This window comes from Odontesthes bonariensis, chromosome 8, assembly GCF_027942865.1.
Source record: "Odontesthes bonariensis isolate fOdoBon6 chromosome 8, fOdoBon6.hap1, whole genome shotgun sequence".
Lineage (NCBI taxonomy): Eukaryota > Metazoa > Chordata > Actinopteri > Atheriniformes > Atherinopsidae > Odontesthes > Odontesthes bonariensis.
In genome coordinates, this window is record NC_134513.1 from 27,143,080 (window position 1) to 27,205,117 (window position 62,038).

At 40.8% G+C, this 62,038-nt stretch overlaps 1 protein-coding gene across 10 annotated transcripts; it reads right to left on the reverse strand.

Annotated features, from left to right (window-relative positions):
* Positions 1–30,353: 30,353 nt before the first annotated feature.
* Positions 30,354–57,581, reverse strand: LOC142385520 (protein NLRC3-like). Of its 10 annotated transcripts, none has more exons than XM_075472135.1 (15): positions 57,460–57,581; positions 52,757–52,837; positions 51,808–52,475; positions 50,217–50,336; positions 48,893–49,012; positions 47,586–47,705; positions 46,447–46,566; positions 43,924–44,043; positions 40,400–40,605; positions 37,854–39,684; positions 36,034–36,207; positions 33,287–33,460; positions 31,301–31,474; positions 30,984–31,157; positions 30,354–30,830 (listed from the first exon to the last, which is right to left on the reverse strand). In XM_075472135.1, exons 3-15 carry the CDS (start codon positions 52,053–52,055, stop codon positions 30,821–30,823), a joined length of 3,591 nt encoding a protein of 1,196 aa, XP_075328250.1. In that variant the 5' UTR covers positions 52,056–52,475; positions 52,757–52,837; positions 57,460–57,581; the 3' UTR covers positions 30,354–30,820. The 10 variants fall into 10 exon arrangements, with proteins under 10 accessions (XP_075328250.1, XP_075328256.1, XP_075328258.1 ...); XM_075472141.1 differs by lacking the exon at positions 57,460–57,581 and having other exon boundaries at positions 51,808–51,927; positions 51,999–52,475; positions 52,757–57,451; XM_075472143.1 differs by lacking the exon at positions 52,757–52,837 and having other exon boundaries at positions 51,808–51,927.
* Positions 57,582–62,038: the final 4,457 nt, after the last annotated feature.

Sequence of the window (62,038 nt, forward strand, 5' to 3'; positions counted from 1 at the left end):
CTCTTAATTCAAACTCGTTTGGTGTGCACATGAGTGTTCTCCAATGTCCACTTTTCTGATATAAGTAAGAAAAAAGAATTATTGTGTCAAAAGACTTCAATCTTTCACTTTTGTTAAATGGATCAGAGGATAGTTTACCCGATTTCTTTTTATTATGTATGTTATTTTGAATAGTCACGTGGATAAGGCACTGGCCTCCTAAGCCAGGGATTGTGGGTTCGAGTCCCATCAGAGGTGTGTAGCAGAGTGGCGCAGCGGAAGCGTGCTGGGCCCATAACCCAGAGGTCGATGGACCGAAACCATCCTCTGCTATGTATAAATTTTCAAATCAAACTCAACATCTCTCATTAAAAAAAACTGGAAAAGATGATGTAACATTCATAGCATCACAATTGACACTTGACCAACTCTGAAACCCTTTCTACACACTCTTAATTCAAACTCGTTTGTTGTGCAAATTAGTGTTCTCCAAAGTCCACTTTTCTGATATAAGTAAGAAAAAATTATTATTGTCAAAAGACTGAAATCTTTCACTTTTGTTAAATGGATTAGAGGATCGTTTACCCGATTTCTTTTTATTATGTATGTTATTTTGAATAGTCACGTGGATAAGGCACTGGCCTCCTAAGCCAGGGATTGTGGGTTCGAGTCCCATCAGAGGTGTGTAGCAGAATGGCGCAGCGGAAGCGTGCTGGGCCCTTAACCCAGAGGTCGATGGACCGAAACCATCCTCTGCTATGTATACCTTTTCAAATCAAACTCAGCATCTCTCATTAAAAAAACCTTGAAAAGATGATGTAACATTCAGGAACATCACAATTAACAACTGACCAAATCTGAAACCCTTTCTACACACTCTTAATTCAAACTCATTTGGTGTGCACATGAGTGTCCTCCAAAGTCCACTTTTCTGATATAAGTAAGAAAAAAGAATTATTGTGTCAAAAGACTGAAATCTTTCACTTTTGTTACATGGATTAGAGGATCGTTTACGCGATTTCTTTAAGTTGTGTTTTTTATTTTGAATAGTCGCGTGGATAAGGCACTGGCCTCCTAAGCCAGGGATTGTGGGTTCGAGTCCCATCTGAGGTGTGTAGCAGAGTGGCGCAGCGGAAGCGTGCTGGGCCCATAACCCAGAGGTCGATGGACCGAAACCATCCTCTGCTATTATATAACTTTTTAAATCAAACTCAACATATCTCATTATAAAAACCTGGAAAAGATGATGTAACATTCAACAACATCACAATTGACACTTGACCAACTCTGAAAGCCTTTCTACACACTCTTAATTCAAACTTGTTTGGTGTGCTCATGAGTGTTCCCCAAAGTCCACTTTTCTGATATAAGTAAGAAAAAAGAATTATTGTCAAAAGACTGAAATCTTTCACTTTTGTTAAATGGATTAGAGGATAGTTTACCCGATTTCGTTTTATTAAGTATGTTATTTTGAATAGTCACGTGGATAAGGCACTGGCCTCCTAAGCCAGGGATTGTGGATTTTAGTCCCATCTGAGGTGTGTAGCAGAGTGGCGCAGCGGAAGCGTGCTGGGCCCATAACCCAGAGGTCGATGGACCGAAACCATCCTCTCCTATGTATACATTTTCAAATCAAACTCAACATATCTCATTAAAAAAACCTGGAAAAGATGATGTAAAATTCATTGCATCACAATTGACACTTGACCAACTCTGAAAACCTTTCTACACACTCTTAATTCAAACTAGTTTGTTGTGCACATTAGTGTTCTCCAAAGTCCACTTTTCTGATATAAGTAAGAAAAAAGAATTATTGTCAAAAGACTGAAATCTTTCACTTTTGTTAAATGGATTAGAGGATCGTTAACCCGATTTCTTTTTATTATGTATGTTATTTTGAATAGTCACGTGGATAAGGCACTGTCCTCCTAAGCCAGGGATTGTGGGTTTTAGTCCCATCTGAGGTGTGTAGCAGAGTGGCGCAGCGGAAGCGTGCTGGGCCCATAACCCAGAGGTCAATGGACCTAAACCATCCTCTGCTATTTTATAACTTTTCAAATCAAACTCAACATCTCTCATTAAAAGAACATGGAAAAGATGATGTAACATTCATAGCATCACAATTGACACTTGACCAACTCTGAAACCCTTTCTACACACTCTTAATTCAAACTCGTTTGGTGTGCTCACGAGTGTCCTCTAATGTCCACTTTTCTGATATAAGTAAGAAAAAAGAATTATTGTGTCAAAAGACTGAAATCTTTCACTTTTGATAAATGGATTAGAGGATCGTTTACCCGATTTCTTTAAGTTGTGTTTTTTATTTTGAATAGTCACGTGGATAAGGCACTGGCCTCCTAAGCCAGGGATTGTGGGTTCAAGTCCCATCAGAGGTGTATAGCAGAGTGGCGCAGCGGAAGCGTGCTGGGCCCATAACCCAGAGGTCGATGGACCGAAACCATCCTCTGCTATGTATACATTTTCAAATCAAACTCAACATATCTCATTAAAAAAACCTGGAAAAGATGATGTAAAATTCATAGCATCACAATTGACACTTGACCAACTCTGAAAACCTTTCTACACACTCTTAATTCAAACTAGTTTGTTGTGCACATTAGTGTTCTCCAAAGTCCACTTTTCTGATATAAGTAAGAAAAAAGAATTATTGTCAAAAGACTGAAATCTTTCACTTTTGTTAAATGGATGAGAGGATCGTTTACCCGATTTCATTTTATTATGTATGTTATTTTGAATAGTCACGTGGATAAGGCACTGTCCTCCTAAGCCAGGGATTGTGGGTTTTAGTCCCATCTGAGGTGTGTAGCAGAGTGGCGCAGCGGAAGCGTGCTGGGCCCATAACCCAGAGGTCAATGGACCTAAACCATCCTCTGCTATTTTATAACTTTTCAAATCAAACTCAACATCTCTCATTAAAAGAACATGGAAAAGATGATGTAACATTCATAGCATCACAATTGACACTTGACCAACTCTGAAACCCTTTCTACACACTCTTAATTCAAAATCGTTTGGTGTGCTCATGAGTGTTCCCCAAAGTCCACTTTTCTGATATAAGTAAGAAAAAAGAATTATTGTGTCAAAAGACTGAAATCTTTCACTTTTGATAAATGGATTAGAGGATCGTTTACCCGATTTCTTTAAGTTGTGTTTTTTATTTTGAATAGTCACGTGGATAAGGCACTGGCCTCCTAAGCCAGGGATTGTGGATTTTAGTCCCATCTGAGGTGTATAGCAGAGTGGCGCAGCGGAAGCGTGCTGGGCCCATAACCCAGAGGTCGATGGACCGAAACCATCCTCTCCTATGTATACATTTTCAAATCAAACTCAACATATCTCATTATAAAAACCTGGAAAAGATGATGTAAAATTCATAGCATCACAATTGACACTTGACCAACTCTGAAAACCTTTCTACACACTCTTAATTCAAACTCGTTTGGTGTGCTCACGAGTGTCCTCCAATGTCCACTTTTTTGATATAAGTAAGAAAAAAGAATTATTGTGTCAAAAGACTTCAATCTTTCACTTTTGTTAAATGGATTAGAGGATCGTTTACCCGATTTCTTTAAGTTGTGTTTTTTACTTTGAACAGTCACGTGGATAAGGCACTGGCCTCCTAAGCCAGGGATTGTGGGTTCAAGTCCCATCAGAGGTGTGTAGCAGAGTGGTGCAGCGGAAGCGTGCTGGGCCCATAACCCAGAGGTCGATGGACCGAAACCATCCTCTGCTATGTATACATTTTCAAATCAAACTCAACATATCTCATTATAAAAACCTGGAAAAGATGATGTAAAATTCATAGCATCACAATTGACACTTGACCAACTCTGAAAACCTTTCTACACACTCTTAATTCAAACTAGTTTGTTGTGCACATTAGTGTTCTCCAAAGTCCACTTTTCTGATATAAGTAAGAAAAAAGAATTATTGTCAAAAGACTGAAATCTTTCACTTTTGTTAAATGGATTAGAGGATCGTTTACCCGATTTCTTTTTATTAGGTATGTTATTTTGAATAGTCACGTGGATAAGGCACTGTCCTCCTAAGCCAGGGATTGTGGGTTTTAGTCCCATCTGAGTTGTGTAGCAGAGTGGCGCAGCGGAAGCGTGCTGGGCCCATAACCCAGAGGTCAATGGACCTAAACCATCCTCTGCTATTTTATAACTTTTCAAATCAAACTCAACATCTCTCATTAAAAGAACATGGAAAAGATGATGTAACATTCATAGCATCACAATTGACACTTGACCAACTCTGAAACCCTTTCTACACACTCTTAATTCAAACTCGTTTGGTGTGCACATGAGTGTTCTCCAAAGTCCACTTTTCTGATATAAGTAAGAAAAAATTATTATTGTCAAAAGACTGAAATCTTTCACTTTTGTTAAATGGATTAGAGGATCGTTTACCCGATTTCTTTTTATTAGGTATGTTATTTTGAATAGTCACGTGGATAAGGCACTGGCCTCCTAAGCCAGGGATTGTGGGTTCGAGTCCCATCTGAGGTGTGCAGCAGAGTGGCGCAGCGGAAGCGTGCTGGGCCCATAACCCAGAGGTCGATGGACCTAAACCATCCTCTGCTATGTATAAATTTTCAAATCAAACTCAACATATCTCATTAAAAAAACCTTGAAAAGATGATGTAACATTCATAGCATCACAATTGACACTTGACCAACTCTGAAACCCTTTCTACACACTCTTAATTCAAACTCGTTTGGTGTGCTCACGAGTGTCCTCCAATGTCCACTTTTCTGATATAAGTAAGAAAAAAGAATTATTGTGTCAAAAGACTTCAATCTTTCACTTTTGTTAAATGGATTAGAGGATCGTTTACCCGATTTCTTTAAGTTGTGTTTTTTACTTTGAATAGTCACGTGGATAAGGCACTGGCCTCCTAAGCCAGGGATTGAGGGTTCGAGTCCCATCAGAGGTGTATAGCAGAGTGGCGCAGCGGAAGCGTGCTGGGCCCATAACCCAGAGGTCGATGGACAGAAACCATCCTCTGCTATGTATACATTTTCAAATCAAACTCAACATCTCTCATTAAAAAAACCTGGAAAAGATGATGTAACATTCATAGCATCACAATTGACACTTGACCAACTCTGAAACCCTTTCTACACACTCTTAATTCAAACTCGTTTGTTGTACACATGAGTGTTCCCCAAAGTCCACTTTTCTGATATAAGTAAGAAAAAAGAATTATTGTGTCAAAAGACTGAAATCTTTCACTTTTGATAAATGGATTAGAGGATCGTTTACCCGATTTCTTTAAGTTGTGTTTTTTATTTTGAATAGTCACGTGGATAAGGCACTGGCCTCCTAAGCCAGGGATTGTGGATTTTAGTCCCATCTGAGGTGTATAGCAGAGTGGCGCAGCAGAAGCGTGCTGGGCCCATAACCCAGAGGTCGATGGACCGAAACCATCCTCTGCTATGTATACATTTTCAAATCAAACTCAACATATCTCATTAAAAGAACCTGGAAAAGATGATGTAACATTCATAGCATCACAATTGACACTTGACCAACTCTGAAAACCTTTCTACACACTCTTAATTCAAACTCGTTTGGTGTGCACATGAGTGTCCTCTAATGTCCACTTTTCTGATATAAGTAAGAAAAAAGAATTATTGTGTCAAAAGACTTCAATCTTTCACTTTTGTTAAATGGATCAGAGGATAGTTTACCCGATTTCTTTTTATTATGTATGTTATTTTGAATAGTCACGTGGATAAGGCACTGGCCTCCTAAGCCAGGGATTGTGGGTTCGAGTCCCATCTGAGGTGTGTAGCAGAGTGGCGCAGCGGAAGCGTGCTGGGCCCATAACCCAGAGGTCGATGGACCGAAACCATCCTCTGCTATGTATAAATTTTCAAATCAAACTCAACATCTCTCATTAAATAAAACTGGAAAAGATGATGTAACATTCATAGCATCACAATTGACACTTGACCAACTCTGAAACCCTTTCTACACACTCTTAATTCAAACTCGTTTGTTGTGCAAATTAGTGTTCTCCAAAGTCCACTTTTCTGATATAAGTAAGAAAAAATTATTATTGTCAAAAGACTGAAATCTTTCACTTTTGTTAAATGGATTAGAGGATCGTTTACCCGATTTCTTTTTATTATGTATGTTATTTTGAATAGTCACGTGGATAAGGCACTGGCCTCCTAAGCCAGGGATTGTGGGTTCGAGTCCCATCTGAGGTGTGTAGCAGAGTGGCACAGCGGAAGCGTGCTGGGCCCATAACCCAGAGGTCGATGGACCGAAACCATCCTCTGCTATGTATACTTTTTCAAATCAAACTCAACATCTCTCATTAAAAAAAACTGGAAAAGATGATGTAACATTCAGTATAATCACATTAACACTTGACCAACTCTGAAAACCTTTCTACACACTCTTAATTCAAACTCGTTTGGTGTGCACATGAGTGTTCTCCAATGTCCACTTTTCTGATATAAGTAAGAAAAAAGAATTATTGTGTCAAAAGACTTCAATCTTTCACTTTTGTTAAATGGATCAGAGGATAGTTTACCCGATTTCTTTTTATTATGTATGTTATTTTGAATAGTCACGTGGATAAGGCACTGGCCTCCTAAGCCAGGGATTGTGGGTTCGAGTCCCATCTGAGGTGTGTAGCAGAGTGGCGCAGCGGAAGCGTGCTGGGCCCATAACCCAGAGGTCGATGGACCGAAACCATCCTCTGCTATGTATAAATTTTCAAATCAAACTCAACATCTCTCATTAAATAAAACTGGAAAAGATGATGTAACATTCATAGCATCACAATTGACACTTGACCAACTCTGAAACCCTTTCTACACACTCTTAATTCAAACTCGTTTGTTGTGCAAATTAGTGTTCTCCAAAGTCCACTTTTCTGATATAAGTAAGAAAAAATTATTATTGTCAAAAGACTGAAATCTTTCACTTTTGTTAAATGGATTAGAGGATCGTTTACCCGATTTCTTTTTATTATGTGTGTTATTTTGAATAGTCACGTGGATAAGGCACTGGCCTCCTAAGCCAGGGATTGTGGGTTCGAGTCCCATCAGAGGTGTATAGCAGAGTGGCGCAGCGGAAGCGTGCTGGGCCCTTAACCCAGAGGTCGATGGACCGAAACCATCCTCTGCTATGTATACCTTTTCAAATCAAACTCAGCATCTCTCATTAAAAAAACCTGGAAAAGATGATGTAACATTCAGGAACATCACAATTAACAACTGACCAAATCTGAAACCCTTTCTACACACTCTTAATTCAAACTCGTTTGGTGTGCACATGAGTGTCCTCCAAAGTCCACTTTTCTGATATAAGTAAGAAAAAAGAATTATTGTGTCAAAAGACTGAAATCTTTCACTTTTGTTAAATGGATTAGAGGATCGTTTACGCGATTTCTTTAAGTTGTGTTTTTTATTTTGAATAGTCGCGTGGATAAGGCACTGGCCTCCTAAGCCAGGGATTGTGGGTTCGAGTCCCATCTGAGGTGTGTAGCAGAGTGGCGCAGCGGAAGCGTGCTGGGCCCATAACCCAGAGGTCGATGGACCGAAACCATCCTCTGCTATTTTATAACTTTTTAAATAAAACTCAACATATCTCATTATAAAAACCTGGAAAAGATGATGTAACATTCAACAACATCACAATTGACACTTGACCAACTCTGAAAGCCTTTCTACACACTCTTAATTCAAACTTGTTTGGTGTGCTCATGAGTGTTCCCCAAAGTCCACTTTTCTGATATAAGTAAGAAAAAAGAATTATTGTCAAAAGACTGAAATCTTTCACTTTTGTTAAATGGATTAGAGGATAGTTTACCCGATTTCGTTTTATTAAGTATGTTATTTTGAATAGTCACGTGGATAAGGCACTGGCCTCCTAAGCCAGGGATTGTGGATTTTAGTCCCATCTGAGGTGTGTAGCAGAGTGGCGCAGCGGAAGCGTGCTGGGCCCATAACCCAGAGGTCGATGGACCGAAACCATCCTCTGCTATGTATACGTTTTCAAATCAAACTCAACATATCTCATTATAAAAACCTGGAAAAGATGATGTAAAATTCATAGCATCACAATTGACACTTGACCAACTCTGAAAACCTTTCTACACACTCTTAATTCAAACTAGTTTGTTGTGCACATTAGTGTTCTCCAAAGTCCACTTTTCTGATATAAGTAAGAAAAAAGAATTATTGTCAAAAGACTGAAATCTTTCACTTTTGTTAAATGGATTAGAGGATCGTTTACCCGATTTCTTTTTATTAGGTATGTTATTTTGAATAGTCACGTGGATAAGGCACTGTCCTCCTAAGCCAGGGATTGTGGGTTTTAGTCCCATCTGAGGTGTGTAACAGAGTGGCGCAGCGGAAGCGTGCTGGGCCCATAACCCAGAGGTCAATGGACCTAAACCATCCTCTGCTATTTTATAACTTTTCAAATCAAACTCAACATCTCTCATTAAAAGAACATGGAAAAGATGATGTAACATTCATAGCATCACAATTGACACTTGACCAACTCTGAAACCCTTTCTACACACTCTTAATTCAAACTGGTTTGGTGTGCTCATGAGTGTTCTCCAAAGTCCACTTTTCTGATATAAGTAAGAAAAAAGAATTATTGTGTCAAAAGACTGAAATCTTTCACTTTTCTTCAATGGATGAGAGGATCGTTTACCCGATTTCGTTTTATTATGTATGTTATTTTGAATAGTCACGTGGATAAGGCACTGGCCTCCTAAGCCAGGGATTGTGGGTTTTAGTCCCATCAGAAGTGTGTAGCAGAGTGGCGCAGCGGAAGCGTGCTGGGCCCATAACCCAGAGGTCAATGGACCTAAACCATCCTCTGCTATGTATAAATTTTCAAATCAAACTCAACACATCTCATTAAAAAAACCTTGAAAAGATGATGTAACATTCATAGCATCACAATTGACACTTGACCAACTCTGAAACCCTTTCTACACACTCTTAATTCAAACTTGTTTGGTGTGCTCACGAGTGTCCTCCAATGTCCACTTTTCTGATATAAGTAAGAAAAAAGAATTATTGTGTCAAAACACTGAAATCTTTCACTTTTGTTAAATGGATTAGAGGATCGTTTACCCGATTTCTTTTTATTAGGTATGTTATTTTGAATAGTCACGTGGATAAGGCACTGTCCTCCTAAGCCAGGGATTGTGGGTTTTAGTCCCATCTGAGGTGTGTAGCAGAGTGGCGCAGCGGAAGAGTGCTGGGCCCATAACCCAGAGGTCAATGGACCTAAACCATCCTCTGCTATTTTATAACTTTTCAAATCAAACTCAACATCTCTCATTAAAAGAACATGGAAAAGATGATGTAACATTCATAGCATCACAATTGACACTTGACCAACTCTGAAACCCTTTCTACACACTCTTAATTCAAACTCGTTTGGTGTGCTCATGAGTGTTCTCCAAAGTCAACTTTTCTGATATAAGTAAGAAAAAAGAATTATTGTGTCAAAAGACTGAAATCTTTCACTTTTGATAAATGGATTAGAGGATCGTTTACCCGATTTCTTTAAGTTGTGTTTTTTATTTTGAATAGTCACGTGGATAAGGCACTGGCCTCCTAAGCCAGGGATTGTGGGTTCGAGTCCCATCAGAGGTGTTTAGCAGAGTGGCGCAGCGGAAGTGTGCTGGGCCCATAACCCAGAAGTTGATGGACCGAAACCATCCTCTGCTATCTATATATTTTCAAATCAAACTCAACATCTCTCATTAAAAAAACCTGGAAAAGATGATGTAACATTCAGCATCATCACAATTAACAGTTGACCAACTCTGAAAGCCTTTCTACACACTCTTAATTCAAACTTGTTTGGTGTGCTCATGAGTGTTCTCCAAAGTCCACTTTTCTGATATAAGTAAGAAAAAATTATTATTGTCAAAAGACTGAAATCTTTCACTTTTGTTAAATGGATTAGAGGATCGTTTACCCGATTTCTTTAAGTTGTGTTTTTTACTTTGAACAGTCACGTGGATAAGGCACTGGCCTCCTAAGCCAGGGATTGTGGGTTCAAGTCCCATCTGAGGTGTATAGCAGAGTGGCGCAGCAGAAGCGTGCTGGGCCCATAACCCAGAGGTCGATGGACCGAAACCATCCTCTGCTATGTATACATTTTCAAATCATACTCAACATATCTCATTAAAAGAACCTGGAAAAGATGATGTAACATTCATAGCATCACAATTGACACTTGACCAACTCTGAAACCCTTTCTACACACTCTTAATTCAAACTCGTTTGTTGTACACATGAGTGTTCCCCAAAGTCCACTTTTCTGATATAAGTAAGAAAAAAGAATTATTGTGTCAAAAGACTGAAATCTTTCACTTTTGATAAATGGATTAGAGGATCGTTTACCCGATTTCTTTAAGTTGTGTTTTTTATTTTGAATAGTCACGTGGATAAGGCACTGGCCTCCTAAGCCAGGGATTGTGGATTTTAGTCCCATCTGAGGTGTGTAGCAGAGTGGCGCAGCGGAAGCGTGCTGGGCCCATAACCCAGAGGTCAATGGACCGAAACCATCCTCTCCTATGTATACATTTTCAAATCAAACTCAACATATCTCATTATAAAAACCTGGAAAAGATGATGTAAAATTCATAGCATCACAATTGACACTTGACCAACTCTGAAAACCTTTCTACACACTCTTAATTCAAACTCGTTTGGTGTGCTCACGAGTGTCCTCCAATGTCCACTTTTCTGATATAAGTAAGAAAAAAGAATTATTGTGTCAAAAGACTTCAATCTTTCACTTTTGTTAAATGGATTAGAGGATCGTTTACCCGATTTCTTTAAGTTGTGTTTTTTACTTTGAACAGTCACGTGGATAAGGCACTGGCCTCCTAAGCCAGGGATTGTGGGTTCAAGTCCCATCTGAGGTGTGTAGCAGAGTGGCGCAGCAGAAGCGTGCTGGGCCCATAACCCAGAGGTCGATGGACCGAAACCATCCTCTGCTATGTATACGTTTTCAAATCAAACTCAACATCTCTCATTAAAAAAAACTGGAAAAGATGATGTAACATTCATAGCATCACAATTGACACTTGACCAACTCTGAAACCCTTTCTACACACTCTTAATTCAAACTCGTTTGTTGTGCAAATTAGTGTTCTCCAAAGTCCACTTTTCTGATATAAGTAAGAAAAAATTATTATTGTCAAAAGACTGAAATCTTTCACTTTTGTTAAATGGATTAGAGGATCGTTTACCCGATTTCTTTTTATTATGTATGTTATTTTGAATAGTCACGTAGATAAGGCACTGGCCTCCTAAGCCAGGGATTGTGGGTTCGAGTCCCATCAGAGGTGTGTAGCAGAATGGCGCAGCGGAAGCGTGCTGGGCCCTTAACCCAGAGGTCGATGGACCGAAACCATCCTCTGCTATGTATACCTTTTCAAATCAAACTCAGCATCTCTCATTAAAAAAACCTGGAAAAGATGATGTAACATTCAGGAACATCACAATTAACAACTGACCAAATCTGAAACCCTTTCTACACACTCTTAATTCAAACTCGTTTGGTGTGCACATGAGTGTCCTCCAAAGTCCACTTTTCTGATATAAGTAAGAAAAAAGAATTATTGTGTCAAAAGACTGAAATCTTTCACTTTTGTTACATGGATTAGAGGATCGTTTACGCGATTTCTTTAAGTTGTGTTTTTTATTTTGAATAGTCACGTGGATAAGGCACTGGCCTCCTAAGCCAGGGATTGTGGGTTCGAGTCCCATCTGAGGTGTGTAGCAGAGTGGCGCAGCGGAAGCGTGCTGGGCCCATAACCCAGAGGTCGATGGACCGAAACCATCCTCTGCTATTTTATAACTTTTTAAATCAAACTCAACATATCTCATTATAAAAACCTGGAAAAGATGATGTAACATTCAACAACATCACAATTGACACTTGACCAACTCTGAAAGCCTTTCTACACACTCTTAATTCAAACTTGTTTGGTGTGCTCATGAGTGTTCCCCAAAGTCCACTTTTCTGATATAATTAAGAAAAAATAATTATTGTGTCAAAAGACTGAAATCTTTCACTTTTGTTAAATGGATTAGAGGATAGTTTACCCGATTTCGTTTTATTATGTATGTTATTTTGAATAATCACGTGGATAAGGCACTGGCCTCCTAAGCCAGGAATTGTGGGTTCAAATCCCATCTGAGGTGTGCAGCAGAGTGGATGCAGCGGAAGCGTGCTGGGCCCATAACCCAGAGGTCGATGGACGGAAACCATCCTCTGCTATGTATACATTTTCAAATCAAACTCAACATATCTCATTATAAAAACCTGGAAAAGATGATGTAACATTCATAGCATCACAGTTGACACTTGACCAACTCTGAAAACCTTTCTACACACTCTTAATTCAAACTCGTTTGTTGTACACATGAGTGTTCCCCAAAGTCCACTTTTCTGATATAAGTAAGAAAAAAGAATTATTGTGTCAAAAGACTGAAATCTTTCACTTTTGTTAAATGGATTAGAGGATCGTTTACCCGATTTCTTTAAGTTGTGTTTTTTATTTTGAATAGTCACGTGGATAAGGCGCTGGCCTCCTAAGCCAGGGATTGTGGGTTCAAGTCCCATCTGAGGTGTGCAGCAGAGTGGCGCAGCGGAAGCGTGCTGGGCCCATAACCCAGAGGTCGATGGACAGAAACCATCCTCTGCTATGTATACATTTTCAAATCAAACTCAACATATCTCATTATAAAAACCTGGAAAAGATGATGTAACATTCAACAACATCACAATTGACACTTGACCAACTCTGAAAGCCTTTCTACACACTCTTAATTCAAACTTGTTTGGTGTGCTCATGAGTGTTCCCCAAAGTCCACTTTTCTGATATAAGTAAGAAAAAAGAATTATTGTCAAAAGACTGAAATCTTTCACTTTTGTTAAATGGATTAGAGGATACTTTACCCGATTTCTTTTTATTAAGTATGTTATTTTGAATAGTCACGTGGATAAGGCACTGGCCTCCTAAGCCAGGGATTGTGGATTTTAGTCCCATCTGAGGTGTGTAGCAGAGTGGCGCAGCGGAAGCGTGCTGGGCCCATAACCCAGAGGTCGATGGACCGAAACCATCCTCTCCTATGTATACATTTTCAAATCAAACTCAACATATCTCATTATAAAAACCTGGAAAAGATGATGTAAAATTCATAGCATCACAATTGACACTTGACCAACTCTGAAAACCTTTCTACACACTCTTAATTCAAACTAGTTTGTTGTGCACATTAGTGTTCTCCAAAGTCCACTTTTCTGATATAAGTAAGAAAAAAGAATTATTGTCAAAAGACTGAAATCTTTCACTTTTGTTAAATGGATTAGAGGATCGTTTACCCGATTTCTTTTTATTATGTATGTTATTTTGAATAGTCACGTGGATAAGGCGCTGGCCTCCTAAGCCAGGGATTGTGGGTTCAAGTCCCATCTGAGGTGTGCAGCAGAGTGGCGCAGCGGAAGCGTGCTGGGCCCATAACCCAGAGGTCGATGGACAGAAACCATCCTCTGCTATGTATACATTTTCAAATCAAACTCAACATATCTCATTATAAAAACCTGGAAAAGATGATGTAACATTCAACAACATCACAATTGACACTTGACCAACTCTGAAAGCCTTTCTACACACTCTTAATTCAAACTTGTTTGGTGTGCTCATGAGTGTTCCCCAAAGTCCACTTTTCTGATATAAGTAAGAAAAAAGAATTATTGTCAAAAGACTGAAATCTTTCACTTTTGTTAAATGGATTAGAGGATAGTTTACCCGATTTCTTTTTATTATGTATGTTATTTTGAATAGTCACGGGGATAATGCACTGTCCTCCTAAGCCAGGGATTGTGGGTTCGAGTCCCATCTGAGGTGTGTAGCAGAGTGGCGCAGCGGAAGCGTGCTGGGCCCTTAACCCAGAGGTCGATGGACCTAAACCATCCTCTGCTATTTTATAACTTTTCAAATCAAACTCAACATCTCTCATTAAAAGAACATGGAAAAGATGATGTAACATTCATAGCATCACAATTGACACTTGACCAACTCTGAAAGCCTTTCTACACACTCTTAATTCAAACTTGTTTGGTGTGCTCATGAGTGTTCCCCAAAGTCCACTTTTCTGATATAAGTAAGAAAAAATAATTATTGTGTCAAAAGACTGAAATCTTTCACTTTTGTAAAATGGATTAGAGGATCGTTTACCCGATTTCTTCAAGTTGTGTTTTTTATTTTGAATAGTCACGTGGATAAGGCACTCGCCTCCTAAGCCAGGGATTGTGGGTTCGAGTCCCATCTGAGGTGTGTAGCAGAGTGGCGCAGCGGAAGCGTGCTGGGCCCATAACCCAGAGGTCGATGAACCGAAACCATCCTCTGCTATGTATAACTTTTCAAATCAAACTCAACATCTCTCATTAAAAAAAACTGGAAAAGATGATGTAACATTCATAGCATCACAATTGACACTTGACCAACTCTGAAACCCTTTCTACACACTCTTAATTCAAACTCGTTTGTTGTGCAAATTAGTGTTCTCCAATGTCCACTTTTCTGATATAAGTAAGAAAAAAGAATTATTGTGTCAAAAGACTGAAATCTTTCACTTTTGTTGAATGGATTAGAGGATCGTTTACCCGATTTCTTTTTATTATGTATGTTATTTTGAATAGTCACGTGGATAAGGCACTGGCCTCCTAAGCCAGGGATTGTGGGTTCGAGTCCCATCTGAGGTGTGTAGCAGAGTGGCACAGCGGAAGCGTGCTGGGCCCATAACCCAGAGGTCGATGGACCGAAACCATCCTCTGCTATGTATACGTTTTCAAATCAAACTCAACATCTCTCATTAAAAAAAACTGGAAAAGATGATGTAACATTCAGTATAATCACAATTAACACTTGACCAACTCTGAAAACCTTTCTACACACTCTTAATTCAAACTCGTTTGGTGTGCACATGAGTGTTCTCCAATGTCCACTTTTCTGATATAAGTAAGAAAAAAGAATTATTGTGTCAAAAGACTTCAATCTTTCACTTTTGTTAAATGGATTAGAGGATAGTTTACCCGATTTCTTTTTATTATGTATGTTATTTTGAATAGTCACGTGGATAAGGCACTGGCCTCCTAAGCCAGGGATTGTGGGTTCGAGTCCCATCTGAGGTGTGTAGCAGAGTGGCACAGCGGAAGCGTGCTGGGCCCATAACCCAGAGGTCGATGGACCGAAACCATCCTCTGCTATGTATACGTTTTCAAATCAAACTCAACATCTCTCATTAAAAAAAACTGGAAAAGATGATGTAACATTCAGTATAATCACAATTAACACTTGACCAACTCTGAAAACCTTTCTACACACTCTTAATTCAAACTCGTTTGGTGTGCACATGAGTGTTCTCCAATGTCCACTTTTCTGATATAAGTAAGAAAAAAGAATTATTGTGTCAAAAGACTTCAATCTTTCACTTTTGTTAAATGGATTAGAGGATAGTTTACCCGATTTCTTTTTATTATGTATGTTATTTTGAATAGTCACGTGGATAAGGCACTGGCCTCCTAAGCCAGGAATTGTGGGTTCGAGTCCCATCAGAGGTGTGTAGCAGAGTGGCGCAGCGGAAGCGTGCTGGCCCATAACCCAGAGGTCGATGGACCGAAACCATCCTCTGCTATGTATTTATTTTCAAATCAAACTCAACATCTCTCATTAAAAAAATCTGGAAAAGATGATGTAACATTCAGGAACATCACAATTAACAACTGACCAAATCTGAAAGCCTTTCTACACACTCTTAATTCAAACTCGTTTGGTGTTCACATGAGTGTCCTCCAAAGTCCACTTTTCTGATATAAGTAAGAAAAAATTATTATTGTGTCAAAAGACTGAAATCTTTCACTTTTGTTACATGGATTAGAGGATCGTTTACGCGATTTCTTTAAGTTGTGTTTTTTATTTTGAATAGTCGCGTGGATAAGGCACTGGCCTCCTAAGCCAGGGATTGTGGGTTCGAGTCCCATCAGAGGTGTGTAGCAGAGTGGCGCAGCGGAAGCGTGCTGGGCCCATAACCCAGAGGTCGATGGACCGAAACCATCCTCTGCTATTTTATAACTTTTTAAATCAAACTCAACATCTCTTATTAAAAAAAACTGGAAAAGATGATGTAACATTCAGTATAATCACAATTAACACTTGACCAACTCTGAAAGCCTTTCTACACACTCTTAATTCAAACTGGTTTGGTGTGCTTACAAGTGTTCTCCAATGTCCACTTTTCTGATATAAGTAAGAAAAAAGAATTATTGTGTCAAAAGACTGAAATCTTTCACTTTTGTTAAATTGATTAGAGGATAGTTTACCCGATTTCGTTTTATTATGTATGTTATTTTGAATAATCACGTGGATAAGGCACTGGCCTCCTAAGCCAGGAATTGTGGGTTCAAATCCCATCTGAGGTGTGCAGCAGAGTGGCGCAGCGGAAGCGTGCTGGGCCCATAACCCAGAGGTCGATGGACGGAAACCATCCTCTGCTATGTATACGTTTTCAAATCAAACTCAACATATCTCATTATAAAAACCTGGAAAAGATGATGTAACATTCATAGCATCACAATTGACACTTGACCAACTCTGAAAACCTTTCTACACACTCTTAATTCAAACTCGTTTGTTGTACACATGAGTGTTCCCCAAAGTCCACTTTTCTGATATAAGTAAGAAAAAAGAATTATTGTGTCAAAAGACTGAAATCTTTCACTTTTGTTAAATGGATTAGAGGATCGTTTACCCGATTTCTTTAAGTTGTGTTTTTTACTTTGAACAGTCACGTGGATAAGGCACTGGCCTCCTAAGCCAAGGATTGTGGGTTCAAGTCCCATCTGAGGTGTATAGCAGACCGAAACCATCCTCTGCTATGTATACATTTTCAAATCAAACTCAACATATCTCATTAAAAGAACCTGGAAAAGATGATGTAACATTCATAGCATCACAATTGACACTTGACCAACTCTGAAACCCTTTCTACACACTCTTAATTCAAACTCGTTTGTTGTACACATGAGTGTTCCCCAAAGTCCACTTTTCTGATATAAGTAAGAAAAAAGAATTATTGTGTCAAAAGACTGAAATCTTTCACTTTTGATAAATGGATTAGAGGATCGTTTACCCGATTTCTTTAAGTTGTGTTTTTTATTTTGAATAGTCACGTGGATAAGGCACTGGCCTCCTAAGCCAGGGATTGTGGATTTTAGTCCCATCTGAGGTGTATAGCAGAGTGGCGCAGCGGAAGCGTGCTGGGCCCATAACCCAGAGGTCGATGGACCGAAACCATCCTCTGCTATTTTATAACTTTTCAAATCAAACTCAACATCTCTCATTAAAAGAACATGGAAAAGATGATGTAACATTCATAGCATCACAATTGACACTTGACCAACTCTGAAACCCTTTCTACACACTCTTAATTCAAACTCGTTTGTTGTGCAAATTAGTGTTCTCCAAAGCCCACTTTTCTGATATAAGTAAGAAAAAAGAATTATTGTGTCAAAAGACTGAAATCTTTCACTTTTGTTGAATGGATTAGAGGATCGTTTACCCGATTTCTTTTTATTATGTATGTTATTTTGAATAGTCACGTGGATAAGGCACTGGCCTCCTAAGCCAGGGATTGTGGGTTCGAGTCCCATCTGAGGTGTGTAGCAGAGTGGCACAGCGGAAGCGTGCTGGGCCCATAACCCAGAGGTCGATGGACCGAAACCATCCTCTGCTATGTATACGTTTTCAAATCAAACTCAACATCTCTCATTAAAAAAAACTGGAAAAGATGATGTAACATTCAGTATAATCACAATTAACACTTGACCAACTCTGAAAACCTTTCTACACACTCTTAATTCAAACTCGTTTGGTGTGCACATGAGTGTTCTCCAATGTCCACTTTTCTGATATAAGTAAGAAAAAAGAATTATTGTGTCAAAAGACTTCAATCTTTCACTTTTGTTAAATGGATTAGAGGATAGTTTACCCGATTTCTTTTTATTATGTATGTTATTTTGAATAGTCACGTGGATAAGGCACTGGCCTCCTAAGCCAGGGATTGTGGGTTCGAGTCCCATCAGAGGTGTGTAGCAGAGTGGCGCAGCGGAAGCGTGCTGGCCCATAACCCAGAGGTCGATGGACCGAAACCATCCTCTGCTATGTATTTATTTTCAAATCAAACTCAACATCTCTCATTAAAAAAATCTGGAAAAGATGATGTAACATTCAGGAACATCACAATTAACAACTGACCAAATCTGAAAGCCTTTCTACACACTCTTAATTCAAACTCGTTTGGTGTTCACATGAGTGTCCTCCAAAGTCCACTTTTCTGATATAAGTAAGAAAAAATTATTCTTGTGTCAAAAGACTGAAATCTTTCACTTTTGTTACATGGATTAGAGGATCGTTTACGCGATTTCTTTAAGTTGTGTTTTTTATTTTGAATAGTCGCGTGGATAAGGCACTGGCCTCCTAAGCCAGGGATTGTGGGTTCGAGTCCCATCTGAGGTGTGTAGCAGAGTGGCGCAGCGGAAGCGTGCTGGGCCCATAACCCAGAGGTCGATGGACCGAAACCATCCTCTGCTATTTTATAACTTTTTAAATCAAACTCAACATCTCTTATTAAAAAAAACTGGAAAAGATGATGTAACATTCAGTATAATCACAATTAACACTTGACCAACTCTGAAAGCCTTTCTACACACTCTTAATTCAAACTGGTTTGGTGTGCTTACAAGTGTTCTCCAATGTCCACTTTTCTGATATAAGTAAGAAAAAAGAATTATTGTGTCAAAAGACTGAAATCTTTCACTTTTGTTCAATGGATTAGAGGATCGTTTACCCGATTTCTTTAAGTTGTGTTTTTTACTTTGAACAGTCACGTGGATAAGGCACTGGCCTCCTAAGCCAGGGATTGTGGGTTCAAGTCCCATCAGAGGTGTATAGCAGAGTGGCGCAGCGGAAGCGTGCTGGGCCCATAACCCAGAGGTCGATGGACCGAAACCATCCTCTGCTATGTATACATTTTCAAATCAAACTCAACATATCTCATTATAAAAACCTGGAAAAGATGATGTAAAATTCATAGCATCACAATTGACACTTGACCAACTCTGAAAACCTTTCTACACACTCTTAATTCAAACTAGTTTGTTGTGCACATTAGTGTTCTCCAAAGTCCACTTTTCTGATATAAGTAAGAAAAAAGAATTATTGTCAAAAGACTGAAATCTTTCACTTTTGTTAAATGGATTAGAGGATCGTTTACCCGATTTCTTTTTATTAGGTATGTTATTTTGAATAGTCACGTGGATAAGGCACTCTCCTCCTAAGCCAGGGATTGTGGGTTTTAGTCCCATCTGAGGTGTGTAGCAGAGTGGCACAGCGGAAGCGTGCTGGGCCCATAACCCAGAGGTCAATGAACCTAAACCATCCTCTGCTATTTTATAACTTTTCAAATCAAACTCAACATCTCTCATTAAAAGAACATGGAAAAGATGATGTAACATTCATAGCATCACAATTGACACTTGACCAACTCTGAAACCCTTTCTACACACTCTTAATTCAAACTCGTTTGTTGTACACATGAGTGTTCCCCAAAGTCCACTTTTCTGATATAAGTAAGAAAAAAGAATTATTGTGTCAAAAGACTGAAATCTTTCACTTTTGATAAATGGATTAGAGGATCGTTTACCCGATTTCTTTAAGTTGTGTTTTTTATTTTGAATAGTCACGTGGATAAGGCACTGGCCTCCTAAGCCAGGGATTGTGGATTTTAGTCCCATCTGAGGTGTATAGCAGAGTGGCGCAGCGGAAGCGTGCTGGGCCCATAACCCAGAGGTCGATGGACCGAAACCATCCTCTGCTATTTTATAACTTTTCAAATCAAACTCAACATCTCTCATTAAAAGAACATGGAAAAGATGATGTAACATTCATAGCATCACAATTGACACTTGACCAACTCTGAAACCCTTTCTACACACTCTTAATTCAAACTCGTTTGTTGTGCAAATTAGTGTTCTCCAAAGCCCACTTTTCTGATATAAGTAAGAAAAAAGAATTATTGTGTCAAAAGACTGAAATCTTTCACTTTTGTTGAATGGATTAGAGGATCGTTTACCCGATTTCTTTTTATTATGTATGTTATTTTGAATAGTCACGTGGATAAGGCACTGGCCTCCTAAGCCAGGGATTGTGGGTTCGAGTCCCATCAGAGGTGTGTAGCAGAGTGGCGCAGCGGAAGCGTGCTGGCCCATAACCCAGAGGTCGATGGACCGAAACCATCCTCTGCTATGTATTTATTTTCAAATCAAACTCAACATCTCTCATTAAAAAAATCTGGAAAAGATGATGTAACATTCAGGAACATCACAATTAACAACTGACCAAATCTGAAAGCCTTTCTACACACTCTTAATTCAAACTCGTTTGGTGTTCACATGAGTGTCCTCCAAAGTCCACTTTTCTGATATAAGTAAGAAAAAATTATTCTTGTGTCAAAAGACTGAAATCTTTCACTTTTGTTACATGGATTAGAGGATCGTTTACGCGATTTCTTTAAGTTGTGTTTTTTATTTTGAATAGTCGCGTGGATAAGGCACTGGCCTCCTAAGCCAGGGATTGTGGGTTCGAGTCCCATCTGAGGTGTGTAGCAGAGTGGCGCAGCGGAAGCGTGCTGGGCCCATAACCCAGAGGTCGATGGACCGAAACCATCCTCTGCTATTTTATAACTTTTTAAATCAAACTCAACATCTCTTATTAAAAAAAACTGGAAAAGATGATGTAACATTCAGTATAATCACAATTAACACTTGACCAACTCTGAAAGCCTTTCTACACACTCTTAATTCAAACTGGTTTGGTGTGTTTACAAGTGTTCTCCAATGTCCACTTTTCTGATATAAGTAAGAAAAAAGAATTATTGTGTCAAAAGACTGAAATCTTTCACTTTTGTTCAATGGATTAGAGGATCGTTTACCCGATTTCTTTAAGTTGTGTTTTTTACTTTGAACAGTCACGTGGATAAGGCACTGGCCTCCTAAGCCAGGGATTGTGGGTTCAAGTCCCATCAGAGGTGTATAGCAGAGTGGCGCAGCGGAAGCGTGCTGGGCCCATAACCCAGAGGTCGATGGACCGAAACCATCCTCTGCTATGTATACATTTTCAAATCAAACTCAACATATCTCATTATAAAAACCTGGAAAAGATGATGTAAAATTCATAGCATCACAATTGACACTTGACCAACTCTGAAAACCTTTCTACACACTCTTAATTCAAACTAGTTTGTTGTGCACATTAGTGTTCTCCAAAGTCCACTTTTCTGATATAAGTAAGAAAAAAGAATTATTGTCAAAAGACTGAAATCTTTCACTTTTGTTAAATGGATTAGAGGATCGTTTACCCGATTTCTTTTTATTAGGTATGTTATTTTGAATAGTCACGTGGATAAGGCACTCTCCTCCTAAGCCAGGGATTGTGGGTTTTAGTCCCATCTGAGGTGTGTAGCAGAGTGGCGCAGCGGAAGCGTGCTGGGCCCATAACCCAGAGGTCAATGAACCTAAACCATCCTCTGCTATTTTATAACTTTTCAAATCAAACTCAACATCTCTCATTAAAAGAACATGGAAAAGATGATGTAACATTCATAGCATCACAATTGACACTTGACCAACTCTGAAACCCTTTCTACACACTCTTAATTCAAACTCGTTTGGTGTGCTCATGAGTGTTCTCCAAAGTCCACTTTTCTGATATAAGTAAGAAAAAAGAATTATTGTGTCAAAAGACTGAAATCTTTCACTTTTGTTCAATGGATGAGAGGATCTTTTACCCGATTTCGTTTTATTATGTATGTTATTTTGAATAGTCACGTGGATAAGGCACTGGCCTCCTAAGCCAGGGATTGTGGGTTCAAGTCCCATCTGAGGTGTGTAGCAGAGTGGCGCAGCGGAAGCGTGCTGGGCCCATAACCCAGAGGTCGATGGACCGAAACCATCCTCTGCTATGTATAAATTTTCAAATCAAACTCAACATCTCTCATTAAAAAAAACTGGAAAAGATGATGTAACATTCATAGCATCACAATTGACACTTGACCAACTCTGAAACCCTTTCTACACACTCTTAATTCAAACTGGTTTGGGGTGCTTACAAGTGTTCTCCAATGTCCACTTTTCTGATATAAGTAAGAAAAAATAATTATTGTGTCAAAAGACTGAAATCTTTCACTTTTGTTAAATGGATTAGAGGATAGTTTACCCGATTTCGTTTTATTATGTATGTTATTTTGAATAATCACGTGGATAAGGCACTGGCCTCCTAAGCCAGGAATTGTGGGTTCAAATCCCATCTGAGGTGTGCAGCAGAGTGGATGCAGCGGAAGCGTGCTGGGCCCATAACCCAGAGGTCGATGGACAGAAACCATCCTCTGCTATGTATACATTTTCAAATCAAACTCAACATATCTCATTATAAAAACCTGGAAAAGATGATGTAACATTCAACAACATCACAATTGACACTTGACCAACTCTGAAAGCCTTTCTACACACTCTTAATTCAAACTTGTTTGGTGTGCTCATGAGTGTTCCCCAAAGTCCACTTTTCTGATATAAGTAAGAAAAAAGAATTATTGTGTCAAAAGACTGAAATCTTTCACTTTTGTTAAATGGATTAGAGGATAGTTTACCCGATTTCTTTTTATTAAGTATGTTATTTTGAATAGTCACGTGGATAAGGCACTGGCCTCCTAAGCCAGGGATTGTGGATTTTAGTCCCATCTGAGGTGTGCAGTAGAGTGGCGCAGCGGAAGCGTGCTGGGCCCATAACCCAGAGGTCGATGGACCGAAACCATCCTCTCCTATGTATACATTTTCAAATCAAACTCAACATATCTCATTATAAAAACCTGGAAAAGATGATGTAAAATTCATAGCATCACAATTGACACTTGACCAACTCTGAAAACCTTTCTACACACTCTTAATTCAAACTAGTTTGTTGTGCACATTAGTGTTCTCCAAAGTCCACTTTTCTGATATAAGTAAGAAAAAAGAATTATTGTCAAAAGACTGAAATCTTTCACTTTTGTTAAATGGATTAGAGGATCGTTTACCCGATTTCTTTTTATTATGTATGTTATTTTGAATAGTCACGTGGATAAGGCACTGTCCTCCTAAGCCAGGGATTGTGGGTTTTAGTCCCATCTGAGGTGTGTAGCAGAGTGGCGCAGCGGAAGCGTGCTGGGCCCATAACCCAGAGGTCAATGGACCTAAACCATCCTCTGCTATTTTACAACTTTTCAAATCAAACTCAACATCTCTCATTAAAAGAACATGGAAAAGATGATGTAACATTCATAGCATCACAATTGACACTTGACCAACTCTGAAACCCTTTCTACACACTCTTAATTCAAACTCGTTTGGTGTGCTCATGAGTGTTCTCCAAAGTCCACTTTTCTGATATAAGTAAGAAAAAAGAATTATTGTGTCAAAAGACTGAAATCTTTCACTTTTGTTCAATGGATGAGAGGATCGTTTACCCGATTTCGTTTTATTATGTATGTTATTTTGAATAGTGACGTGGATAAGGCACTGGCCTCCTAAGCCAGGGATTGTGGGTTTTAGTCCCATCGGAGGTGTATAGCAGAGTGGCGCAGCGGAAGCGTGCTGGGCCCATAACCCAGAGGTCAATGGACTTAAACCATCCTCTGCTATGTATAAATTTTCAAATCAAACTCAACATATCTCATTAAAAAAACCTTGAAAAGATGATGTAACATTCATAGCATCACAATTGACACTTGACCAACTCTGAAACCCTTTCTACACACTCTTAATTCAAACTCGTTTGGTGTGCACATGAGTGTCCTCTAATGTCCACTTTTCTGATATAAGTAAGAAAAAAGAATTATTGTGTCAAAAGACTTCAATCTTTCACTTTTGTTCAATGGATTAGAGGATCGTTTACCCGATTTCTTTAAGTTGTGTTTTTTACTTTGAACAGTCACGTGGATAAGGCACTGGCCTCCTAAGCCAGGGATTGTGGGTTTTAGTCCCATCTGGGGTGTATAGCAGAGTGGTGCAGCGGAAGCGTGCTGGGCCCATAACCCAGAGGTCGATGGACCTAAACCATCCTCTGCTATGTATAAATTTTCAAATCAAACTCAACATATCTCATTAAAAAAACCTTGAAAAGATGATGTAACATTCATAGCATCACAATTGACACTTGACCAACTCTGAAAACCTTTCTAAATCTCTTAATTGAAACTAGTTTGTTGTGCAAATTAGTGTTCTCCAAAGTCCACTTTTCTGATATAAGTAAGAAAAAAGAATTATTGTGTCAAAAGACTTCAATCTTTCACTTTTGTTAAATGGATTAGAGGATCGTTTACCCGATTTCTTTAAGTTGTGTTTTTTACTTTGAACAGTCACGTGTATAAGGCACTGGCCTCCTAAGCCAGGGATTGTGGGTTCAAGTCCCATCTGAGGTGTGTAGCAGAGTGGGGCAGCGGAAGCGTGCTGGGCCCATAACCCAGAGGTCGATGGACCGAAACCGTCCTCTGCTATTTTATAACTTTTCAAATCAAACTCAACATCTCTCATTAAAAAAAACCTGGAAAAGATGATGTAACATTCATAGCATCACAATTGACACTTGACCAACTCTGAAACCCTTTCTACACACTCTTAATTCAAACTCGTTTGGTGTGCACATGAGTGTCCTCTAATGTCCACTTTTCTGATATAAGTATGAAAAAAGAATTATTCTGTCAAAAGACTTCAATCTTTCACTTTTGTTCAATGGATTAGAGGATTGTTTACCCGATTTCTTTAAGTTGTGTTTTTTACTTTGAACAGTCACGTGGATAAGGCACTGGCCTCCTAAGCCAGGGATTGTGGGTTCAAGTCCCATCAGAGGTGTGTAGCAGAGTGGCGCAGCGGAAGCGTGCTGGGCCCATAACCCAGAGGTCGATGGACCGAAACCATCCTCTGCTATGTATACATTTTCAAATCAAACTCAACAAATCTCATTATAAAAACCTGGAAAAGATGATGTAACATTCATAGCATCACAATAAACACTTGACCAACTCTGAAAGCCTTTCTACACACTCTTACAGTTTTTTTCTGTTCGCTAAAGCACATTTTTTTGTAACTTTGGCTGTTTAAGCTGAACTCTTCACACATATACACAAACATTTTACCAATGTAGCAAAACTGTAAGCACAAAAACTGATTCGCACTGAGTTTGAAATGTTAGAAAGCACAGTTTGCAAAATGTACCAAAGCAATCCATTGCACAACACTCTTTTTGCATAACTGTAAACACAACTCACTGCTTTACACACAATTTCCAAATGATGAACACACTCCTAGAAAAACTATACACATTAATGGATATTTTGTACACTATACTACTAATTATTAGACAACATGTGACAGGTGGACACAATTTTAGATAATCACTTCACCTTGCAACCAGCCTAGAAATAAGTCACAGGAAAGCTTTCTGTGTGTAGAACAATGGAAGGAGAAAGACTTGTCGGAAGAGTGAGGATCAGAGGAGGACGAGGCAGAGGACGTGAAGAAATAAGAGGAAGAGGACAACATGGACCGAGACAAGAAAATGAAGTCTTAGGAAGAGGACGAGGGGGGCAAGGAGCAAGAGGACGAGGAAGGGGAGGAAGGAGACAAAGACACGTAATTACAGATGACATAAGGGCCACATTGGTTGACCATGTCATCAACCATGGCATGAGCTACAGGGAAGCTGGAGAAAGGATTCAACCCAATCTGAGCCGCTACACTGTAGCAAGCATAATCAGAACATTTCGCACTGAGAACCGGTATGTAGAGTCATTTCATACTCTATACATTTCATACTTCATTTCAACATTGCAGTATAGGCCTACTTGCAATCTGTACATAGAAATACAGTGTACATGTTAGACAATATGTATACTTCTGTAATATGTAAAATACAGTAATGTACAAATGATGCCATTGCTACTTTACAGAATTGCTAGAATTCCGAGAGCTGGGCGCAGAGAAAGACTGTTCACACCTGAGCAGGAGATCCACATTGTGAATATGGTGATGGCGAACAATACCAGAAGGCTGCGTGAAATTCAGCAGCGTGTAATTGAAGATGACACAACTTTTGCAAATGTAAATACTGTGAGCATCTCAGCAATATCACGCTTACTTGGCAGAAACAAAATTTGCATGAAGCAGGTCTACAGAGTGCCCTTTGAAAGGAATTCAGAACGAGTAAAGCAACTGCGTTGTGAATATGTGCAGGTAAGCAACAGCATTGGTGTTGAATTCAGAAGTGTATACATGGTCCTTTTACATACTGAAGTGTATGTATTTTGTTTGTTTTTTCTTTTTCAGAGAGTAATGGCGCTAGAGGCAGATGCCATGGGCCATGAGCTCATATTTGTGGATGAGGCAGGGTTCAACCTCACTAAAACAAGAAGACGGGGCAGGAATGTCATCGGACAGCGTGCCATTACAAATGTGCCAGGGCAGAGGGGGGGCAACATAACAATGTGTGATGCGATCAGCCAGAACGGTGTCCTTCACCATCATGCCACACTGGGCCCGTACAACACAGACATCGTCATTGCATTCCTCAACCAGCTAAATGCCATCCTCACAAATGCACATCGAGCACACCAAACAAGATATGTCGTAATATGGGACAATGTTAGCTTTCACAGATCTGCTGCAGTCCGTAACTGGTGTCAGGATCATCCACATTTCACTATCCTCAACCTCCCACCTTACTCTCCTTTCCTCAATGCCATCGAGGAGTTCTTCTCTGCCTGGCGATGGAGGGTCTATGAGCGTAATCCCCAGCAGCGTATGGCCCTGCTACAGGCAATGGAGGAGGCATGTGGCTGACCAGGCAGCATGTCAGGGCTGGATACGCCATGCAAGGCGATACTTTCCCCGCTGTCTTGCACTTGAAGACATAGCATGTGACGTTGATGAAATCTTGTGGCCAGATCCAGCAAGGCGTATGGATGTTCAGTAACTTCCTTTTGTTTTCAGTACACTTGTATTGAGTTTTCTTGTGTTTTTACAGTTTTTTACGATTGAATAAACACTAAAATAAAAAGTATTACACAATTATCAAAAGCTTACACTCAACGAGCAAAACTCGGCCCAGATTTACACCACTATAAGCACAAAGTCAGTTCACACTTTTTGTAAAACAATACACACAGTGTTTTGCAAAACACAAAACACACTTGTATGCATTAGACACAGAAGTATATCAAGATGTCACTTCCTTGCAATTCTAAAGCACTGACTGTCAAATGACCACACCTATGTGCCAATTGGTTAAACACAGCCATCAGGTGTGCAAACACAAGATTGCTTAATTGTAGACACACCAATCAGGTTTAAGCTCTATAAATATGCAGCAGGTGAGTTCACCTATCTTTTACCAAAATGGAAGGAAGAGGAAGAGTGAGGGTGAGAGGAGGAATCGCAGGAGGAGGAGGAGGAGGAGGAGGTGGTGGTGGTGGTGGTGGTGGTGGTGGTGGTGAAGCAGAAAGAAGAAGAGGACCAAATTTAACCAATGAAATACGCGCAACTCTTGTGGACCATGGTTTGACGATGAGTGAGGCTGGACTGAGAGTCCAGCTAAATCTCAGTAGATACACCGTGGCATCTGTCAGAAGGGCTTTCAGACAAGAAAACAGTTAAGAAATAACCGGTTTACAGCTGTTATTGTATGCACCATATCAGCACTTTTGTGCTGATCTGTTTGGTGTGACATTTTACAGTAGGTTACATGTATTTTGCTCTACATAGGATAATTGAGGGGCAAGTGCAACTAGGAGGAAGGGCTCCCATTCTTACATCACTGCAAGAGAGAGAGATTGTGAGCATGGTTTTGGCAAATAATGCCATCAGGCTTCGTGAAATCCAGGCCAACATTCTTGGAGACCAAACCATCTTTCAGAACGTGAATCAGGTCTCTCTGTCCACTATAGCACGCATCCTTACAGTAAGACACATCAGGTTCAAATGAAGCAGATCTATCGAGTGCCTTTTGAAAGGAACTCGGAGAGGGTTAAACAGCTTCGGCATGAGTATGTGGAGGTATGTATTGTTCACTTTAGCACTCTGATGTTACATACTGCACACATAACCTTTTTACATGTAAATGTACCGTACACTAAATCTATGCTGAACTACACAATCTTGTCTTTCACTGTATTTTAGAGAGTTTTACAAATGGATGCTGAGCCAATTCCACATGAGTTCATCTATATTGATGAGGCAAGGTTCAACCTCTCAAAGGTGAGGAGGAGAGGAAGAAATATAATTGGCCAGAGGGCAATTATCAGTGTGCCGGGGCAACGAGGGGGTAACATCACCCTGTGTGCTGCAATTACCCAGAATGGGGTCTTTCACCGTTATGCCAACATGGGTCCCTACAAAACACCCCACATCCTCACATTTCTGGACAGATTACACAACCTCATAGCCGCACAACCGCAACCGATGCAATGCATTGTCACCTGGGACAATGTTTCATTCCACCGCTCTGCTCTGGTTCAGAACTGGTTTCAGCAACATCAACAGTTCACGGTCCTATTCCTGCCACCGTATTCTCCTTTTTTGAACCCAATTGAGGAGTTTTTCTCGGCATGGCGGTGGAGGGTTTATGATCTGCACCCCCAGGCTCGCATACCCCTCATTCAGGCCATGGAGGAGGCCTGTGACCTGATTGACGCCACAGCCATACAGGGATGGATTCGGCATTCAAGAAGATTCTTTCCACGCTGTCTTGGAAATGATGATATTGCATAAGACTTTGATGAAATTCTCTGGCCGGATCCAGCGAAGAGATGACCAGTAGTGATTTCTGTACTGTGTTTTCTTTCTTTTTTTTTTTTTTTTTTTTGTACAGGATACAATTTTATGTTTGTCAGAAGCATGGAAAATGGGGCACGTTTTTTTTGTTTGTTTTTTATGTCTCTGTTGACTAAATTCAGTATTTGGAGAAATAAATTACATTTTTTCATCAGTGTGCAGCATTGGTCTTGTGTCGTGTCTAATGCATACAAGTGTGTTTAGTGTTCACTGTGTGTATTGTTTTGCAAAAAGTGTGAGCTGACATTGTGTTTATAGTTCTGCAAATCTGGGCGAGGTTTTGCAAATTCACTGTGTACTTCACCTATACTACTCTATTCACTCAGAAGCAGAATTAGCCAAAAGTGTTTAAGGTTTCCAACAGCAGTGTGTAACTGTTACAAACAGAGTTAAGTCATACGCAACGTGTGTGTTTCATATGGTAACAAAATATGGTTTTGATAAATGAGCGTATAGTTTTTACAAGAGTGTTTCATTTTGCAAAGGATCCAAGGTGTTTTGCGAATTGGGTTTGTGGTTGTGATAATTGTGTGTAGGTTTTGCAAAACAAAACACAACGCTCGAAATTGTGTTTAAGCAATTGAGAAAAACTGTATTTACATGTAATAAAAAATTTTTGGTTTGTTTTGGTGAATGTAAATAAACAGTCATGATTGAAGTGATTCCCTGTGTGTTTATATCAAACGTATTCATGATAAAAGTATGATGTAAAATTGATTTACATTATGCAAAGACAAGCACAAGCCAAATGTGTGTATCATTTATACCATTTGTGTGTAGTTGTATTGTGGGCGTGTTAATCAAAATGATAGGTTGTGTGAATGATTTGCCACAAAAATGCAATTTTTACAAAGGTGTATAATGTTTTTCAACCTTAGTTTGATTTTGCAATGTATCTACAATGCTTTGCTAGATTGGTGTGAAGTTCTTGTAGTTGTGTGTAGAGTTTTGCAAAAGCAGCCAAAGTTGCGAAAATTTAACTTTAGCAATCAGAAAAAACTGTAATGGTGATGTATTCTGGTACCAGAAGAAAGAACCAGAAACATTCAGACTGATTCTTGATATTAATAAAGATAGCGGTGATGTTTATAAAGGTTATGGTCATCCCCAGGAAGATGATTTCTCAGCTGTGAATAAACAGAGCAGCTGTGAGTTGCAGATACAGAAAGTTAAACTCCATCATTCAGCCACCTACTGCTGCAGGTGTTGGAAGTCTGGTCTCCACAGGGAGAAATGATCCCTGCAGCCTGTACAAAAACCTTCAGATGAAAACATCCAAAGTGAAAAGAGAGAAAGATCTTCCTTCCAGGTCCCCACATTTCATTCAGCTTAGTTGTCTCTAAAGCTGCTCGTCTCTGACTGAATCAAGGCAAGGCAATTTTATTTCTAGAGCACAATTCATACACAAAGGCAATTCAAAGTGCTGTACAGCTACATCAAATCACAGGAAGGCAATAAAATCATAAAAGAAGGCAATCACACTGACAGCTTCTCATTTCCACTGATGGATGTTTATCAAATCCATCAGAATCAAACAAAGTGAGATGTAACCAGGTCAAGTTGGAAGCAAAGAGAATAAAACAGGTGACAGATTTTACACGCTGGCTTTTCTTTAAATTCAGGTGGAACTGCAGGTAGTGATGGCAGCTGGGTTTATGGATCATTTCATTACTGATCATTTCTAACAACTTTAACTTTATTATTCCAAAGGAAGAAAAACACAGAATATGAACACATCAACATGATATACATCATCATCCAGTCAGAGTCTCTCTGCACACAAGCTGCTGCTGCTTCATCCTCTCAGCTCACATCGTCCTGTTCATCACCATCACTCCCATCTGTAGAGAGAAGAAAGAAGAGAGGAGATAAACGAGTGTTTCAGAGCATCCTCAGCTGTCAGCTGCCATCAGCTTTAATAAATATAATAAATAAAAAATAAAGTCTAATAAAATACTGCTGAGAGCTGCATGGACCTCCAACCCTCTACTGACCTCAGAGTCTGCAGTTTGTTGTGTGGACTCTTCACAAGATCAGACAGCTCCTTCACATCTGATTCCTTCAGGTTGTTCCTGCTCAGGTCCAGTTCTGTCAGATGGGAGGGGTTGGACTTCAGAGCAGAGACCAGAGAAGCACAGCTGATCTCTGACAAACTGCAGTCCCACAATCTGAATAAAGAATAAAACATTATTTAATGAATCATCATTTCATCAACTAAACCACTGAAGAAGAAAACAGACTTTACCATGAAGACCAGCACAACTTTCACATCATATTAATCTGAATAAACAACTAAAACATGGTGTCTGACCTCAGAGTCTTCAGTCCACAGTGAGGACTCTGCAGAAAGCTGCACAGCTCCTTCGCTGCAGAGTCACTGATGCTGTTGTAGCTCAGGTCCAGTTCTGTCAGATGGGAGGGGTTGGACTTCAGAGCAGAGAACAGAGAAGCACAGCTGATCTCTGACAACCTGCAGTACACCAATCTGAATAAAGAATAAAACATGTGAGCTGAAGCCAGCAGGATGCAGGTTAAAACAGTCCAACAGAACAAGTGAAAAAGAGCTCTCATTAATATTAATGACAACATGCTGCTGCTTCAATAAAGACGGAGTGACTTCAGCTCTTAAACTCTGCCAGCTCCACCAGTGGCTCCATCCATACAAACTCATGTTGTGCAGCCAAATGATTCAAGTTTTAAAGAAAACAAACATGTCAGGAGGAACTTTGGAGCAAATGGGAACAAACTGATAGAAATGGAGATCAGGTTCACTGTTTTATTGAAGGTTAAAGGCACAAAAACATGGTGCAGTGATGTTTAATGGAATCATGGAATCAAACTTCTTTAAAGAGTGGACAGCAGCAGAACGTGTTACTGTGACTTGTTGTGTTTGAATATCTCAGTCAGTCCAAACATTACAGAGCCTTAGAAAAGTGTTGGAACCATCCAGAGGTGGACTGATTGATCAGTTTGGCTGATTAATGGATGCTGATGGACGCTTTGACTAACTATCAGAATCAGTCAGGTATTCTGGCAGTCAGGATTTAACCCCCCTGTCAGGTGACGTCCTGGCTCTCAAAGCAGGTCAGCAGCAAAAGTTTGAAAGTGAAAAAACGGATCAGAAGCTGGAAAAAAGTTCAGATTCTGACGGAAAGTTTGAATCTGAAAACAGAAAACATCTCAAATATGAAGAAATTAGACTAAAGTGGAAATAAAACACTATGAAAGAAGAATGAACTTTACATTCAAACTGAAATAAACGTCTGCTGCACTTTTTTTCACTTTGAATCTGGTTTTTTGTTCCTCAGAGAAACTGATGAAGCTTCATGTTTCTTATCTGCTGTTTCTCAGCCTGCATTCACTCACATGCTGCTCACAGCAACTCTGAGCTCTTCCTGAATAAAACAGGTGGGAACAGCTCCCACACAGCCAGCAGGGGAACAGAACAGCATGTATCTGCAGTGATGAAGCAGTCCCTGCCTCCCTCCTTCATGGCAGCTCAGTGATCATCCTTTGTGTCTGTGTTGGGCTCACCTGCACAGGGTCGCAGCACTTCACCTGTTCAGCTTCTCTTTGGCTGCACAGCTATCAAACACTGACTCTGCTGCATGTTTTCACACATTTCTCACCTGATGGAAAGCTGCTCACACACACTCACAGCCTGCTTCCATCTGCTGTTACCTAGCAACAAGTTAGCTCACAGCTTTTCTTCCATCCATCGTCCAATCATGTTATTCTTCTTCTGATAAACTCTTCTTTGTGTTTTCCTCACAGTCACTAAATGTCAGCATCACTTTCAGTTGGACTTGACATTGTGTAACAGAGAGAATTATTGATAGAATTCATGAAATAAAGCTCAACTGAAAGTGATTTCCTTTCAGTTATCAGTGGGAGAAGCTTTTTGGCTGGATTTTGTCATCATGAATGAATCTGACTGAAGATAACTGCTGCTGTGATGAAAGCTGCTTTCTAACCAAGTCAAAGATTGTTCATTTCCAACAGTGTTGGAGGGGAGTTTGTTAGTATCAGCTGATTAACGGGCTTTTGGAGTTTTGCTGCTCCAAACTGTTGTTATTGTTTCAGACAGAAATATTCACCAACTCTGGAGCTCTAGAAGCATCAGCCAGTGATTCTAGATTTGTTTCTGTCTGACAGATTCACTGTGTTTTCTCATTATTTAATGAATCATCATTTCATCAACTAAACCACTGAAGAAGAAAACAGACTTTACCATGAAGACCAGCACAACTTCCACATCATATTAATCTGAACAAACAACTAAAACATGGTGTCTGACCTCAGAGTCTTCAGTCCACAGTGAGGACTCTGCAGAAAGCTGCACAGCTCCTTCGCTGCAGAGTCACTGATGGTGTTGTAGCTCAGGTCCAGTTCTGTCAGATGGGAGGGGTTGGACTTCAGAGCAGAGACCACAGAAGCACAGCTGATCTTTGACAAACCGCAGAGCTCCAATCTGAATAAAGAATAAAACATGTGAGCTGAAGCCAACAGGATGCAGGTTAAAACAGTCAAACAGAACAAGTGAAAAAGAGCTCTCATTAATATTAATGACAACATGCTGCTGCTTCAATAAAGACGGAGTGACTTCAGCTCTTAAACTCTGCCAGCTCCACCAGTGGCTCTATCCATACAAACTCATGTTGTGCAGCCAAATGATTCAAGTTTCAAAGAAAACAAACATGTCAGGAGGAACTTTGGAGCAAATGGGAACAAACTGATAGAAATGGAGATCAGGTTCACTGTTTTATTGAAGGTTAAAGGCACAAAAACATGGTGCAGTGATGTTTAATGGAATCATGGAATCAAACTTCTTTAAAGAGTCAACAGCAGCAGAACTTGTTACTGTGACTTGTTGTGTTTGAATATTTCTGTCAGTGCAAACATTACAGAGCCTTAGAAAAGTGTTGGAACCATCCAGAGGTGGACTGATTGATCAGTTTGGCTGATTAATGGATGCTGATGGACGCTTTGACTAACTATCAGAATCAGTGGAGTTTGAGGCTGATGGTTGGGAGACCTCCCCCATCTCCAGCAGGAAGCTACAAAGCTGAAGCTACAGATCTGTTCTTCTTCAACTTAAATCTGAGTTTCTGCTCTCTGATAAACTGCTGAGCGTACAAATGTCTCCTTCATTCAGCCTCTGTGGAAACTGAGAAATGGGATAAGGAGTTGGAGGAAAGCAAGAGAGAGAAGCACAGCTGAACCGGATATAAACGTGAAGCAAGTTCCCGAATAAAATAGGAAGTAAAGCTAACAAGATACAGAAGAGGAGCTGATTTCATTAGAAACATGACTGGAATACAGAACATGGAAGTAGAGCAAAAACTCAGTCAACACAAAACTACAGCTTTACAAAAGTAAAAGAAAGACAAACCAAACAGACATTTTCCTTCTTTTCCTTTAAAATCATTAACCTGGAGGAAGCTAATGTCGTACAACATTTGCATCATGGTGTTGCACATCCCCATATCTCCTATAGGTCTGTGGTGGAAAGTGTGATGTGCCTCGCAGCATCTGTTGGGGCAGCAGCATCAGAGCCAGAGAGACAAACAAACTGCTCTGGAGCCCCAGGAGCAGAGTATGGAAAGAAGAATGTTGCTGAGGCTGCTCAATAACCCGGAAAACACTTCACGCCCTCTAACACTGTGATCAAACCAATTTAATCAGCTACATGTGCCTTTCCAAATATCATATGTGAATCCAGCTCTGTCACTGGTGCTCATTTTTGGAAATTATTCAATTATTTACTGCTGCTGTGTGGAAATTGGGACCATTTTAGAGCAAGCTGGCTGACTAATATACAATGACTCATTATATTAGAATAGAATCCTTTTACTGTCACTGAAGAACATTTTACAACATTTAACAGAGATGCTGTTGGCAACTCTTCTCCATTCGTCAGTGAAACACAAAAAGGCAATGACTAAATAAAGATAAACCACTCGTAGAGCAAGAATGAACATTTGGGGCGACGGCTCTGACAGCCTGAGGGAAGAAGCTGCTTTGGAGTCTCTTGGTTCTGGCTTTGAGTGTCCAGGGTGGGAGGGGTCAGAGCTGATGTTTCTGCCTTCTCATGAAGTCGGTCAGTGTAAATGTCTGTGAGGGGGGGCAGAGTGGCTCCACTGATCTTCTCTGCTGCCCTCACCACCCGCTGCAGGTCCCTGCTGTCCTCTGCTGTGCAGCTGGGGAACCACACTGTGCAGCAGGACATCAGGATGCTCTCTATGGTGGTCCTGTAGAGGTTAACCAGCAGGTGATGAGGGAGGTGGGCCTGGTTTAACTTCCTGAGGAAGTAAAGGCGCTGCCCTGCTTTCCACCTGCCAGGAGATGTTGGTGGACCAGGTCAGGTTAGCCCAGATGTGGACTCCGAGGAACTTAAAGCTCTCCACCCTCTTGACTTCCTCTCCCCTGATGGAGGGAGGGGAGCATGGACTTCTTGGATCTCCTAAAATCCACAATAAGTTCCTTATTCTTGGATGTGTTTAGGCCCAGATTGTTGTGGAGACACCGGTGGGTCAGGTGCTGGACCTCCTCCCTGTTGGCCGGCTCGTCATCGTTTGTCCTACAGCGGTGGTGTCGTCAGCTAACTGGGTGGGTGGGTTTACTTCAGAACTAGTTACCACACAGTTAAAATGCAAAGAGGTCTAAGATCTAAGCAGATCCATCAGTTTGGGTTGCAGTTTAATCTTCATCCAGCTTTCCAAACTTTACTGCTCAAAGATCTCTCAGATGGACCCAGAAAGGTGAGTCAAAGCTACATTTCAGCTGCTCCATTTTTACTTCTGATCTAAAGTGTTTTCTCTCCTTTTATGGCTTAAGAAAAATGTTTTTTACCAGGATGATTTTTCTAAGGAACAGCTCTGCTTCAGTCTCTGAAAGTGAGGAAAGAATTGCCTTTGCAGGTGAAAAAGATGTAAGGGAAGATTAATTCAGACATGTGGAAACACTGAATATTTGGATACTTCCACACATCACTAAATCTTTTCAACTAAAACAGAAGAAGTAAAAGAGCTGCAGTGAACTGACCTCAGAGTCTCCAGTCTGCAGTTTGGACTTTCCAGTCCAGCAGACAGATGTTTCACTGCTGGATCCGACAGGTTGTTGTTACTCAGGTCCAGTTGTTTCAGATGGGAGGGGTTGGACTTTAAAGCAGAGGCCACAACTTCACAGTGAGACTCTGAGAGTTCACAACCAGCAAGTCTGTGATGAGAGAAAATGTAAAGTCAGTTCTAATAAAATCAGACAATCTGCACTATAAACACCAACTGAACTCATATTCTGACTAAACACAGTGATGTGAATGTAATGTCCGCTCATGAACATCTGTTCTTCACATCTGTGATTGATCTCATATCATCTTCCTGTGTTTGACACGACACCGTTAATCTCTTCTCAGACCTGAGCACCTTGAAACGGACTGTTCTTCATTATTTTCTCTAATCTGCAGATAAAGAAGGAAATGTGGTGTCACATTTAGACTGAAAACATGTTTGATCTGATCCCAAAATCAGAATAAAGACGTCTTGTTCAGAAAACCATTTTTACATTTTACATCTTTTATTTGACTCCAAATTTATAAAAAGTTCAGCTTAGTGAACATTTACAGCTGAAAGACGATCTATTTGCTAACCACTGTCAGCTGGGACTGTTCACACCCATATACAGGAAGAATCCACTCTAAGAAGCTTCTAAGCACCAGTAAGCTTCTCCGTGGGTCTGAAAGCTGCCCCAGAGCAACATCATTATGTCTCCGTAGATATCAGTTCCAACACTGTATGCTGTACGCTCTGAACTTCCAACTCGTATTTTTACTTTCTGTGCAAAGGCCACAGTTCATACCGTCTTCTTAGATGATGGCGTCTACATTTCACTGCAGATCGATGTCTTAATATATCTAATCTGTATATATAAAAGGAAATCATGGACGTCGTGTCCTCCGGGCTAAAGAGTAAAAGGAGCATCCAGACTGTTATCAGAGCGAAGTTCCAAAGCCAGCATCTGTGATAGTGTGGGGCTGTGCCCATGGCGTGGGTAACCTGCACATCTGTGAAGGCGCCATTAATGCTGAAAGCTCCAAACAGGAGCAACATATGCTGCCATCCAAGCAGCGTCTTTTTCAGGGACGTCCCTGCTTATTTCAGCAAGACGATGCCAGGCCACATTCTGCAGGTGTTCCAGCAGCGTGGCTTCATAGTAACAGAGTGCAGGAACTAAACTGGCCCGCCTGCAGTCCACACCTGTCTCCCATTGAAAATGTGCGGCACATTATGAAGTAAAAGATATGACAGCAGAGACTGTTGAGCCAAAGCTTTCACAATCAATACCTACAACAGCCAACAATGAAATGACCTGACTGAGGCCGCTCACCTATAAAACATTATGCTGATCCAATGATCAGAATTTACCTTTATTTTAATGATCCAGTTCAGTAAAACTTTAAACCCCCAACATACTTCTTTCAACATATTCCCACAGATTTATGTTGCATCATTTCCAGTGAGCTGGGAACTGGGCCCAATCTGTCAAATATTCTCTCCTGTAAATCAGGTTGGCATGGAAACATTCTTTATGTGGTGATTTCAGAAACTGGCCAGATTTCTTAGCTTCTGGTTGTGTTGGGGACCGGCCATGTGGGTGTAAAGCCGGCCCACATGGGAAACAATAGAAACAGCAGGTTAATGTTGGCTTTCTGCCTCCAACAGTAAGTCTGCTGCTGTGAAGCACATGTGACTAGAAACTGTGGGAAACATCTCCAGAACATCTCTGGTGTTCATGTGTAGAAACGGCTTTTAGGGAACTAAACTACTAATCAACACTGACTCATGAAGTCAATGAACACAACTCACCGAGCCTTTCTGCAGTTCCTCACAGCTGGAATCAGTCTCCTTCGTCCCTCAGCTGTTGTGTTGTACTCCTCCAGGTCCAACTCATCCAGAACCTCCTCTGACATCTGCAGCATGTAGGCCAGAGCTGAGCACTGGATCTCAGAGAGTTTCTTCTCTGATCTGTTCTTTGACTTCAGGAACTTTTGGATCTCCTGATAAACTGAGAGATGGTTCATCTCCATCAGACAGTGGAAGATGTTGATGCTTCTGTCAGGAGAAATGTTGGACATGCTCATCTCCTTCAGGTTGTCGATGACTCTCTGGATGGTTTCTGGACTGTTCTGTGTCTGACCCAGCAGGCCTGCTAAGAGTCTCTGGTTGGACTCCACAGAGAGGCCATGAAGGAAGCGAACAAACAGGTCCAGGTGGCCATTTTTACTGTTGAGGGATTTCTCCATCACTCTCTTCAGGAAGTCATCCAGAGATGAGTAACTGTAGTATCTTCCCAGGAAGCTCTTCGGCACCTTTTCCTTCCTGTTGGTGAATCCCAGGAAGCTCTTTAGCCCTTTTTTCTTGCTGTTGGTGTAACAGTGCATCATGTAGACTGCAGCCAGAAACTCCTGAACACTCAGATGAACAAAGCAGTAAACTGGTTTCTGGAAGACCACACACTCTCTTTTGAAGATCTCTGTACAAACTCCTGAATACAGCGATGCCTCTGTGACATCCAGGCCACACTGCTCCAGGTCTTCTTGGTAGAACATGATGTTTCCTTTCTCCAGATGTTCAAACGCCAGCCTCCCCAGCTTCAGAAGAACGTCCCTGTCAGCCTCCGTCAGCTCCTGTGGACTCGTCTCATGTCCCTGGTGGTACTTGTTCTTCTTCCTCTGTGTCTGAACCAGCAGGAAGTGGGAGTACATCTCAGTGGTGGTCTTGGGCAGCTCTGCTCTCTGCTTTGTGGTCAACATGTGCTCCAGAACTGTAGCAGTGATCCAGCAGAAGACTGGGATTCTACACATGATGTGGAGGCTCCTGGATGCCTGGATGTGGGAGCTGATTCTGCTGGACAGCTCTTCATCTCTGAATCTCCTCCTGAAGTACTCCTCCTTCTGGGCATCAGTGAAGCCTCGTACTTCTGTTACCCTGCCAACACACGTAGGAGGGATCCGATTGGCTGCTGCAGGTCGGGAAGTTATCCAGACGAGAGCCGAGGGAAGCAGGTTCCCCCTGATGAGGTTTGTCAGCAGCACGCTGACTGATGACTTCTGTGTGACATCAGACACAACCTCCCTGTTGCTGAACTCCAGAGACAGTCTGCTTTCATCCAGGCCGTCAAAGATGAACAGAAGTGTGCAGCTGGCCAGCTGCTCTGCTGGGAGCTTCTGTAATGTTGGATGGAAAACATGGAGCAGCGTGAGAAGACTGTGCCGCTCCTCTCTGATCAGGTTCAGCTCCCTGAAGGAAAGCAGAATCACCACACTGACATCCTGGTTCTCCAGGCCCTCGGCCCAGTCCAGAGTGAACTTCAGCACTGAGAAGGTTTTTCCAACACCAGCGACGCCGTTGGTCAGAACCACTCTGATGGCTCCCTGTTGCTCAGGTAAGGCTTTAAAGATGTCGTGGCACCTGATTGGAGTGTCATGGAGGCTCTGGATCTTGGAAGCCGCCTCCAGCTGCCTCACCTCATGTTGGGTATTAACCTCTTCACTCTGTCCCTCTGTGATGTAGAGCTCAGTGTAGATCCTGTTGAGGAGGATTCCACCTCCTGTTCCATCACTTCCTTCAGTCACATGTTCACATCTCCTCCTCAGACTCATCTTATGTTCACCTAAAACCTCCTGCAGACCAGCATCTGCTGACCAAAGAACAAATGAGACCAAACACAAACACAGTAGATTCAATTCATCAGGACTTGTTCTTCTTTATCTTTCTGACCCCAGTTGAACATGTTTTTGGCTTCACACAGAAAACTTTTCTTTTCCTTCCACCTCTCAGTAAAATGATCAGTAAACAGGAAAACAAGGCTGATGTTAAATGATGTTCCTGATGACCTTTGTGATGACCCCGTGGGTCCTCTTGTGGTTGGTTGTGGTATTAACGAGTGTCTGTCTGTCCTGCTGGGAGGTGATTTCTGTGATTTAGGACACCTGTGGCTCCTTCTCTGTTACTTTGGCTCCTTTAGTCCTGATTTCAGTCTAATCACTCTGCTCTTCCACACAATGTGCTGCCATCTTGGTCATTGTGTTCGTTTAGTTTAATTCAACTCATATGATCCACCTCTGATTTAACTGATTTCCACACCTCGTGATATGAAGGTTGGATTTGGCGTATAAATTCAGTCTGATGATAGTTATTAAAATGATTCTCTAACTTTAATTCATGGTGTGTCTCTTCTGTTGTGTCCATGTGAGTCAGGTCCTAACAACTGTTGTTGTTCTGTTTGACACCACAATGTGTCTGCATTAAAACCATCAGACCCAAAGCTTTGTGTAAAATCAAACTTGATTTCATGAGGTAAAAACACACGTGATGCATCAGGTAGTAACGGGTTAACAGAAATATCTGACCTGGTGCAGCTCTGGTTCTGGATCTTTCTCCACACTGGGGACAGGAGGAGCCTCCTGAGGAAGCAGACTGGTCCCAGTATGAGGTGATGCACTGTCTGCAGAACCAGTGTCCACAGCTGGTAGAGACCGGATCCTTCAGGACGTCCTGACACAGAGCACAGCAGGACAGCTGCTCCTCCTCACAAACACCTCTCCTCTTCCGCCCTCTGTCAACACATGTCTTCATCACTAAAATCATTTTAAAATAACTCCCTTTGGCATGAACTCTGTTTTTATGTGAATACAAACTCAACCCTTCCTGCAGCAGCATTTTACATTGGGATCAATATTCAGTTCATGTGCTGACTTCACTGTGTGAATATTACTGCTGCTGCCCTACAGAAAACATTTCATTAGATTTTAAATTAATTCTAATCAAAATAATTACTAATGTGCCCAAAGCACATAACAACACTGCAGAAACGTCACACCACTTTATAAACCATCCGAAAATAAAGTCGTGCGTGCGATCATTCCTGAGCAAAGTGTGGGATTTATGAACATGTACTTGAACTTAGAAATGTGCCTAAATCTACGCACAGTTTTGACCATGCTTACGCACATTGCCTAGTGGTAGAATTACGAAACAGCAAATGGTGTTGATCGCTGCACAGGGGAATATTACAATGTTCATTCAATTGTTGCATTACAGTATGTCTGACGGCATTTGGGTCCGCGTAGCCTATGCAATTCCAAAGCACGGTGCATTAGACCTTCCTGGCGTTCTTTGCATTTCATTCAGAGTGTAACAATAATTGTTTCACCAGAAGACCTGACAATAATCAGCCTAGTTGAATTGATATGGGTATAAAAGGCACACGTAGGACATGCCATTCAGAACGCAACATGGCCCATCTTGCATTGCTTGAGGATCTGGAAAACCGTGCGCTACGGAGGGAGCGCGTGTTTAGGGAGCGTGCAGATTTATTGGCAGAAAGTAGTGAGTGGCTTCTAAGCAGGTTCAGATTTCCAAAACATATATTGCTCGACCTCTGCCGTGAATTGGGGCCATCGATGCGGCATTTCTCAGCCGTCCATGAGCCGAATTCTGCCCACTGTGTTGGATGCGATTATTTCTTTGGCCCCGACTTACATTCGATTCCCTTATGGGGGTCCACGCCAGGCAGACATTAGGGTTTTATGGTATCGCGCAGTTCCCCAACGTCATAGGAGCAATAGACTGCACTCACGTCGCACTAAAAGCACCATCACAGCACGAATACAACTTCGTGAATAGGAATGGGAAGCACTCCATTAATGTACAGCTTATATGCGACAGTGATATGCTGCTTCTCAATGTCGTTGCCCGATGGCCAGGGGGGGACGCACGATTCCTTTATTTTGCAGAACAGCTCCGTGGGCCTTCGTTTACAAGAAGGAGCTGTTGAAGATGGATGGCTTATTGGTGAGTGTTGCGCAGCATGTTTGCAACATCGGTTATATTCAGTGTTCGAACTACGGGGGGACTCGGGGGATCCGAGACCCCCTGAAACTGACACGAGACCCCCCGAAAACATGATTTGGGAAATGTTGGGGGGTCTCTAAAATATTGGCAAAATGTGATTTCCCCTAATGAGTTATGATTGCAGACGCGATGCATGTGTGGAGGTGTGGAGCCTGTGTGCGTAATTGGCATAAAGCTGTGCTGTCCGCAGCGTATGATTCTGTATTGCTTCTCATGTGTTTTCGAGATCCGCGCTCTGAGTCAAGCGCAAGCAAGCAAGCAAGTTCCGGTGGCTTTTAAAGGGAATGTTGGTACCATATATGGTTACTTGGGGGCGTTCCATGATGCAAATTAGTCTGCTCGTGCCCGCGTAAGGTGAACTGTCAGGTGTGGTATTTATCATTGCAGATTACCTACCGGTGTGCGTATGATCTGTCTAAGAACGTTTGATGAATGCCGATTTTTTTGTACTTGGGCACATTCTAAATTTCACTCATACGACAGGATTTAGGCTACGTGCCCACGACAACGGTAACGACAGATAAACGCAGAACATTTAGACAGATGTGCTTATCTTGCACACGGCGACGGCGTTTTTAGGAGTTCAAAACGGAGAAAACGCAAACGCCCTCCAGAGTGGAGATCTTGAAAACGATCCAACCTCTCGTCGCCGTAAGAACAGTTCAAAACGCAGAAGTGCGTTTTTTGCACACGTTAAGTGGGTAGTTCTCCATGAACGACTCCCACATCTCACTATATTTATTTTGGACACTCTCCCAATCCACATTATCCACTGCCTTCCTGGCTTTGTAGTTCAGTGTCGTGTTCAGGAGCAACTGGACCTCATCATCTGTCCAAACAAAGTTTGAAGGCGTACTGTTGTTGCCGCCGCGCTTCGCCATTTTCTTCCAACTGACGCGGAGGATGTAGCCACAAAACAGGCATTTCTCATATTTATTAATATATAACAATATAACTCATATAACAATACCAAAGGTATTGTTGCTACTGCCACCTACGTCCGGGCGTGCATACTACATCGGCAAACTGCGAGTTTTATACGTTTTCCCTGTTCCCATGGATAGACAGATATCCACCCCCAAGCGCTCGTGAGAACGCAGATAAATTGTGGAGGAAAAAAACGGACATCTGCATTTATGCTTCAGAGCGTTGTCGTGGGCACGTAGCCTCAGAAGGGATTCTACGCACTAATGATGAATGAGGGCCCAGGAACCTCTGGAGGGTTCTGTCATGGTGAAGTGTGGCTGATTTGTTTTAAGCTCAGTTGGTCCCACAGAGTGTGGGTAAATGAACAAAGTAAGTTATCACTGAGTTTTACTTTGATTAAACACACATATTAGAAGACATTTCTTTAGCTTCTGTAGAACTCTATGATCCAGACTTTAGTAATCCTGAATATGTTGATCACCATCTTCTTACTGCAAAGAAGCCTGGTCATTTATAAAACAGATACTGTCCAGGTTAGCAGTTACTTAAGTCATCTGTTCATTTGTTTCATGTAACTAATCTGTAAATTAAGCAGGATTTTATTTCATTTAAAGACAGAACGGCATCTTGAGGGCAGCTCACGGTCAGCTGTGCCTCTGAGTGAACTCTCCATACATTGCACAGAGTAGCATGGAGTGTTAAACTTGAATCCTCTGTTTGACTTGAGCTGATTGTTTCCTTTCTTGTGGCCCACACTGGGCTGCAGTTTCTACTGTTCTCAAAGATTTAAAAGAACTCAAATGTTGCTGTCTTACTTTACTGGATGTCTGGAAGCAGCTAGAAGTGACTGGAACCTCACTTCCCAAAGACTTCAGAACAGCTGTCCTATTGACAGGCTGGTCTGAGTTGTTGCTGATCAAATCAGATCACATGACTTTCTGTCCTTTGTTGATGGGGCAGCTGGAAGGTCAGCGTGCTAACCTTCTTAACTGGATATTTTTGCTCTTTTCAATATTAAAGCTGAGTTTAAAAAAATCCAAATGCAACAAGAAGATCATGGGAGATGCTGAAATCTCTGTTTCAGTTGTCTTACTTTCTGTCTGAGGGTCCAGGTTCATTTCTAAAGTCTGCCTGAATATCCTTGGACCAGTCACTCTTCAAAGACAGACAGTCAGATCCTGGAGACTCTGCTCTCTGTCTGTGGTGCTGACCTCTGCAAACACAAACATGTTGTTATTCATATCACATCAATCTCTGAGAAATTCTCTCATTAAAACCATTTAAGAAGCTGTGAACACACAAACTGCTGCAGAGAATCAGAAGCTTTCCTCTGTGGAACAGTCCTCTTAGATCACATTACAGCTTTTCTATCTGACTGACATCAGAGGCCTCTGCAGGAACCTTCCACAGAGAGCAGGAACCTCTGGAGGGTTCTGACCCTCTGAGTTTCTCTGCAGTGACCAGGAACTAATAAAGATATCAGGAGATATTCTTCATCTGTGAGAGTTAATCCATATCATATCCACACCACATACTGGCCCTCATTTATCAAACTTGCGTAAGACGAAAAACGTGCGTAGGTCGTGTGTACGTTCTTTTCTGCGCAAAGGTTGGCATTTATCAAATCCATCGTGAGCGCAGGAAAGATGAAATCGCCACGACAGGTCTGAGGCCGTGTACGCACTTTTCCATTTTGACTTGCGGTGACTGCAATAGCATACATAAACAGCAGCGTCACTAGTGCGTGCCTTATGAGTCGCAACAAATCCCTTGGTTAAAATTACAGACTTATCACTTCAAAGAAGGCCCATGTTTTATTTGACTTCAACATAAATATAAACATAAACGCAAATTAAATAAATTAAACAAGTACAACTCCGTAATTGGAAGAGTGATGGCTCATTATTCAACCGCGCACCCTCACACCGAACAGGAGAGGCGCTTTAACACTGCGCACTGTGGAGAGGTTAGGGCACCTAAAGGGCAGGTGGATCTGTCTCTCGGCTGCGGGGGAACCCTTCTATATACCCCCGAAAAGGTATGCAATATTATTATTGCATGCGGGGTTCTCCATACATTGCCCAAAAAAATGGAGTGCCATTTCCAGATGTACATCCAGAGGACCCCGTACCCAGAGATCCCACCAGCCTGCACATTCTGTTATTCAAGGAAAAAAGACGTAGCTCCGATCAGGCCAGCCACCCTCTCCTCCAAGGCACTCAAATCCAAACCTGGATCAGAGCCCCCCCACCCCCCCCCCCCCCCCCCCTGTTTGTGACATGCTGCGTCCGAGAGCTGCGACCTTTTTTGTGGCCAATTTCATATCGGACCACTTCTTCCTGATCTTATTGGAGAAAAAGTAAAACATCGTTCAATTTTAGATTTAATTTAATCTGGAGTTTATCACATTTTATTGACCATCACAGTAGGGGAAAATACATAACTCGTCCGGTCTGCGATTTACATCGCCAACGCTGTTGACAGCCGTCCCAGCTGTCAACAGCGTTGACAGCGTTTCTTTGCCGTCTTTTGTCTATCCATGTCGCAAATCTAGAGGTGCGGCCCTTTTATAGAAGGCGTGGTTAGGATCATTACGATGGATTTCACCCGCCAGATTTATCAACAGCCGCTCTGTTTTACGATGGGATTGGTGTGGTACGCATGTTTTGTAAATCTCACTTGAGCTTCTGCGTACGACGAGTTCTCCGCTCATATCTACGATGCTTTCTACGACGGCTTGATAAATGAGGGCCACTGTCTGCTGAGGCTGAGGTCAGGGTGTTCTCTGCTCAAATAAACATGTTGTGACTCATATCAGACAGAGACTGCAGACAGAGCGGTAACAAGAAAGGAGGAGGATCACAGAGCTGGTTAACAACAGATGCTGTAATCCTGGACATGTCACTGAGAAGCAGCGTCTCTGCACCCCAGATGTTGAACTGCTGGCTGTGAGCTTCTGTCCATGTTGTCTACTGAGAGAGTTCACCTGAGTTAGCTGCTGACGCTGTGTGTCACATCATCAGCTAAGTTGTTGCTAAGCTACAGAAGCAACACCCCAACCCACTGACGGAGACCTCTGAAAGTTTCTACCACACCTTCCTCTCTGCTCCACTTCAACTTTCTACATGTTTGTCGGATTATTTATGTTTTATTATGTTATCTATAAGAACAGCTGATCCTTGCTAATGATTGATGCTGCAGTGACATCATTTCCCTTCAGGCAACATTTACCACTCCTGTAATACACTCAGCTGTTTTACTGTTTCTGCTCCTGATAATCTCTAATATGGAGAACTGAAGCTGCCTCATTTCAAAATAACATAAATATATATATATATGATAACATAGAACATGAATATACCAATAAATGCTACTAAATAAAGGTACAGATCTTTTTACTGTTATTAATGTACCGACTGAGAAATAAATTGATATTTCTGCCTTCATTTAACTGTGTTAAAACCTGTTTATTTAACCTGACATTTTAATTTTCTATTTGTTTCATTGATTTGATCCTTTATTCATATATTTATGATATTAACCCTGAATTAATTTGTCCTTTTTTTCAACAAGAAGATCATGGGAGATGCTGAAATCTCTGTTTCAGTTGTCTTACTTTCTGTCTGAGGGTCCAGGTTCATTTCTAAAGTCTGGCTGAATACCCTTGGACCAGTCACTCTTCATAGACAGACAGTCAGATCCTGGAGACTCTGCTCTCTGTCTGTGGTTCTGACCTCTGCAAACACAAACATGTTGTTATTCATATCACATCAATCTCTGAGAAATTCTCTCATTAAAACCATTTAAGAAGCTGTGAACACACAAACTGCTGCAGAGAATCAGAAGCTTTCCTCTGTGGAACAGTCCTCTTAGATCACATTACAGCTTTTCTATCTGACTGACATCAGAGGCCACGTTTCCTCTGCAGAAACCTTCCACAGAGACCAGGAACCTCTGGAGGGTTCTGTCATGGTGAAGTGTGGCTGATTTGTTTTAAGCTCAGTTGGTCCCACAGAGTGTGGGTAAATGAACAAAGTAAGTTATCACTGAGTTTTACTTTGATTAAACACACATATTAGAAGACATTTCTTTAGCTTCTGTAGAACTCTATGATCCAGACTTTAGTAATCCTGAATATGTTGATCACCATCTTCTTACTGCAAAGAAGCCTGGTCATTTATTAAACAGATACTGCCCAGGTTAGCAGTTAAGTCATCTGTTCATTTGTTTCATGTAACTAATCTGTAAATTAAGCAGGATTTTATTTCATTTAAAGACAGAACGGCATCTTGAGGGCAGCTCACGGTCAGCTGTGCCTCTGAGTGAACTCTCCATACATTGCACAGAGTAGCATGAAGTGTTAAACTTGAATCCTCTGTTTGACTTGAGCTGATTGTTTCCTTTCTTGTGGCCCACACTGGGCTGCAGTTTCTACTGTTCTCAAAGATTTAAATGAACTCAAATGTAGCTGTCTTACTTTACTGGATGTCTGGAAGCAGCTAGAAGTGACTGGAACCTAACTTCCCAAAGACTTCAGAACAGCTGTCCTATTGACAGGCTGGTCTGAGATGTTGCTGATCACATCAGATCACATGACTTTCTGTCCTTTGTTGATGGGGCAGCTGGAAGGTCAGCGTGCTAACCTTCTTAACTGGATATTTTTGCTCTTTTCAATATTAAAGCTGAGTTTAAAAAAATCCAAATGCAACAAGAAGATCATGGGAGATGCTGAAATCTCTGTTTCTGTTCTCTTACTTTCTGTCTGAGGGTCCAGGTTCATTTCTAAAGTCTGCCTGAATATCCTTGGACCAGTCACTCTTCAAAGACAGACAGTCAGATCCTGGAGACTCTGCTCTCTGTCTGTGGTGCTGACCTCTGCAAACACAAACATGTTGTTATTCATATCACATCAATCTCTGAGAAATTCTCTCATTAAAACCATTTAAGAAGCTGTGAACACACAAACTGCTGCAGAGAATCAGAAGCTTTCCTCTGTGGAACAGTCCTCTTAGATCACATTACAGCTTTTCTATCTGACTGACATCAGAGGCCTCTGCAGGAACCTTCCACAGAGAGCAGGAACCTCTGGAGGGTTCTGACCCTCTGAGTTTCTCTGCAGTGACCAGGAACTAATAAAGATATCAGGAGATATTCTTCATCTGTGAGAGTTAATCCATATCATATCCACACCACATACTGTCTGCTGAGGCTGAGGTCAGGGTGTTCTCTGCTCAAATAAACATGTTGTGACTCATATCAGACAGAGACTGCAGACAGAGCGGTAACAAGAAAGGAGGAGGATCACAGAGCTGGTTAACAACAGATGCTGTAATCCTGGACATGTCACTGAGAAGCAGCGTCTCTGCACCCCAGATGTTGAACTGCTGGCTGTGAGCTTCTGTCCATGTTGTCTACTGAGAGAGTTCACCTGAGTTAGCTGCTGACGCTGTGTGTCACATCATCAGCTAAGTTGTTGCTAAGCTACAGAAGCAACACCCCAACCCACTGACGGAGACCTCTGAAAGTTTCTACCACACACCTCCCTCTCTGCTCCACTTCAACTTTCTACATGTTTGTCGGATTATTTATGTTTTATTATGTTATCTATAAGAACAGCTGATCCTTGCTAATGATTGATGCTGCAGTGACATCATTTCCCTTCAGGCAACATTTACCACTCCTGTAATACACTCAGCTGTTTTACTGTTTCTGCTCCTGATAATCTCTAATATGGAGAACTGAAGCTGCCTCATTTCAAAATAACATAAATATATATATATATGATAACATAGAACATGAATATACCAATAAATGCTACTAAATAAAGGTACATATCTTTTTACTCTGTTATTAATGTACCAACTGTGAAATAAATTGATATTTCTGCCTTCATTTAACTGTGTTAAAACCTGTTTATTTAACCTGACATTTTAATTTTCTATTTGTTTCATTGATTTGATCCTTTATTCATATATTTATGATATTAACCCTGAATTAATTTGTCCTTTTTTTCAACAAGAAGATCATGGGAGATGCTGAAATCTCTGTTTCAGTTGTCTTACTTTCTGTCTGAGGGTCCAGGTTCATTTCTAAAGTCTGGCTGAATACCCTTGGACCAGTCACTCTTCATAGACAGACAGTCAGATCCTGGAGACTCTGCTCTCTGTCTGTGGTTCTGACCTCTGCAAACACAAACATGTTGTTATTCATATCACATCAATCTCTGAGAAATTCTCTCATTAAAACCATTAAAGAAGCTGTGAACACACAAACTGCTGCAGAGAATCAGAAGCTTTCCTCTGTGGAACAGTCCTCTTAGATCACATTACAGCTTTTCTATCTGACTGACATCAGAGGCCACGTTTCCTCTGCAGGAACCTTCCACAGAGAGCAGGAACCTCTGGAGGGTTCTGACCCTCTGAGTTTCTCTGCAGTGACCAGGAACTAATAAAGATATCAGGAGATATTCTTCATCTGTGAGAGTTAATCCATATCATATCCACACCACATACTGTCTGCTGAGGCTGAGGTCAGGGTGTTCTCAGCTCAAATAAACATGTTGTGACTCATATCAGACAGAGACTGCAGACAGAGCAGTAACAGGAAAGGAGGAGGATCACAGAGCTGGTTAACAACAGATGCTGTAATCCTGGACATGTCACTGAGAAGCAGCGTCTCTGCACCCCAGATGTTGAACTGCTGGCTGTGAGTTTCTGTCCATGTTGTCTACTGAGAGAGTTCACCTGAGTTAGCTGCTGACGCTGTGTGTCACATCATCAGCTAAGTTGTTGCTAAGCTACAGAAGCAACACCCCAAACCACTGATGGAGACCTCTGAAGGTTTCTACCACACCTCCCTCTCTGCTCCACTTCAACTTGCTACATGTTTGTCAGATTATTTATGTTTTATTATGTTATCTATAAGAACAGCTGATCCTTGCTAATGATTGATGCTGCAGTGACATCATTTCCCTTCAGGCAACATTTACCACTCCTGTAATACACTCAGCTGTTTCACTGTTTCTGCTCCTGATAATCTCTAATATGGAGAACTGAAGCTGCCTCATTTCAAAATAACATAAATATATATATATATGATAACATAGAACATGAATATACCAATAAATGCTACTAAATAAAGGTACAGATCTTTTTACTCTGTTATTAATGTACCGACTGTGAAATAAATTGATATTTCTGCCTTCATTTAACTGTGTTAAAACCTGTTTATTTAACCTGACATTTTAATTTTCTATTTGTTTCATTGATTTAATCCTTTATTTATATATTTATGATATTAACCCTGAATTAATTTGTTCTTTATCTATTCATTTATGCAACAAGTCGATCACGGAAGATGCTGAAATCTCTGTTTCTGTTCTCTTACTTTGTGTCTAAGGGTCCGGGTTCACCACTGAAGTCTGGAGCTCCTCCTTTGGACCGGTCACTCTTCATAGACAGACAGTCAGATCCTGGAGACTCTGCTCTCTGTCTGTGGTGCTGACCTCTGCAAACACAAACCAAGAAATATTCTACACCCTAAAAGTATTTATTTATATCTTTACATTATCAGCTGCTGGTATTCTTTTTCCTTTTTGTCTTCTTCCCTTCCTGCTTTGTCTGCAGCAGCTGATAGATTCATAGATTCTGATCAGTCAGCTGATGCCAACTCCACCTGTTTTACCTGAAGGAGCACATGTAAAACAGAGTCAGAAAACATTTTCACTTATAGAGTGGATAACTAGCATTGTAGTACCACTTGGTTGTCACACCGAGGGAATGGAGGACGCAGGAGCAGGAGATGTTATATCCAAAGCTTTTATTGTAGGAGCAGATGTTATCAAGAGTCTCCAGAGAGAGAAACAAAACAGGCTATATAATTTTATATATATATATATATATATATATATATATAAATAGTTATACACTTCTCCAAAATCAGAGAAGTATATCTATGAAAATTTATCAAGGAAATCAAAATCACTCCACTATGTGGAGGAACAAACAAAAGGGTCTATCAAAATTTATCTTTAACTAAAAGTCACTCCTGCTACTTTAACAGGACTAATTTATCAAACATGATCAAAAAACCTCTCTTGAAGAGGAATAATACCAAAATGCAATACTTGAAAACGTGGCTGTGGTCAGGCTTGGAACAAAGGCGAGAGTGATGCACATCAATCGGACAGATATGACACACTGGCACAAGACGGGGGGAGACGCAGACTCTTATGCACACAGTGATAATAGGGAACAGGTGGAATCATTCATACGACAATCAGACTGGAACACGAGAGGAAGGGCAAGTGACCTGAAACGAGAGGAGAGTTAACCTTTCAAAATAAAACAGGAAATGACGAGACAAAAAGCCACTTGACCTCACCGCGGTGTGTCAGATATCCATGGTTTGGGTTAGTTAACCAGATCACTTAGACAGATAAACTGGATATATTGATCCTGCTTCATAGAACCCTGAGCTGCTGCCTATCTTGGTCAAGACATTTTAAAAGAGAGAAAGGATTTCCTTTTTAAATGACGGTTTGTTACTTCCTGTTTAACATCATGTTCTGCACCTGCAGGAGATTGTTGCTGTGTATGTAGCTCAGAAGAATCCGTTTTAAAAAAAATTTTAACACACTTTTAGCCTGGGTCACCAAACTTAGACAAGAATAAAACAGCATTTATTTAGTCTGCAGCAGTGAGTGTTACAGCCTCTGAACTCCACCTCTGTGTGTTTTGTTGACTGTTGCCACCTGATCAGGAGTCTGAACCATGAAGCATGTCTCAGAATAACGGAGTTGATGACCTGCATCCTGACGCTGCTCACACTGATCTGATTGGTAGTTAATCTAAATAACCAAAATATATCCGGAATATGTTCAACCTGCTTCATACCCTGTTTGGGTTTGCTGTATACGTTGCCATGGTGATATATCCAGATAATAAGCTGACCCCCCCTTCAGGAGCAGTTGTCTTACTTTGTGTCTGATGGTCCAGGTCCATCACTGAGTTCTGGAGGTCTGGATGGGTTCCTGTTCGTAGAGCGACCGCTGCATGCTGCAGACTCTGCTCTGTCCATCTTCTGGACTTCAGTCAGTCTGAGAGAAGAAAAGAATGAAGACAAACCCCTCTGTTCAAGTCTCACAGCCAAACTGAAACAAGCTTTTACCTCCTGCTTTTCTTTCTGTTCCACGTCAGAAAGAACTTTAGAGAAAGGAGACGTCATTTCTTTCCTCCAAGCCGTCAGACTCAGTTTGTGCTGACCCAGCTGATCAGCTGATGCAGCTTTGTGGAGTTTGGATTTACAGATGAGTTACTGCTGCCAAAGCTGCTCTGAAGTCCTGATTAAAACACATCAGCTTCACTGCGTTTATCTGTGTGTTATCTACATGTTCATTCACTCATTCTGTCAGTAAACTCCTTCAGTAATGATCCAGCTTCTGATGAGACGTCTCATAATCTGTAGAAAGGATTCAGGAACAGAAAGGTTCTCAAAGTGGTGATCATAGCAACGCGTTCCCCAGCAGTGACGCAGCTTCAGCAGAGAAAATGGCCGCCAAAGGAAAGAAAATCTTTGCTGGAGGATGAAAGTTGTTGCCTTCTTCATCAGTCAGACCAACAGCTGCCTCACACCCAACAATCTGAACTAAAGAGTGAATCAGAAAGCTGAAACAATCTGAACTAAGCAGTGAATCAGAAAGCTGAAACAATCTGAACTAAAGAGTGAATCAGAAAGCTGAAACAAACTGAACTTGATGATTTTACGCCTGAGTTGGATCAGTTCTTTGTATCAGAGCAGTCCGATCAGCTTCGTTTCAACACCAGAAACAAGCTGCTGAGTTCTGCTTCTTCTTCCTCTGCAGTCCAGAGAGGAAACCCACTCAGAGACTCTGACAGTGAAATAAGAAGAAGGTTGTTCACACTCACCTGATTCTGACGTCAGGTTTCCTCCTGCTGCTGTCGACTCAAAATGGAGCCTGACCCGTCTGAATGTGGTTCACCTCGGTCCTGTTTCATTTACAGGAAATCAGGTGAGCTCATCACAGTTTATGAGTTTATAGCACTCAAAGGTCAGCTTTTAGCACCCGCTCCAACGCTGACACTCCCATTCATATCTCACATGTTAATTTAAGTGTCTTCACACACAGCAACGTCACACTCAGGGTTTGGAGCTGCAGCTTTATCCAGCCGTCATTCAAAGTGTCTCCACTTCCTCTCTGACAGCTCACACTCTACACACTGTGTGATCATCACCTTCGTGTCTTTTCATGCAGATAAAGTGCAAATATGTTGTAGAAAAGTACCAAACTACTGTCATGTGAGCAGAACAGTAAAGTTCAACTCAGTTTCCCATGAACGTCAGCCTCCACAGCTGCTGTCAAGGACTCATTGGGAGATGTAGTTTTATTATATTGTAGTTTCATTTTTCCAAAGGGAGTTCAGAGGTTAGAATGAGTTCACCTGAGTTACCTGCTAATGAGAAAAAACATGTTGAAGCTTTAGAAACATGTATATATATCTTCTCCGTCTGAGGGGAGGACACATTTATCAACTCAGCCAGGACTCACCGCAGGTAAATAAGTCCGCTTATTGTTACCTTCAAAGTGTCTTTACAAGGTGAACAAAGACGAAGCTCGTCTAAAGTTCTGTTAAAGAGCAACGGTAAAACAGCAGGAGTAAATGTAACTGAAAGATCTCAAATTGACCTGACACCAAGGTAATATACATGATAAGTTTCTAACAAAGAGTGTGTTTGTGTTCTTTCATAATCTGATGCAACTGGTTCACCTGGTCTGAAGCTCCGCCCCCTTTGATTTACATTAAATCAGGTGAGTTCATGTTAGCTGAGTGTGTTTGTGGCGCTCACAGAGCAGCTCAAAGACGCTTCTGAACATCTGGATGGAAAATGATTCTGTCTGTTGCACCATGAAATCATTCAAACCTCTTTCAGCAGCTGGGAGTTCTTATCACCCAAAGACGTTGATCAGAAATCACATTTCTGTCGTTTATTTCTACAATATGAAGCAAAAACAAGAATGGCATAACTGCGACTCAACTTTTAAAACAAATATTTCATATTTTCATGGAGATAAGTTGCAAATATTTTCCTAAAAAGTCCAAACGACTGTCATGTGATCAGAGTAATAAAGGTCAGCGACATTTCCCATGAGCGTCAGCCTCAGTGGCGTGCACAGACATTTGGGGGGCAAGTGCTCAGGGGGGGAAAAAGGGCACTTTTTAGCGCACGTAGAAGACTATACAGTGGAAACCGCTTATAGTGATCACGTTGGTCCAGAGCCAATTTGAACACTATAAGCGGTTGATTACTAAAACCGAAGTTGTATTACAGTACAGGTATTTCACTTATTTTTTATGGAGAATATCATCTAAATGCCATTTGTATCGTTTTTCAATGAGAAAAATGAAATGAAACGGATAGCTTCAGCATTTACTGAATTTTATTATCATGCAAGTTTAATTACAGTACTGCGCAGTGCGCAGACATACTGTAGGCTAACTCAAATACAGTACGTTACTTATTCTCTGCTGTGCCGCCGGTGCATTTTTTTTCTTACAAGTCAGAAAATAAAGTTTGAATTCAATCCGCCTTTCAGCACCCCTGCTCGGGTCTATGCTCCTCCGTGCCGGTGTTCTGTCGATTTGTGCTACTTGGCGTGAAAACCAAACTTAGAAAATCGGCTCGGCGCATGCGCAAAACCACAAAGTAGCAATTCTCGACAAGTAGGAGAAATCGAATGAGCACCGGCCTCCCATCTTACAAGAACCAGCCTGGAGCTTCCAGCGGTCACACGCGCATTCAATCCGCTCTCCAGCACCCATCCTCGGACACATGCTCCTCCATGACTTCCTTTTTCCAGCCATGATTCGCGCACTTGCTGCCCGGTGTCAACTCGTTACGTTGGCTAGCGAGGCAGAAGCAGACGTCCAGAAAGGAATCAAGGAAGTAAAAAATAAAATAGCTACACGTAGTTTTAAAATTATTTTTGCACATGTTTACATTCATAAAATGGCCAAAAATGAACATTATAAGCGGATTTCTTGATCACTATAAACGAATTATTTAAACAGCATTTGTATAGAAATGATTCCGTCCCAAGCCTTTTGATCTATATAAGCGGTTGATTACTATATCCGTGACCACTATAAGCGGTTTCCACTGTATTATAAAAAAAATGACACGCACATGTTGAATGAAATTAAAGTGTACTTCTCTAAAGCAGCCTCCTCCTTGGTGCCATGTCTTTAAAGATGTTAATGACCTTGCTGTGATTTATCGCAATGTCTTTTTCAATGGCAAGCAAGAGAAGGTCAGAGAGCCTTTCTTCACCACACAGGCTTCTTAGTTTACTTTAGATGATTTTCAGCTTGGAAAATGATCTTTCAACTGAAGCAGTCGTCACTGGTAATGTTGCATATATTTGGATCATTTTGACAAAGGCAGGAAAGATCAGCTGGCCATTGTTTTCCCTCAGTATTGAAAGTATTTCTTGTAGGTTCTTTGAAGTAAAGCTGGAGTGGAAGACCTTTAGTTCTGTCTTTAGCTGCTCTTTAATTGCTTACTTAGCTGCTTTGCTTTCATCCAGGAAAGTAGAGAGCTGCTTCCCTGGGCTGCCTGCTGTAGCTCCTTTACCTTTTCTCTCTTCAGCCTCTCCTTTCTTGGCATTCTGCTGCAATTAGTAAATCAATATACAGACAGAGACAAAGACAATAAAGAGACCAAAAAGTACGAGAAGGAGTTATAGGCTACTGACTGTTGTCATTACATGAAGGCAGATGGGTATTTTTTTATTTGGGCTAGAGCGTTAAACTAGTTTATCAGGTGACCAGTCGGCTAAAAATGTTTAGTTGTTTGGTGCTGTATGAGACTTTATGAGACAGTATGAGACTTTGTATGAGATTTTACTTCACAACAAAGTCATTACACGTTGGGCTTAGAGGGAAAACGGTACGATTTTACTTGATCTGTATGTTACTGGCTGGTGGGGCACGGGAGAAGAAGCCTGCCTGCCACCTGCCTGAAAGTGTTATCAGTCACCTTGAGACTCTCTCTCTAAAACCTAATAATCAGGTTAGAAATCTCGGGGTAATATTGGACTCAGACCTGAACTTTAACAGCCACATTAAAACTGTAACATCAGCAGCTTTTTACCATCTAAAAAACATTGCCAGAATCAAAGGAATAGTGTCTAAACCAGTCTTAGAAAGACTGATCCATGCGTTTGTCTCCAGCAGGTTAGACTACTGTAACGGCCTGCTCACTGGGCTCTCTAAACGGGCTATAAGACAGCTGCAGTACATCCAGAACGCTCCTGCTCGAGTCCTGACTAGAACCAGGAAATACGACCATATTAGTCCAGTGCTCAGGTCTCTGCACTGACTTCCTGTCGCTCAGAGAATAGACTTTAAAACAGCTCTGCTTGTGTACAAGTCTCTTCATGGTCAAGCGCCAAAGTACATCTCTGACATGTTAGAGCCATATGAACCAACTCGGGCTCTGAGAACCTCAGGGAGGGGTCTCCTGCTGGTGCCCAGAGTCAGGACTAAACAAGGTGAGGCTGCGTTTCAGTTTTATGCTCCTAACATCTGGAACAGTCTTCCAGAAGATGTGAGACAGGCCTCAACTCTGACAATGTTTAAATCCAGGCTGAAAACAGTTCTGTTTAGCTGTGCATATTACACCTGAAAGTATTTTATCTGCACTCTTCACTTTTAAATGAATGAATGAATTATTATTTTTAATGTTTTTTTTTCATTTTTATTATTATTTTTTTCATTTCTTTTTAATGCTTTTATTGCCTTGTGTATGAATTGTGCTCTATGAATAAAATTGCCTTGCCTTGCCTTGCTAAGCTGCTGTGCTGCTGCAGCGCATCTGGTGCGCCCTGCGCGCGACCGCGCGAGTTCACGTGACAAAGGAAGAGAGACAGAGGTCGGGTGTGCGCGAGGAGGTGGCTCATTTCGGGGCATTGTTTTCAGTCGTTTTTAATCGCTCAGGTTTTCAAAAGATCATCTCAAAACCGGACTCAGTAAAATGTTAATAATAATAATTTTTAAATAAAAACAACGAAGTTACAAAAGGGCACTTTCGTTGATAAAGGGCAGAGGTAGTGGTGCTTCAGCACCACCTGATGTCTATGTGTGCACGCCACTGCCCTGAAATGAGTTTTTGGAACTGGGGATGTCTGAACTTTACATTTCCCAAACACGGAGGAAAATAAGATCTAAATAAGACAAGCAGCGCTTGTTCTGGTCACAGCGCAGCGCGCGCGCTCCTGCGGGGTGCGCACAGTTTCAACTCAAACTATTAATGTTTAAAGTGTTGAATACCACATGTTTATCTGTGGGAGGAAACACGAGAGACGAGGAGATTTCAACATGCTATTAAAAATAAAAAGACGCTAAAATGTGTTTGTATGGAGATAAATGTTCAGTTATCTGAACGGACATGTCAGATTAAGGAGTGTCCTCTGTTCAAAGTCTCACCGAGCCGGAAGTAACACCCTCACAGAGACTCCACAGTTCAATAAAAGCAGTTTGTGTGGAAGAGTTCAGCCTGTAAACGCACTCAGACTCTGGAGGAATAGAAGAAGAATGTTGTTCACACTCACCCTGATGCTGACCCTGCTGCTGTTAACTCAAAATGGAGCCTGAACACTTTAGTTTCATTTCTTCACTTCACTTCACTTTTTATTTTTCTCACGACCACAAGCCGAGCATTTATTGGAAATCACGTGCGCCGCGTGCACGTGGGTGTGTGAGCGCGCTGGGATTTTCTGTTTTAATTGTCAACTGCATTAAGTGTGTTAAAGTCCCTCAGTTTTCAGTTTGATTCTCCTTTACATCATATTGATCCTTACTCCTTTAAAATTATTTATTTATTTATCTTATTTTGACCTCGTCATGCATTATTTTTATTCATTTTTCAAACAGATTTCATTCATAGATGTATTTACTTCAGTTATTTCCCATTTCTCCCCGTAGCTATTGTCCCAATAACAGCCCATTATAAATAGATCAGTATAATACAAGGGAACATTATGCAGAAATAAATACAGGAAAAAACTAATTAACACAGCAATAAATTCAATGCATTCCAATTGAAATAACAAATAAAATTTAAATCTCGATTAAATGAACAATTAAATGAATGCAGTTTCAAATTAAAGCAAAAAATATATATATATACAGTGGGGTGCGAAAGTTTGGGCAGCCTTGTTAATTTTCCTGATTTACCTTTATAAAGCATTGATTGTTTGGATAAAAAAATAATTTGTTAAATATATCATATAGGGGACAAACACAGTGATATTTGAGAAGTGAAATGAAGTTTATATGAATTACAGAAAGTGTGCAATAATTGTCTAAACAAAATTAGGCAGGTACATAAATTTGGGCACCAAAAAAAAAAACCTTAACTCAATATTTAGTAGATCCTCCTTTCGCAGAAGTAACAGCCTCTAAACGCTTCCTATAGCTTCTAATGAGAGTCTGGATTGTGGCTGTTGGTATTTTAGACCATTCTTCTTTAGTTCATTCAGGTTTGATGGTTTCCGAGCATGGACAGCTCTCTTTAAGTGACACCACAGATTTTCAATGATATTCAGGTCTGGGGACTGAGATGGCCATTCCAGAACGTTGTACTTGTTCCTCTGCATGAATGCTTTAGTAGATTTTGAGCAGTGTTTAGGGTCATTGTCTTGTTGGAAGATCCAGCCCCGGCGCAGCTTCAGCTTTGTCACTGATTCCTGGACATTTGGTCTCCAGAATCTGCTGATATCGATTGGAATCCATGCGTCCCTCAACTTTAACAAGATTCCCAGTCCCTGTACTGGCCACACAGCCCCACAGCATGTGGAACCTCCACCAAATTTTACTGTAGGTAGCAGGTGTTTTTCTTGGAGTGCTGTGTTCTTTTTCCTCCATGCATAGCGGCCCTTGTTATGCCCAAATAACTCAATTTTAGTTTCAGCAGTGCACAGCACCTTATTCCAAAATGAAGCTGGCTTGTCCAAATGTGCTTTAGCATACCTGAAGCGGCTCTGTTTGTGATGTGGGCGGAGAAAAGGCTTCCGCTGCATCACTCTCCCATACAGCATCTCCTTGTGTAAAGTGCGCCGAATAGTTGAACGATGCACAGTGACTCCATCAGCAGCAAGATCATGTTGTAGGTCTTTGGTGCTGCTCTGTGGGTTGACTCTGACTGTTCTCAACATCCTTCGCTTCTGTTTATTCAGATTTTTCTTGGTCTGCCACTTCGAGCCTTGACTTGAACTGTGCCTGTGGTCTTCCATTTTCTCACAATGTTTCTCACAGTGGAGACTGAAAGCTGAAATCTCTGAGATAGCTTTCTGTATGCTTCCCCTAAACCATGACGGTGAACAATCTTTGTTTTCAGGTCATTTGAAAGTTGTTTTGAGACTCCCATGCTGCGACTCTTCAGAGAAGATGCAAAGAGGAGAAAAACTTACAATTGCCCCCCTTAAATACCCTTTCTCATAAACCTGTGTATGGAGGTCAAGGGTCACTGAACTTACCAAACCAAATTTGACTTCCAATAATTAGTTCTAAAGGTTTTGAAATCAATAAAAAGACAACAGTGCCCAAATTTATGCACCTGCCTACTTTTGTTTAACCAATTATTGCACACTTTCTGTAATTCATTTAAACTTCATTTCACTTCTCAAATATCACTGTGTTTGTCCCCTATATGATATATTTAACTGATTTTTTTTTTATCCAAACAATCAATGCTTTATAAAGGTAAATCAGGAAAATTAACAAGGCTGCCCAAACTTTCGCACCTCACTGTATTTCACATTCTCCACATTAACTGATTATTTATTTGCATCGACAGGAAGAGCACAAACTTTCTCTTTTTTAGCCGGGGGAAGAAAACAATATAAAAGTATAAATGTGCAAAGAGTATAGAAGCATCATGTATACAAATTGCATCACTGTAAAGAAAAACATATTAATTCAATAAGTTTTTACAGTCTTGGGAATTTCTACACCATTGATTTCTGTGCTGCATTGATATAGTTCTTTCAAAAAAAGTGTAAAAAATGGTTTTCTGTCAGTCCATTTCCTCTTTGTGGATATGAAATTGACCTAAAAATATAACAATTTTTGATGGATATATTTTGTGTTTAATTTTGAAAGACACTTCCTTGATCTTATTGTTTAGACAGAATTTATTCCTGATCAAACACATTTTTTCCATTCCACATCTTTATAAAGAGATTTCCCCCAAAAAATGAACTGATCAAAGTATCCAATGACTCCCACTGAAGAGATGTCTCTCTCTCTCAGATCATTCATCAGGTCCATCCAGAACAGGACATTTTTGCCACATGAGTGACAGCACACTTGAACTGTCCCCAGATCTCGGCTGCAGAAAGGGCAAAACATGGCAGCCTGGAAAAATAGACAATTATATGCTATGATGAATCCAATCAGTCAATTTAATTTCAAAATTGCATCGTGATCATTACTACATAAAAAGACAGGGTACTTTGTCACCTTTCTGTGCTTTTTATTTAATCTTGAGCTTGTTCAATGCCCTCCACATCTCCTCATCACCTCCACATTTTGCCCTAATGCCCCGTCTCTGCTTCCTGGCATTGCCTCTGTTACTCTTCTTCACATTTGTTCTCTTTTCTCTTCCCTTGCCATATCCCTGTACTCTCTCTGTAATTTCCGTGCACTCGGTTTGTCATCTCTCACCATGTGAGTGTCCATATGAGGAGACGATGTCCCCGAGCGAAAGCTAACATTAAATTAAATTAAAGCACGCTAACATTAGCGACATAACTCCGCTGCTCTCCTATAATACGGTAAAGGATTACGGCCAAGTGTTTAAAAAAGACATAAAGGACAACGTACCTTTTGACTTTCTTCTCTTTTGTTAATATGCTCGATCTCCCATAGTCGATCCCCTATCCCACAGGTCGGGACCGCCTCGTGGCCTGGTGAACTTCCGTTGTGTTTTGGGGTTTGCAGCGTGTGTGCTCCGGTTGTGATTGCTGCATTTTTCTCTCGCAGCATTTTTACTGTTGGATTTATTTTGCCATTTGCACGTGTCGACCACCGTAAAAAATGTATCTGTTACTTTGGGAATCTTTGCTTGTTGGTCTTTGACGATTAATTATTTGTGAAGCTTTTATTTTATGTCCTCACCGGAAGTGATATCTAATAGCGTCTCTGCTAACTTAACAACCTCTTTGCATCTGTCTCTATGCTTCCCTCTGGTGGCCATAAGCTGTAACTACACCCTCAGTCAGGATGAACATTGGAATGTGGGAAATTTTTCTAAAATTAGGTTTTATGATGGAAGAGAGCAGTCATATTAATATTTTAACAACACTGTCATATTTAGTTAATGCTGGAGTTTTACCACAGCTCACATTTCTCATCATTACTCAGTGAAGATGGAAAGTAGGAGCAGTTTCAAACCTGCACAGTAACTGGTAAAAAGCTTTAAGGATGAAACTTCTCCTAAAGTTTTTTGTACTTTGTCAGTTTGAATGTTTTACTGACAGCATTGTTGTCCCGTTGTGTCTGAAATGGAGGGAAATCTGTTCCAAAGTCATTTTGTTCATATGATGAAGGCAGCCAGCTGCAGTCTGCAGGTTCAGTCTTTATAATGTGAGCCAGAGCCGTGTATTGAGAGAGTTCGGCCAACTCGAATCATGGGCGCCATGTTCGCTACCAACGGCGAAGATTCCCCAGCTTAATTCTATCGGCCGCATATGTCAGAATCGCTGAATTTAAAATACAAATAAGGCTCGATATATCATCAAACTTCGCTTGTAGTATTATCAAGATCCCTACATATGAACTCAAACATTAAAAACATTGTTCGTATACAAGTTTAGTTTAGTTTAGTTTAGTTTAGTTTAGTTTATTCCAAGCAAAAATAATATACAGAACAAGCGACATTACAATTTTTTTTTTTTGTTCAAATTCAAATAAGCTTGGAAAGGAGTGGGATGAAGACAAGCTTATAGATTCCCACCCCCATTCAGTTCTTAATAAATAATAAGGCCGCCGCCATTTACATAATTTGTTCTCCATCAAATGTGTTTACATAGTACAGTTGCAAAAAAGGAAAGGAAAAAATACATACACATTCACACATACATACACACTGACATATATATATATATATATTTATACATACATTTCTCT

Coding starts and splice junctions, on each gene's coding strand:
- LOC142385520 (XM_075472135.1), bottom strand. CDS start 52,055: ATGACGTCTCCTTTCTCTAAAGTTCTTTCTGACGTGGAACAGAAAGAA. Junction 36,208..37,853: donor AGGAACTGCAGAAAGGCTCG/GTGAGTTGTGTT, acceptor CTCTCATCACAG/ACTTGCTGGTTGTGAACTCT. Junction 31,158..31,300: donor TGTGGACTGAAGACTCTGAG/GTCAGACACCAT, acceptor TTCTTTATTCAG/ATTGTGGGACTGCAGTTTGT.